At 37.1% G+C, this 72089-nt stretch overlaps 1 protein-coding gene across 1 annotated transcript; it reads left to right on the forward strand.

Moving 5' to 3' along the window:
- Positions 1-4941: 4941 nt before the first annotated feature.
- C2H2orf73 (chromosome 2 C2orf73 homolog) lies at positions 4942-54871 on the forward strand. The gene is given in 6 exon segments (XM_044660666.1): positions 4942-5045; positions 18144-18363; positions 22562-22594; positions 36775-36928; positions 53568-53683; positions 54542-54871. Coding segments are annotated over 6 exon segments (957 nt in total).
- Positions 54872-72089: the final 17218 nt, after the last annotated feature.

The following is a 72089-nucleotide window of genomic DNA, read 5'->3' on the forward strand; positions in this document are numbered from 1 at the left end:
TGGAAGAAGACCTCTAGGGGAATACTGTTTTGTCCTATTCAGTATATTTTTTATATTTATGTTTTAGGGTTTGTATTTTCCATTTTTGCCAATTCAAATTCAACCATCTTTTGATAAAATACTTAAATGTGTACACAAGGCAGTTTGCTAAATACTAAAATCAGTTATTTGGATGAAGACATAAAATGCATGTGAATCAAAAAGTTGCATCTGTTTTGGCTTTGCCTTTGTGACCCAGCACATAGCACAGTGCCTTGCATATATAGGTGTTCAATGAACTGAATTGAATTATTGAAGGACATAAGCCTAAAACTTTCTCTGGATCCAGAAAGATTTCTATTTTTTGGAATAATTAGCCAAATTCAATAAGAATTTTAATGAGTTTTGAATTTTAATAGGTATAAATGTAAACTCTTATAGTTAGGTTAAAAAAATCAATTGTAAAAGTAAAGAATGGGTTAAGCAGGTCATATAAAAATAGTGAGAACTTTAGTTGGCAAACAATGTGAGTCAACAGTATAATTTAGCTTCAAAGAAAATCTAATTCACCCTATACTAGTAGTAGTAGTAGTAGTAGTAGTAGTAGTAGTAGTAGTAGTAGTAGTAGTAGTAGTAGTAGTAGTAGTAGAAGAAGAAGATTAGTATCCAGAAAAACATAGACAACATCTTTACAAAATGTAATACACTGTCAAACAGCTTATGGAATATTGTTTTGTTTTTAGTTCACACCTGGAATGCTTTTTCAAATTTCTGGTTCCCTTTAAGATTCAGCTTACATACCTACATGAGGCTCACTATTGGGAATTTCACCTCTTTGAAATTACCTTGTATAATTTCAGGAAGAGCTAGAAAGACCTACAAGAACTGATGTAGAGTGAAATAAGCAGAACCAGAAGAACATTGTACACAACAATAGCAATATTATGGAATGATCAATTTTGACTTAGCTATTCTCAGCAATACAATGATCCAAGAAAATTCTGAGGGGCTTAGAAAAAGAAAGCTAGTCATCTCCAAAGAAACAGCTGTAGGAATGGAAATGAAAGCAGAAGATTTTTCACTTGTTTATTTGGGCATATGTCTTGGGGTTTTGGTTTTATGAGACTATTCACTTACAAAAATGAACAATATGGAAATTTAAAAAAGAAATTACCTTGTATATATTTTAAATTTATTCACTTGTGCACATGTAACTCCCCAATGGAATGTAAAGTCCTTCAGGGCAGAGATTGCTCTGTTTTTGCCTTTTTATTCCTAGTGTTTATAGTATAATGCTTTACACATAATGAAAATATATTATAATATCTACTGAACTAACATGAATTCTAGGTACCATGTTTTTTGAGAAAAAAATGGTATATGTAAAGAGGAGGAAGACCCTCCCCCCAAGACATGTCATATAATGGAAACAGCTGACATTTATATGTCATTATTATTGTGCCAGGTATGATGCTAGACATTTTACAATTATTAATCATTTGTTCCCTCACAACAACCCTGGGAGGTAGGCACTATTATTGCCCAGGATCATGAAGCTAGCTAGTGTCTGAAGGCAGATTTTTAACTTAGGTCTTCCTCTCTATCAGCCTAGCACTTTATCCACTTCCAATTAGCTATCCAGCTAATCCACTTCAAATATTTAAAGCAGGGGTCAGCAACATATGGCTCTTGAGCCATATCTGGCTCTTTTGAGGGCCAGATATGGCTCTTTCTGCAGGAGCCATAAAGTCAAATTTTTTTTAGGCGCTGTTACAGGAGCGCACACTGTGAGCATTATACGGCTCTCATGAAATTACATTTTAAAAAATGTGGCGTTTATGGCTCTCACGGCCAAAAAGGTTGCCGACCCCTGATTTAAAGGCTTGTCATGGGCAAGAAGGTCTAGATTTATTTGGTGTACCTCCAGAAGGCAGAACTAGACAAGCAGTTAATTCTTTTGAAGTTAGAGGAAGGCAAATTTCTATTCAAACAACTGATATTAAGTTCCTACTATGGTTTAAGAACTGGGGATACAAGTACAAATAATGAAACAATCCTTATTTACAAGAGAGTTTTAAATTCAAATAAATAAACTTATTAGATTGTTAATCTGTATGTGGTCTGGGGCAAATGGGTGAATAAAGGGCAAGACCCAAAGTTCAGGAAGTTTATGTGTTCTAATCTGACCTCAGATACTTAATAGCTGTCTAGTCACAGTGGGTAAGTCACTTAACCTTGTTTGCCTCAGTTTCCTCTTCTGTAAAGTGAGCTGAAGAAGAAAATAGCTAACAATGCCAAGAAAACCCCAGATGGGGTCATGAAGTCAGACATGATTGAAAAACAGCTGAACTTATATAGGTGTTAGGCACTGTGCTAACTGCTGAAGGTATAAAGAAAGTTTTAAAAAAGAAGTACATGCTCTCAAGTGTAAAAGAGATGGGGCACCAGGGATGTTAAAAATAACCTAAATGGTTGTGGGTACACACACTGGGTTGAAGGAGAGACAGGACTAACCAGGATAGGGAGACCAAGAATCAAGAATGGCAGTTGGCCTAACTGTCACTCTGCTCACCCTAGGCCAGGGTCTTTGGAACCAACAGGCAAGGTAAAAGTTTTAAACAGTTTAATTATGAGAAACTAAAAGGATGGGATAGGGGATTCTACACTAAAACCTAAATGGCAAAACCACAGGGCAAGAGGAGGACTTGACTTCTCTAATCTTAGTGACCTAAGCAGGCAGGGCTCAAGGAGCAGTTCTGGAGTCTCTGGGAAGTCTGCTTCAAACCTGGTTCCAGCTAGATTTGACCAGCACAGCTAAAGGGGCTGAGGGTGGCTTTGAGGGTTCTCACGGTAATCCAAAGATGATCACTGGATGCCAAAAGCCAAGGTGGTCCAAGGTATCCAAGTAGAGAGTGTGCTTGAGATGCTGTCCACCAGATCCCAAACTCCTCCTCCACTCTGCAGGTCTTGTCCACTTGCTGAAAGCCACCACCACTCAGGATCCCAGGGAATCAGGATACAGGGTGTCCTTAATTCTGAGATCTCCCAGAGCTAGCAACAGTTTGTGCCAATCACTAATGGAGTCTCTCTCAGAGCACAAGCAACTTTTTGCTCCTACATTCCATCTTGGAATGCTCCACCCCTTCCTGCTAGGTCCAACCTTAATACTTAATTAATTACTAAATAAACCCTCACAACACAAGGAACTCACAATCTCAGCTGAAAAGAACTTTAAAGGCCAACAAGGACAACTCCATTCCAATCAAACCAGCCTCTTCTGAACAACCTCTAGTGAGAGGAAACCTACTATAAATTTTAAAAGTAGCCTTTCCCACTTTGGGATAACTGTAATGCTGAAATCTGTTTTTCTGCAACTGTTATTCATTCTTATTTCTGTCCTATGGAACAAGATTAAGTCCAAATCCTCTTCCCCAGGAAAGACCTTCAGAGTCTGGGAAGCAATCATGCCCCTTACTTATACACTCAAGTAGTTGAGTAGTAGAACTGTTTTCTGACTCTTTTCTTTTCCTGCAACAACTACTACTTTCCCCCAAAAAAACAAGACCTCAAAACCAAAACTAGGAATGCAGTTAATTAGCAGCTGGGCTGACAGCTGCCAGGGCTCTTTGTTCATCAGGCTCCAAATGCCTTCCCATTGTAGCATTTCCCAAATGTATTTCATCACATAACACTTTAGGTTTTGAAATATTCCCACAAAACCCATAATAACTCAGATAAAGTGGAGGAGGGGTTGGAGAAATTTTGGCATAAATTAGGGGAAATTTAGCCTATTTTCATAACTAAAAATGCCACAAACTCTTTCAACTCTGAAGAGGTTTTAACTTTGAAGGTCAAGGTCACAGAGATAGTAAAAAGGATTCAAACCTCAGGTTCTAATTCTTGTTTTTACAAATTGAGGAAAATGAAGTTCAGAGGAGTTTGTCCAAGTTCATCCAGCTAAGTAAATATTAATCAGAATAATTCGTGGCTTCTGACTCTAAATTTAGGGAATTTAAAAAATCTAATTTATATGAAGGTCCAATAGCTACAGAGGTGCTACCCGGAGAGTTGGGAGAGGATGGTGAGACTTCCAGTTTTGGTTCTGGGAAAGAGAACATCACAGTAAACCAAGACCCCAGTTTCTCCTTAAGAAAGATAACCAACTTGCAGGGCCATTAAAAACTATTCTGAGAGTCCCTGGAACAAAACTACTTTAAGGGCCTCGAAACTCTTGCATGAGTTCATTGGGAATGCATGCCCAAAGTGTAGCTAGGTGACTCGGATAGAGAGCCAGCCTCCCGGGAGGTCCTGGGTTCAAATAGGACCTCAGACCCTTCCTTAGCTGTGTGATCCTGGGCTAGTCACTTAACTTCGTTTGCCTACTCCCTGCCCTTCTTTAAAGTTTACTAAAAAGGAAGGGAAGGGAACCAGGAGGGCACAAGGGACACAGAGAGACAGAGACAGAGACAAAGACAGCTCCAGAGAGGGAGAGACAGAAGACAATTAGGAGCAGTCACCGGATTACAAACACCGGCCCAGCAGAGACAGGAGTCAGCAGGGGTCTCCACGGCCCCAGCACCAGGGAAAGAGATTCATAATCCCTAGCTAAGGAGCACGGCCCTCCCGCCCATCACCAGCCTGGCCAGAGTGAACACACCCTAGCCACAGGAAAGGGCAAATCCAAAGGGAAGCTTGCCTAGCCAATGGCTGAGCTGAGGGCAGCCCATGCGCTGAGCCTGCGCCCAGTGTCCGGCACGCCCCACCCCCATCCCCGCGAGCGCGCGCCCCTCCCCCTGCAGACCCAAAGCGCCTGCGTTCGGGGCGCGTGGTGGTCTCTGCTTTCTCTAGGTGGGATCTGGGCTCGTGGAGCTAGATCCTCGGTTTCCTAGCGACCGACCGTAGTCACAGAAGCCACCTCTAAGCTAGTCTTGTATTTGGGAGTCTAACACAAAAACAAAAAAGATGCCTCAGAGACTCTCGCACCCCATGAGCCCAAGCCAAGTTTTGGAGAGCCCCAAGAGCGATAAGACGGAGGATAATTTGGCCTCCTCCGAGGAAGAAGTTAGGTGAGACGCACAACCTTGACCTTCATGGGTTTCCTCCTCTCTTCCCTATCTTCCATGCTGCGGTCTTTTCTACGACATGGTCCAGGGTCCAGCATCTATTTAAACGCCCCTTTAGTCCATGTATAAAGTTATATGAATACGCTTCACGGGGTAAATAGAACAGCTGGGTACGGAGGAGCTAGCGCAAAGGACATCTACGTGGACCGGCTAAGTCTTAGTGTCACCATCTGCCAGCTGTCATTGGAGGTTGCCCCTCTTTCCAAAGTCTTCCTCCTGAAGCCTGCAGGAGCTTGTCACTAATGACAATTCCACCTAGTAGAGCCAATGCTTAATTGTCCTCTGAATGTGCATATACTTCTGGGGCAATACATTTCTAGAATTCTTTTCTGTGAGTTTTCTAAAGGCTTAGTTGAGAAGATTGCCCCAGTAGACTAGCAAAATGAACCTGAGAGCTGGGATTCTAGTCTCAGCATCAAGGAAAGAACAATGGGAAGAGTTAAAAAGTTTTTTTACTAAGCCCTTAGTATGTGCCAGGTATTCACTGGGTATACAAAGATAGGCCAAAAAAAAAAAAGCCCCTGCCATCAAAGAGCTTACATTCTAATAAGAGAGACAACCCACAAACACCAATATACATACTGTACACAATGTAAATTGGACATGATTTTAGAGGGAACTCACTGAATTGAGGAAGATTAAGAAAAGCTTCTTGCACAAGGTGGGATTTGAACTGAAACTTGAAGAAAGCCAGGAGAGAGACCATTCCAAACAGCAGGGACAACTAGTGCAATGCCTGCAGTTCAGAGAGGGAATGTCCTGTAAAGAGGCAGGTATTGCCAGGTGGTAGTGTGCAGTTATAAGAAAACTACAAGGGAGGAAGGGGCCAGATTATAAAGGGCTACTAAGGCCAATAAGATTTTACATTTGGTCCTGGAAGTAATAGCAACAGTTTATTAAATAGCAAAATGATAGGGTGAGACCTATGCTTTTAAGAAGATCACTTTGGTAGCTGAGTGGAGGAGGAACTAGAGTTCGGGGAGATCTGAGTTAAGGACATAAACTAGAAGCTTAATAGTTCAAGCAAGAGGTGATGAGAGCCCATAACTGTGGCTCTATCAAAGAATTGAAGAGGATGTAAGATGTTCTGAAGGTTTAATCAATGAGGCTTGAAGACAAGTAAATAGCATAGGAGGGGTGAATAAGGCTGAATAATCAAGGATGATACCTAGGTTGCAAGTCTAGGTGTCTGGGATAATGGTGGGTGCCTTCAAGAGTAAAGGGGGAGGGCAAGAAGAGAGAGGAGGGGTAGGCGGATGGGGAATAATGAATTCATTTTTGGACATGTTGACTTTAAGATACCTGTGGGATATTCCAGTACAAAATGGCCAACTAGGCAGTTAGAGAGGTGAGACTGGAAGTCAGCAGAGAAGTTTGAGCAGGATAGATCAGAGAACAATCTCTGGTAGTGATAATTGGACCCATAAGAACTAATGAGATCACTAAGCAAAACAGTATTTAGAGAGAAGAAAAAGCCCAGGACAGAAGCTTAGAGATCATCCATGATTAGTAGCGGAACCTATATGAAGATCCAGCAAAAGAGATTAAGAAAGGAGATGGATGAGTTGGAGGACCTGGAGAGAACAGTGCCATAAAAACCTAGAGGGGAGAGAATCAAGAAGAGAGTAATTAATTGTCAAAAACTGCAGAGAAGTCAAGGATGAGGACTGAGAAAAGGCGAGTAGATCTGGTAATTAAAGAGCTTATGAGCTACCTTTGGAGAGAGCAGTTTCAGTTGAATGAGATCAGAAGCCAAACTATAATGAGTTTAGAAGAGCCTGGCAGGAAAGGAAGGAAAGGAATCAATTGTATGCAGCCTTCTCAAGGAGTTTAGCACTGAAAGGGAAGCTAGATTTAAGATGATACCTAGCTGGGACAGACTGATCAAATGAGAGTATTTTGAGGATGGGGAAGATGTGATCATGTTTGTCAGCAGTAGGGAAGCAGCAAAGAGAAAGAGAGAGATTAAATATTGGTGAGAGAATGAGGAAGATAGAAGGGACAATCTCTTGAAAAAGAGACAGATTGGAAGGGGATCATGTCTGTGTAGAGGAGTTTGCATTAGCAAGTGGAAGAGCCACCTCTTCACATTAGTGGGGTAGAGATGGAGATAGAGAGGGAAATCATCTGAGTGATGTGAGAAGAGAAAGAGGGGAGAAAAGAGAAGTCTTGGCAAAATAGCTCCAGTTTTTTCAGTGAATTTTGAGGGCAGATTTTCAGCTGAGAAGAATGGGCAAAGGGATGCCATAGGAGGTATGAGGAGGAATGAAAAGATTTGGAAAAGGTAAATGGGGTAGTGAACAACAATAATAATTATTATTCTAACTATAACTTATACAATAACACTTTATGCTACAGTGAGGGCCCATTTGAGATAATGCAACATACATTTATAGTGGACCCAACCTACACAGTTTCACAATGTTCTCCAGCTCTCTTCAGCAGCAGATGAGTAGGAGTGAAGTTGATGGATGGTGGGAGAGGAGAAGGGAGGCAATAAGCATTTATTAAGCACCAGCTATGTGCCAGGCACAGGCACTTTGCTAAGTGTTTTAAAAATATTATCTCATTTGATTCTCACTGCTATTTTGGGAGGCAGGTGCTGTTATTATCTCCATTTTTCAGTTGAGGAAATTAAACCTGACAGGGCTACCTAACTGCCCTTAATTGAGAGAATAATTCATGATTGGGACTTTGCAAGGCATGATCCATAATGATATGGATAAGGGGACAAGGGACTGAAGTGTAGAAGATAGTGTAGGATTGAGCTGGTTCATCTCAGATATTGCGGGAAGATGAGATTACCCAGTTTAGGAGAGGTGATGGCCTAGGAAAGAACTGAGAAACAGAGATATTAGAGATCATAGTGTGAAATTCAACAGGGTGAGGAGTTTATAAGGAAGAGGGAGAGAATGACAAATAGTAACAAATAATATTTCACAGCTCATAAATGTGGAAGTGGAACTCTTGTGAGTGATGACAAGATCAAGGCTGTGAACATCACTGAGTCTGATTAAGGTGGAGTGGAGAAGTAGGTCATGGTAAATAAGTAAACTGAAGAACTGAAAAGTTAGGGTGTTTGAGGGAATATCAGTATATATTTTGAATTCCCCTAGTATGAGATCAGGAACTTGAGAGGAGAGAAAGACCTGAACTCACTGAGAAAGGAGGGAGAGTATTCTGGAGATTGGTAACAACTCCCAGAATCCTGATGGATGATAAATGTGAATTGAATGAATGAACCCTAAAGGAAAAGAGGTTACTGAGTGTTGATGGTGGTGGAAGAGTGGAAGTAACAGTGGAGAGCAAAGAGTATTCTGATTCTGTCACCAAGACCAGTGAGTCTGGGTGTAGGAATACTGTGCAGGTAACCAGTACTGGAAAAGATGTCCAGAGGGGTGCAGTCATCAGAAAGGAGCCAGCCAGATAGGTCTCAGGGAGTACCAGAGGAAGAAAGGAACAAGAAAGCGAGATAGTTTAGGATGAAATCAAGTTTGTTAGATGCAGATAAAGCCAAAGAACTCAGTGAGAAGTAGGGAGATCTGGAAGTTGAAGAGAGCAGGGTTGAGGTCAAAGAAAAGTAAGGGAGCAGGCAGCAGGGGATAAATTTGGAGAAGAACAGCTGAGGAATCAGAATCACTAGGGTAAGAAAAATTATATAAGATGAGGATATGATAGCTGTTGAAAGAATTCAGGCAGAATTCAAAGAGAAGTCCATTAGTCCTTTAGGGAGGTGATTATATTGTTCCTAGGAACTCCCAGAGGTGCATATGCCTCAGTGGGCATAGCACTCTGGGAAACCCTGGGGTTCACATCCCACACTTTGCTGCTTATTCCCTGTGTGACCTTGGATAAGTCACAACCTCCCTGGGCCTTAGCAACCTCATCTGTAAAATTAAATAAGGGGAAGGGTTAGGCTGGAGAATTCTAAATACCTTTCCAGCTCAAAATCCTATGGATCTAATAAGATTTATGAAAATGCTTTTCTCAACAATCCTATGAGGCAGGTAGCACAAATGTTTTCTTCATTTTATAGGAGAGAAACAGAGGAGTAAAAGTGATTTCCTAAAAAATAACATAGCCAATACACAGAATAGAAGGTTTTCTCTGTCAGACCAATGTTGTGTTACCTTGAGCAAATCGATTTACTTCATTGGGCCTCAGTTTCCTCAGCTGTAAAATGAGAGGATTGGACTATGCTCTTAAGTTACAGCTATAATTATATAATGTACTGTTTTTATTAAATGTACAGTCACTTTATTAAAATACCAGTTTAAATACATCTTTTGTCAACTCCAAAAACTAAAGGCCAGGTCTAGGCAGTGAAACTGAAAGCTTTTTACATAATTATACAAAAAAGGGCTAACCTCATTTCCTATTTTATTACTATATATAATATATACTAATATATATATTACTAAACTAGCAGATGAGGACAAATACTGTGGCGATGTCATTTACCTACATTTCACCAGTTTTTGATGAAGATAGTGGAGAGATGTGGACTGGAAGGATTCAGAATTTCTTGGGTAGTCCAGTTCCAAGAGTAGTTGTTAACAAATTCATTGTCAACTTAGCAAGAGGTCTTGGATGAACTTCCTTGGGTATCTGTGCTTGGTCCTATTTAACATTTTTCTCAATGTCTTGGATAAAAGCATAGATAGCATATTCATCAAATTTACAGGTAACACAAAGCTAGGAAGAAGTAGCTAACAAAACAGTAGAAGATACCGTCAGAATCTAAAAAGATCTGGACAGGCTAGAGTACTGGTTTGAATATAATAAGATGAACTTCTGTCAGGATAAATATATAGTCTTACACTGGAATATAGAAATCAAGCTCAGAATGGTTGTTTGGGAATTAAAATTAATATCCAAAATACTACAAGTATTATATTTATAAAGTTTATTAATATTAACTTAAAGAAAAGGAAAATAAAAACTAGAGAGCTCACCCAACTGTGCATGTGGGAAAAGAGAGCTAGGGGGCAAGGCTTACAACAAACTTATAAACAACATGGGAAGATGCAAACATGGGGGTGCAAGGAAAGGGATGCTGGGAGATGAAAAAAGAATTCTGGGAGATGGAGTCCAAAGGTTCAAGATTTCTAATTAATATAGTTGGACACCAATTTTTTCTGAAAAAGATCTGAGGGACTCTTTAGTGGGTTTCATTTTCAATATGAGTCAGCTATATGATACATCAGATTTTAAAAGCTCATTTGACCTTAGATTCCATTAAGAAAAAAAAAAGGCTTCTAGGAGTAGAGAGGTAGCAGCCAGGTGTCTCAATGGATAGAATGTTGGATCTGGAATCAGGAAGTCCTAAGTTCAAATCTGGTCTCAGACACTTCCTAACTTAACCTCTGATTGCCTAAGAAAAGGATCTACTGGATCTATTGGAAAGGAAATGGCAAACCACTCCAGTATCCTTGCCAAAAAAAAACCCATGTGAGGTAATGAAGAATCAGACATGACTGAATGTTTGAAAACAAACCCAACTATATTCTGCCCTCACCAGACCTCATCTTGAGTCTTGTGTTCTGTTCTAGGTGCCACAGTTTAAGGATATTGATACTAAACTGAAGGGTTTCCAAAGAAGGGCAGCTAGGACAGCAAAGGACTTTGAGTCAATGTCATATGAGGCCCAATCGAAGAAATTGGGGATCTTTAGCTTAGAAAAGAGAAGACTGGAATATCATCATAGATGTCTTTAAGTGTTTGAAGGGTTGACATGCGGAGAAGAGTTAGACTTGTTCCCTTTGGCCAAAGACAGGAGAAACCAGGAAAGAGAGGGAAGAATTTGCAAAGAGGCCAGTTCAGGCTTAGTAAGAACACCTTCCTGTCCATTAGAGCCATTTGTCCAGCAGTTGAAGGGGCTGCCCCAGAGGTGATGGGTCCCCTCTCCTCCAAAGTCTCCTGTCAGTCTCCCTGATCACTTGTTGGGTATATAATAATGTGGATCCCTTTTGTGTATGAGTTGGATTAGATGGCTGAGTTCTCTTCCAACTCTCAGATTGTGTGATGGATTCCATTAGAGGAAATTTAGTGAAAATGAGGTAAGCCTTCACTTTGATTTTAAAGTTGGAAAGGTTTATGGTACCATCAGCACAAAACAGGTTCAGCACTAGGCACCTTCCTAGTCAGGGCTGCCCTCCCTTCTCTCTATACTTAATATCTTATTGACTCACCTCATTTGGGAACTAAGGAATTATTTAAGGGTTTTAATTTTTAAAGCTTTTCCTGATCAATTGAGTCACAGAGTGAGAAGGGAATCTGAAAATTTATTTTTTCCAGATTGGGTTAATGGCTACAGAGGCTAATAAATTAAGCAAATGGAGAAAGCTATTAACTATCCAGAAATCTATTATGCCTATTAGAGCACTGTTCTAGATTAGAGAGAGCTCACTTTTACCTGGAGCAAGTTAGTAGAGAGGTTAAAAATATCCAGAAAATTAAGTAGTATCATAGATTTAGAACTAGAAAGGACCTTAGAGGCCTTCTAAACCAATTCCTTCATTATAGAGATAAGAAAACAGACTCAGAGAGTTTAAGTGACTTGCTCTTAATTACAGAGCTAGAAATTATAGAGGCAGGATTTGAACCCAGGTCTTCCTAATATGAAATGCAACACTCTAGACACCACCCCACTGAAGAAAATTGAAAACAAGTTTTTCCATTTATTATTTGCCTGTGAATATTTACAAAATTACCAAAGAAGTAAAAGCTACTAATGAGTACTAAATGCTAATTGTGGCAAATAAGAAATAATCAGGTGTTTGTTAAGCACCTGTTATACTCTAGACACTGTGCCAGGGACCAAGGATACAAACGCAAATATGAATGAATTAATATGAAATTAAATTAGAATGAAAATGAAACAATCTGCCCATAAGAAACATTCTATCAAGGTGTTCACATTCTCTCTTTGTGAAATAAGATTCATCATCATTTTATAAACTAGTTATTCCTAAAATTGTCTGATCCCCTTCTTCTAGACTTTGCATCATTTGGGCCTAAAATAACTAAATGTTACCAGAATTAATTCTTCATTTATCCTTATTCTGGATCTTTTGATCTGACTATTATATTTTCTTTCTGCTTCCATTTCTAACTTAAAATGTTAAAAGTGTTACCATTCAAATCTATACCCTCACACACATATTTGTATGTATATGGAAAGCTCTTCTCAAGATTTTACTGTTTACTATTGTGTAATGGTGTGCCCCCTTTGGACTTCCTCAAAGCTGATGGGTTGAAGAGTCACAACTTTGTAAAGGAAAGCCCTTTCAGCTAGAAGATGCTAGAGTAATTCAACTGCATATAAACAGACCATCAAAGATAACAAACTTGCTCCTGGACGCAGGCTGCCTCGATATCTTTACACCCAATTATTCCGCTGAATAAGACCCCCACAGTAATATGGCCAATCATTATAAGCGAAGGAGGTCCTTCACGTTAGAAATCTGCTCTGACCCAGAAAGAACTGTCAGACAGGAAAGACTATCTCCCTGCCACCTCCTACAGAGAAATAACAAATAGGAGAGCTCAGTTCCTGAGGGAGTTAGAGATTTCTCCTAATTCCCAGCTGAGGGACACAGCCACTACTAAAAAGAACTATAGCACTCTTGCTAAAAGGAACACAGAGACACAAACTAGGAGTTAGGAGTGATGGAGACTCCAGCTGTCCTGGGGACAGACCAGCAGCCAGCTGACATACCTGGCCCCAGCTAGCAGCAGAGTTACCTGAGCAGCCGTGCCCAGGGGCTGAGCATCATCCTGAGGTCCCTGCATCCTGCCAGAGACAAGTCTTAGTCTAGTGGAGGAGCCAAAGATGATCACTGCCAGCAGCAAGCTGAAAGAGGAATCTAAAAGAAATTATTGAGAATCTGACTTGTCCAATGGACCTTTCTGGTGATACAGTGAATAGTTAGCAAAGTGTTCTCAGGAGGGTAAATCAACTAGATTCTCAAAAGAAACATGAATCCTTAGGCTTTAAAAAAAATTGAACCCCCTGCTATCTAACACAATCTATTACTTTAGAAATTTGTTTTTAATAAAAGTATTGTTTTACTGAATTGCTTACTTAAGCACATATCAGTGAAAAAATCAAATAAATACATAAAACCATCATAATATTTGAATGCCAAGAGCATGGAAACTCTCAAAACAATTTCTTCCTCTTAGAAGAATGAGTTGCTTGTAAGGATCTAATAGTACCTTTTATAAGTAGGTGACTTCTATGCACACAAATGAATTTACCCTAAAGATTCCTTTTTTTTTTTTTTAACAAAAGGCTGTGACGGAGTATCTGAATAGAGTAAGAGTTGTATCCAATGAGTGGTGTATAACCATTGGTATTTTACCGACATTGACCACTGCTCTCAATATTTCAAATCCTCTTTAAACCTTTGTGAAATTTGCTTGCATTTCAGAGCCTGCTCTATATACGAGTCTTAATCCCATATTAAACAACAAATCCCAGTAAAATTGAATGTCTCTGTGAGATAACATGAGATAGACCTTAAGCCACTCTTCTCTAAGATAACTAATTGAGCCTCACTAACCTCACTAAATAATAAATTTATGCTTTGGATTCACAAACTATTGCAACATTGTCCAATTGTTCCCACAGCACCCTGTGATATTAACTAGTAACAGGCAGATGACAAACCCAAATATTCATCTACTTACTCATTTAAGAGGAGGAAAGGATGAATCCTGGACAAATCCCCCCAAATGAAGGGGGAAGTGGGAGGTGATAAAGTATGGCAACAACAATTCTATGAAACCAACATTCTATCAAGTTGTTGCAATAAATTAGCTATCAAATAAAAAGTTACCAGGCCTTTAAAAAATCATATAAGTTTTTGTGTAACGTTCTTCTAATATTACCCTTTCTCAAAAAGAGTTTAAAATTTAATCTGGTGTAAAAAGGAAATTTTTAGAATGTAATAGAGTTACTAATCTTTTAGTAGTCTATTTAGGGTAATTCACAATAAACAGTCCTATATACTATAAATAAGTTTCTACTTATTTCCCGTCTTCTCCCCCTACTCTGGCTATCAAGAAAGGTTTGTAATGGGGGAGAAGATTCAGTGTTCTAAGTGGAGCAGTGTACTAATTCTTTCATCAAGCTGCATAGATTTTTTAATGATAGCCAAATAATTTCAAATAAAACTTCTTCTTTAAATTTTAAACAGAATTCATTACCTATCAGATGACCTCAGTTCAAATGATTGCATTTCCAAATTACCTTACATAGAAAATCACATTCAAGCAAATTTGCAAATTTAGGTAGAACTTCCTTCAAAAACTGAAGTTGTTATAAATGCTTGGCTAGTAAGAGTATTATATATATATATATAAAGCTTCACCAATTTAGCTTCATTTTTTTTATGTTAGTTTAAGATATGTTGGGCTCAGTATTATTGTTAAAATTATCCTAGATGAACGGCTGGTCTTTGGCTCAGTCAGAAACTCTAAAGAGTTTAGTCTGATGCTTACCGAGTATGCCCTTGAGAGCTTTCAGAAAGAATTAATATAATGAAAGCACAGAAAATCACAATAGACAACATTTACACAGTATTTGATAGTTGATATGGGCAAAGCCTGATGTTAAAAAGCTTCTTAAAAACCATTATCACAGAATCTCAAATTATAGCATTTAATATTATGGGGGACCTTCCTCTATTTACTTTCAAAACAAGCTGCAGTTGTTATTACTGCAGTTTCCACTGTTTCTCACAATCTTCCCACTTAACACCCCAAAGTCCTTAAACTTTTCTGCCTTTAAAATGTTTTTAGCAATTATAAAAATCTTTAATAGCTTACAAAAACTTAGAGTATTCAAATAACAAGTTCTGGCATATCATTCACAAAAGTAATACAAATGATTAAAAAAATAAATAAGATATATTTCAAGTTGCTCCTTTTTTAAAAATCAGCTTCTCTTTTGAATATATAATCAAATTAATGAAAATGAGTAGGCATCTCATAATTTGAGGCAGCTGTATGTAGCACAGGGTCCAGGGTTAGGAAGATCTGAGTTCAAATTTGACCTCAAATGCCCCCTAGCTGTGGGTTCTCTTGCAAGTCACTTAATCTCTGCTTGACAAAAATGATACAGCAGAGAAGGAAATGCCAAACCACTCCAATATTCTTGCCAAGAAAACCCCATGGATAGCCTTAGTCCATGGAATCAGTCAGATACAACTGAATGCCAGAACAATAACAAAATTCATAATTTACCGCAAAATGTCTAATTTCAAGATATACAAGAATTCAAAAGTTATTTCTAAATTGATTTCTATTTCACTTTAATTTGTAAAACTCCCAAGAATCAATTAGCTTTTCTGATCAAGTCTTATTTACCTTTTGGTTAGTCCAGATAGATTCCCAAACTAAAATTGAAGAAATCTTAATTTTGGGTTTATAAACTCTAATATTCAAGGTCAGTTCTCAAAAATTAAATGACAAATTTTGGAGGGCATGTGGAAAAACAGGCACAATAATACATTGTTTGTAGAACTGTGAACTGATCCAACCATTTTGGAGAGTAATCTAGAGTTATACTCAGAGTTATAAAGCTCTGTATACCTTTGCCTCAGTAATGCCTGTATTAGGTTTATTTCCTAAGGTGACCAAGGTAAAAAAAGAAACTTTATGTCCTAAAGTATTTATAGCAGCTCTTTTTGTGTGGCAGAGAACTTGAAACTGAAGGGATATCTATCAACTGGGGAATGGTTAAACAATTTGTGGTATATGATTATAATTCAATACTATTGTGCTATAAGAAATGACAAACAAGATGATCACAAAAAACTTGGAAAGACTTATATGAAGTGATGCAAAGTGAAATGAGCAGAACCAGGAGAACATTATACACAGTAACAATAATGTATGATGATCAACTGTGAATGACCTTGCTATTATCAACAAAGAAAGGATTCAGGGTCACAAAAAAAAATACCTGGCAGCCATCCCTTTTTTAGGGGAATCTGTTGAAGTGGCAATATAGGGTCCATAATTAAAAATTCAGAAGCCATTCCTTTTTAAAGGGAGATCTTGTCAGAATGGACCAGAAATTGCCTATGGGTCTTTTACCATACCCTCAATCGAGGAACAAACTTAGCCAAAAAAGAGAACAAGTTCAGAAATTCAAGAGTTTGCTAACTCAGGCTGACCCACCAAACTGGAACTGGAACGCAAAGGGACCCTGCTGGAACCAGGCATCCAAGATCAAAAGTGGTGGCTGGGCAGGCAGAATTTCGAATCTCTGTAGGAACTGCAAATAGGTGAATCTGAATGAAAGAGAACTACCAAAGAAGCAATAATAAAGGATCTTTAATCAAGGCTGGAGATTGTAATCTGATCTCACACTCAGCACCAGGGTGCAGGGGTACCCAAGAAGGGGAGAGTGGAGCAAAGTTAAATACAATGGGGAAGCATAGCCTCCAAAAAGGGTTATATAAGTTATTTTACATAATAATTCAAAATCCATAGAGTTGGCTAGGGAAACCCGGAGGGACACCATCAGCTAACACATGACTCTGGAATGAGCAAAATCAGCTCAGAGTCAGCCACTGCATTCAGCGATGCCCAATCTTCCCATCCCCAGACTGTGCCCATAATTATGGGATAATGTGCACTAGACTTTGGGAAGAAAGGCTTTGTGACAACTATTCTAACAGACTACTGGTCAGTTGCAAATGAGAAGCATTTGTAGGGGCTACAGTATTGGGCATAGTGACCCACTGGGCAAAACCTAGAACACAAAATATAAGTTGTCCTTTGGTTAACCTAACACGTCAGTGCCAGTGTGAATTGAGAGAGGGAGCTCAGAGAGAATGCTGTAATTATCATCATTATCATCATCTTCATCATCATCATCATCATTATCATCATATCCTTTTTATAATCTTTTTCATAACATTACCTAAAAAATCTTGGAAAGAAGAAATAATAATAATAACTAACATTGATATAAAACTTTTAAGGTTTGTAAAATACTTTATATCCCAATCATTCTTTCGTATTGTATTTCTAAACATAACTTAAATGCATCCTTTCATTTTACTGACACGCTGGGTACAATTTGATCATTGTGTAAGTCACATGTAGACTTCAATAGTTAGGTGATCTTTTTTTAAAAAGCACTAAATGATAATAATTTGATTCATGTATAATGATAGCACCAGTATTTCCTCTTCTAGAAAAGATCAAAGTATTTGATTGGCTTTGCATTAGTTTTTATACCACCTTGCTCTTTAAATTGACCTTGAAAATTTTATTTTCTAGGAAGATATTTGTGAAGATAATATTGACTCACATTTATATATAGTGCTTTAATATTTGTAAAGCATTTTCCTTATAGATTCTTTATGAGAGATATAGGATAATTATCATTGTTCCATTTTACAATATAAGATTATTAAGACCCAGAGATGTGAACTGACTGATTCATTGTCACATTGCTGGCAATGCCAGTTCAAATAATTTGATCAGACTTTGAATGACTAGATATAAATTCTTGAGTCCAGCAGTATGATCTTACCATTTTTATCATTGCTCTAAATTAAAATCTCCATAAAGTCTTGAAAAATTATAATGAGAAGACATTGTCAGGTCCATTCTTTTAGTTTTGCTTTTTAAATAAGAGCATTTTAACATTCCAGTCAACCAAAACTATTTTCATGATAATAACTAACATCTAAATCCTACTTTAGGTTTACAAAGCACTTTACATACATTACTTTATTTACCTCCAATATTGCTGTGAGATAGGCAGTTTGGATCTTCTTATTTCTATTTTTATACAAGCTTAAAGCAGTCACTTACCCCTGGGATCATACAGGTAGAGAAATGCAGGATTTAGGACCCTCCTAACACCAGATTCAATACCCTTTCTATTGTAATTGCTGCCTCTGATAACTAAGGGATTAGCTGAAATCAGTTATGAATTTGCATAGTATTTTATATGATTATCAAATTATCAATGAATATTGGAATACTAATTGGTTTAAATGGATTTTTTTACAGAACAGATAATTGTAAAACATCAGATGTTCATTTGCCAGATATAGTAGAGAGAAAAGAAAATAATAAATCTGAAAAAGAACCTGAAAAAGCAGAGCAGCCTTCAGAAAATACATTTATCAGGAGACCACACGTAATGTATGCCAAATTTATAAGAACTAATGAAAGATCCTATAATGAACCAATATGCTACATGGAGAACCCAGATATGAGAGGTGTTCAGGTAGGTCTGATGTTAATTAATCATTGCCTTCAAAGGGGGGATAATGTCATACACATGATGTACAGCTATAGATGTAGATTCAGAAGTCGTTATTCAGAATAATTCCATTTTGTGTTCACATTATACCTAAGGGAACTGTTCAGACCATCAGGGACCACCTGTCCTGTTACTTGACTTTTTAAATGATGATGCCAGTGCTCACACACCCTGTTGGTAGAGCACATTGGGGTACCCTAATGCTCCACTCAACGTTGGAGGCACTGGGAGAACACCATGTTCTCTGTGCTTCCCTTCTGGATCTCGACTCCATCCTTCTTGTGAGTACAACTACTCCTCTCATTGAACCAAGAAGGTATGGTCAGTGTAGGTTTATAGGAAAGAAGGAAATAAGCATTTATTAAATGCTTACAATGTGCCAGCCACTATGCTGAGTATTTTATAAACATTGTCTCATTTGATCCTTACAGCTACCCTGAGAGGCAGGTCCTATTATTAACTCCATTTTACAGTTGAGGAAATTGAGGAAGACAGGTTAAGTGACTTGCTAGGATTACAATTCTTGGAAGGGTCAGAAGCTGGACTTGAACTCGAGGCATCCTGACTCCAGACCCAGTGCTCTATCCACTGTGCCACCAGCTATTTATATAGTTAGATTCTTGCTTTAAGGCATTACCACAAGAGTAAAACTATGTCCTCTCCAGTGCTGGTCTACTGTACTTCATTTCAGTGTAAAGGAATGGCTTTGCCAATGACCAAAGAAGTAAAAGAGAGGCAATCAAACTATATTGACATTATTAACACTCTGTAGGCAGGTTCTGTTGACCACCCAGCCTTCTCTTGGATCATCTGATCCACTCAAAGCCAGTCTGTAGGCATGGCCAGACCCAGTAGCTTTTGGACACATTCTAGAGATTGAGACTCAAGTCCCACTGGAGATTCTATGGAAGCCCAGCATTGGATTTAGCAGCATTCTCCAAGCTTCTTTTATTTATTACCTCTAAGAAAGTCTGCAGCCAGTTAGTTAAAGGGCTCAAACTAGGAGTTACCTCCAGATGCTTTTCTAGTCACAGTTCTGGTGCTGGTGATAACTTCTGTTCTTACTTTCCTGCTGCTTCCTAACATCATTGTTCATTGAGTGAGTTATGTATAGTTCCCTCCTCTGATCACTCTTCAGTTTGTTCTTCACTAGTGGATGATTGTGAGAAGAGAAACTCCTCCAGTCACTCCTCCTTCTCTCCCCTGAACTACTGCTCTTCTTAAAATCTCTAGAAGCCATCAGGTATGTTCTGGTTGTTTTCAGCCTTGGAACAAACTGTTGTTTTTTTTTTTTCAGTCTTGCCTCTTCTTTATGAGTAGGTCCAACCCGATGGATTGCTGGATGGGGCACAGATATATAATCCCTATACATCAAATGCTTGCTCTGTGCAGACACTGGGGATACAAAAATGAAACATTCCTAGATTTCGAGGAGGAGCTCATCTTATAAGGAATTTCATCACATCTGCAGATGAGATAAGCAAAATAATTTTGGTAGGGAGAAGGAGCTCACAATTAGTGGGATAAGGAAAGGTCTCTTGTAGGAAGTTACATTTGCACTGTGCTTTTGGGCAGCTGGGTGGTGCAGTGGATAGAGCCCCCTGCCTGGAGTCAGGAAGACCAGAGTTCAGATCCAGCCTCAGACGCTTAGAGCTGTGTGATCCTGAGCAAGTCACAGCCCTGTGCGCTTCAATTTTCTCATCTTCATAGAAAGTTGGAGAAGGAAATGGCAAACCACTACTGTGTCTTTGCCCAAAAAAACCCAAATGGGATCACAAAGAGTCAGACATGACTGAAATGACTCAACAACAACTACAACTTAAAGGAAACTAGGAATTCTACAAGCAGGGTTAAAGAGGCCGTGCGCTCAAGTATAAGGAAGCCCTAAACCAAAGCAAAGAAGTAGAAGATAACATGCTCTGTGTGGGAAATAGTCAGTTTGAATAGAGAAAGATTTCAATAATAATCAACTAGCAAACATTTATTAAGCATCTATTATGTGCCAGACATTGCTAGTCACTGAAAATCTCACTACAGAAATAAATTGATCCTTCCCCTCAGTGAATCATAGATTTTATTAGAATGTGTGAAGAAAAGTAATTGAAATATGGATGAAAAGGCAAGTAAGAACCAGACTGTAGAAAGCCTTAAATGCCAAACAGAGACATCTTAGATATGATAGGATACCACTGAAAAAATTTCAACATGGGGTGGATAACATGGACAGATATGTGTTTTAGGAATAAATATGTCAACTGTATGGAGAAGAGATTAAAGGGGAGGGAGACTAGAAGCTAGAGAACCAATTAGGAAACTATTTCAGTAGTTTTACCAAGAGGAGATAAGGGCTAAACATGGGTAGAGGCTGTGTATGTAGAGACAAGCTAAACAAAACTTGATATCTAATTAGTTATGGGATAACTCCCTAGTTTCAAACCTAGCTAGCTAGAAGAATGATAATCATCAACAAAATTTGCAGGAAGGAACGGACTCTAAAGGGAAAAATATGGTGATTTCATTTAGAACATAAATTGGAGGTGCTCCAAAGATAGTTAAAACTTTTATTTCTGTTTCTTAAGATAGCTAGATATAGAATAAATTTGGCACTTGCAATATTATATATTCTTCTATACCCCAATAGATCCGTAGTTTCATCAATGTGCATATTTCCTACAATAGTATAGATTACAACCCATCTACATCTAATCTTGTGTGATTCTGTTCCATATTCTCTTATAAATTCGCTATAGGAGATCTACCTAACATATTGGAAGCTTTCCTCTAGTCATTTAACATTGTGTTATTCTAATCCCATATTTGTTAACATGTAGTATCTCCAGCTACTGGGATAAACCATGGTTTAAACAAAAACTAAAGTCTGGCAGAAATTGGGTTTAAACCATCATCTTATACCATATATCACAATAAGCTTCAAAAGTGTACATGACCATGAAGTAAGAGTTCTCATAAGCAAGATAGAGGAAAAAGGAGGAAGATACTATTCACAAATATGAATAGTTCTTGATGAAGAAAAGAGAGAGGTCACAAGAGATAAAATAGACAGTTTTGATTATATAAAATTTAAATATTTTTGCACAAACTCATTTGGGTTAAAATTATAAGGGAAAGAGTTAATAAAAAAGTTTAGGTCAAATTTCTTTGACAAAGTTCTTATACCTAAGATATATAGGAAATTGAGAGCCATGTCTACAGAAGGGTTGGTCCTGGGTTCAAATGTGACCTCAGATATGCCCTTAGCTGTAGATATGCCCTTAGCTGTGTGACCCTGTGTAAGTCACTTAACCCCTATGGCCTGGCCCTTACCACTCTTTTGCCTTAGAATCAATACATTGGTTCTAAGACAGAAGATAAGGGTTTAAAAAGAAGAAAAAAACACATCCTTTTTTAACACCAGTAGTCTTCCAGTGATATAATCCTAAGTTATGTAAAGCTGAAGAATTAAACCTGAGGATTGCTAAAAGGACAAAGGAGAAGGGTATGTGTATAAATAAGGAATTTCACTGGAAAAGTGATTTGAAAAATGTCATCAAAGCAATATGATCAGGAACTCATGCCAAAAAAGGCTATGTACCACCATAAAAGGAGTCTGAATACAGATTGAAGTATACCGTTCTTTATTTCCTTCATGAATTTTCTTCTAGTGTAAGCAATATGTGTCTTCTTTCACAACATGAATATGGAAATATGTATTGTATGAAAATATATATACAACCTATTTTATATTACTTGCCATCTCAGGGAAGGGGAAGTGGTAAGAAAGAAGGAAAGAATGGATGACAAAATGTCAGAAGACAATTATTAAAATTGTATCTACATGTGTTCTGGGGGAAAATTTATATATATATATATATATATATACATATATGCATATGTATATATATATATGTAATGACTGGAAAAAAATATAACCAAAGCAAGAAATAGTAGACACTCTACACATGCTATTGGCTTCCAGGCAATATGAAATAGGATTCAAGGAAGTCCCATTTCAGTAGACCTCTTGTAGAGAACATATGGGAGGATATGGATGAGAATGTCATAAGAAATGCAAGTATGTATGAGTTAGAATATGAATCACTGAAGCATCAGTTTCCTCTTCTACAGCATAGAAATAATACTAACTTTAGTTTCCGTGTCACAGGACCATTAAGAGACTCCAATAACATCTTGCTATGTAGACTATGTTATAAACTTTAAAGTTTTATGAAAAAGTAAATTATCATAGTTCCATAATGATATTTGAAATAGAAAAAGCTGAAAAGGATGTGAAAGGCTACCTAGACCAATATATGCCTAAGTAATGATGCCTATTATATAATATCCCAAAAATCTTTGTAAAGAAAACCCATTATTGCTGGAGGCAGCCTATTTCACTTTTGAAAGATTTTTTTTACATTAAGCCTAAATTTGCCTGTAGTAACTTCCATTCATTGTTTCTAGTTCTGCCCTGAGGGAATAAGCAGAACAAAGTCTAATTGCTCTTCCCCAGTGGAAACTAAACAGCCCCTCAAATACTTAAAAGAAATGATCATGCCCATCTACTCCTATCTTCTCTAATCAAGATTAGACTTTACCAATTCCTTTAACTAAACTTCCTGTGGCATGATCTCTTTAGCATAATGTTTACCCTTCTCTAGATAACTGCAGCTTATCTATGACCTTCCTAAAGTATGGTGACCAGAACTGAAAATATTACTCCAAATGTAGATCTGCTTAGACTGATAAAATCAACAAGTTTTGTCATAAAACAAATATAGAATTTTATGTGATTATGGAACCACTCTTTTCATTTAAAAACTTTTAAATTAAATACACTTTAAATATCAATTGTCAGACATTTACAAAGGTAACTCTTAGGTTATTTTATATATGAGTTTCTTGCAGGTTCTCTTGAGATACCTATTAGAAAGGGGACAGTGGGATTTTTATCCCCTAGTCCTGCATATTGTATATGCCTTTCTTTAATGCAGCTGTGGGTTTAAAAAAAATTGTACTCCTGGGACTAAATCCCCCCGCATTATCTATTTCTCCCAGGGTTCCCTTTTCTGACACCCTGGCATGGATTAGTGCTTAAATAAGTGGATCCCACACCAGAACTGAGTTATGGTTGTTGTTGGTGGAGGTGGTTGTTGGGTTTTTTTTTTCTGGAGCTTGAGTAGGCAGGCTGCTCAGGCTTGTTTTCTCCTACCACCCCTTTCTCTAGCCTTACCCCTTTTCCCTTTTTCTATAACTGGCGACCACAAAGGGACCAAGGATCTTTTAGGTGAGTAGGAAACCCCACTCCTCCAACTCTCTTCAGAGTTTCCCAGGCTCCCTGTTCTCCCCGCCCACACAAAAGGGGAAAAAAATCTGGGAAGCCATGTTTTTAGTGGCTCCCTTCCTGCTCCCGCCCCGTGTCCAGGGATGTAGTCCCCAGGGTACAATTTTTTAAAAACCCACATAGCCCAAGATTTCATAAGCTTTCTTGGCTGTTATATTCCATTAATATAGCTAATAATAGCTAGAATTCATATAGTGCTTTAAAATTTGTAAAACACTTTACAAATATCTTAATTTATTATTAAAAACAAAGTAGGTGCTATTATTATCTTCATTTTCATAGATGTAGAAACTGAAACTGAGATATGAAATGACTTTTAAGTGTCTCAGGCTAGATACGAATTCATCTTCCTGATTTTAATTCTAGTACTCTATCCCCTGGGCTACCTGACTGCCTTTATTGATTCATTAAAAGTTCATAGTTCATTAAAATCCCCAGCCATAATTTAGACAAACCATTGTCTACTAGCCATGCCACCTTACCTTGTAATCAGATTGATTTTCTCTAACCCCTATATAAATTTATATTTGTTCCTCTTGAATTTTATCATATTTCATGGGAATATAGATTTAGAGTGGGGAGGGATTTGATTTTGCTTAATGTTCTCCCCTATCAGTGTCTTTTTAAGTTATGAATAACATACAGTGCATCCTAACTAGTCTTGTGTCATCTGCAGGTTTGCTAAGTAAGCCATCCATTGGGGCAGTAGTGGTTCTTGCTCCAAAGTATGCCAGCGCACTCGGCACACTTGATGCATTCTCCTTTGAATGTTTGGGATGCCATACCACCCTCATACAAGTCATTCATAAAAGTTTTAAATGGCATAGGGCTGAGCATAGATTTCTGAGTCCCACTTAATTAAAGCATAGCTAGGAATCCTGTGCCTTTCTCACATTTCTCTCTTTCAGATTCTCAAAGAGAAAAGAGAAATACAAATTAGGGTTAGTTGTGATTTTGTTTGAGCAAGAAGTTAAATGGCAGATTTTTCTTTTGGAACTGCTAAGACTGATAAAATCAACTAGTTTTGTCATAAAACAAACACAGAATTGTATGTGAATGTAGAACCACTCTTTTCATTAAAAAATTCTTAAATGAAATACACTTCAAATATCAATTGTCAGACATTTACAAAGTTAACTCTTAGTTTATTTTATATAAGTTTCTTGTAGGTTCTTTTGAGATAATTATTAGAAAATTATCTTTTGTTTGTTTAAATTAGTATTGTTAAGTCAAGGTCTATACCACTGAAATAGAACTGATTTTAATCCAAGCAGAACAATAATATCTTCCAAAATCCAAGTTTAAATATTTTCATTGACATTATCCCGGTTTCTTTAGCTCTATATTAGAAAGCTAAATGAATAACTTCAGACATCAAAGTAATGCATTTAATAGATTTACCATTAGAGTTAAAATGAACAGAAAGGACTGAATTGCAAAGTAAATGTTAGAATCTTCAAGCCAATCCAGCTTGCTACCAAAGGTATTTTAAGAAAAATAAATAAATGAAAAAAAAAGCAGGTAATGGAAGCTGCTTTTAGAAGGGCAACATGCTGGCTTTTCCAGTCAAGAAGAGTGAATGAAAAGTTGTAAAAGAACCAGATTCTTATATTTACCAAGAAGAAGAAAAAAAAAATAGAAACACTCTAAAGAAGAAAAAATGGCTATTTCTTTCCTAGCATTTCCCCACTATAAGGATAATATTAGAAATTAAGTCTTGTTACATTAGTTTAGAGCTAAGAAGTGAAGAAGCTGGCTTGAGAAAGAATTGGAATTTGAAAAAAGATCTGAGACAGAGTGTCAGTTTCAAATGTTGACAGTATGTGTGGGAGCTGTAACAGTTTTTCTGTGACAGTTATTATCTGGGACTTAGCAGTTAGTCTTAGGGAGTGGCAGCTACTCTCTCTTTCTGAGTGCTGGGAGCAGGTGACATCTTATTTTCTCTCTCTCCCCACTGTCTGAGGTAGAAGGAAAGGAGGGAAAAACCTGAAGAAGTTACGTGATTTCCTTTTCCAACTTGGGAAACACTAGTAACTGTCTATTGCTATTTCCTAAATTGTTTTATCTTTGAGAAGACCAAAGAAAGATCCGATCTTTGGTTTGGACTCTGAATCTGCTAAGGCTCAGAGCCCTAACTTGGTTCTTACTGAGACTCAGCCAGCCAGCCTTTGTTATTTTTATAACTTGGAGACAAAGTTAAGAATTATCTACTTCTTATAAGGATAATAGTGTTAGTTTATTGTGGAATAGGGAAAATGTGGGTTAGTCCGATCAGGAAGGATCAGTGTAGCCTGTGGAAATAGGAGAAGTGGTTCCTTGTGGAACCAGGGAGTTTTATTTGAGTTAGAATCCCTTAGAGTTATAAGTACTTTTAAATCCTTTTATAGCCTTATATTCTAAATAAATTGTTTATTTTTGTATAAACAAGAGTCTCCTTAGCATCCTTGTGCCTGGCCCTGAAGAGAAGTTCACTTATAAGCTCACTTCACTTATATAAACTAAAGATATTTTGCAAGCACAGCAAGCAGAGTATTTAATCCATTTATATCCATAATCAGTTCTTTGAGTGCATTATTTTTACACCAACTGATCAATTAACAAGTATTTATTGAGGCCTGGAGATAAAAAGAAAAGCAAACAGTCTCTGCACTGAGAGAGCTTATATTCTAATGGGAAAAGCAACATGTAAATATATATAGCTACATATAAAATACAGAATATATGGGAGGAATTTAGAAGGGAAGTCTTTGCCTTTAGTCTAGGGCAGTGATGGAGAACCTTTTAGAGACTGAGTGCCAAACTGCACTCCCTATCTCTCACCATTACTCTAGACGGGTGGGAGGAAGCACTGCCATTGGGCTGCTGGGCAGAGGAGCAGGTGAAGTGAGGAATGCTCTCAGGCGGGGGAAGAGAGTGGGGGAGCAGTCCTAGCCCGCTGGCTTTCTAGTAACAAACTCTGTACTGGGGCACGTGTGCCCACAGAGAGGGCTCTACCTTCCTGGAACATGTGCCATAGGTTTGTCACCATGCATTAGACCACTGATGGGCAAACATTAGGAATAATGTTGTGCAGCCAGATAGAACATTTCATGGGGCCGCAGCGGGCCGTAGTTTGCCCATCACTGGGTTAGGCGATCAGTAAACCATCCTATAGAAAATAGCAGTGGAGTCTTGAAGGAAGACTAAGAGGCAGAAGAACATTTTAGTCTTGGGACATGGTCACTGCAAAGGCAGAGAGACAGGAAATAAAAGGAGAAGGAACAGCCAATATAATTGGATCATCAAGTAGATAGAAGGGAGTGAAATGTAAAAAGACTGAAAAGTTAGGAAGGGATCAAATTATGAAAGGCTTTAAATTCCAAGCAGAAGTTTTTCTATTTTATTTTTGGGGTCATATGGAGCCCCTGAAGTTTATTATAGGAGGTAAAGCGACATGGTCTGACCTATACTATAGGAACTAAGTACAAGAAAGATAGTGGTAGGGAGATGAACCAGAAGGCTATTGTAATAGATCACTCAAGAGGGAGTGAGGGCCACCACCAGGGCAATGGCTATGTGAGTAATGGGGAGACATATATGAAGTATTTTGTAAAGGTATAAAAGATAAGATTTTGCTGTTGATTCATTTGTGGAATGCAAGTTAAGAGTCGAGACTAAGGTTTCAAACCTGAGTAACTGGGAGGGTAGTGAAAATAATAAGAACATCAGAGAAAGAGGATGGTTTGGGAGGATAGACAATGAATTCTGTTTGGGACTTGGTGGGTTTTAGATAATAATAATTTGCCAAAAAGGGGAAATGACCAAAGTAAAGAACATTGCTATAATTTTTTTCAGTGCCATGGGATAAAGTAGCAAAAGTACCTAAAGTATCACAGATGGAAAAAGACACAGCAAAGGATATTTACCATAAGTTCTCAAATGGGTCAGTGAATTTTAACCTGTCTTTGTATTTGTGATTTTTACTTTTTTGCCAACCAGATTTTGAAAAAATGTGTTATTTTTTTCTAGGATTTCCCCCAAAAGACTTGGTCAAATGTATTTTCTAGATATGTATGGGGTAAATGTGGGATAGGACTTGCTTGTTGTACTTCTTGCCATTCTATCATCTTGGCTCTTCCTCCCAATCTCATTAGTGTAGTTTTAGAAAAAAGAAAAAGTTTAATTTTTATTCTAGAAAATAAGTTTTAAAAACTTTCTAGCACTATCCAAAAAACCCCAATAATTCATCTGTAGAAAGTATCTACAGGACTCAAAAAGGAGAAAACTGAAAATTCAACTCTCTTAAACATACTCTTTGTTGTTGCTGTTAAATCCCAACACTACAACAAGGAAGGAATACTGAAAATGTCAAGAAGAGAGATAGCTATGGAATTCTAAGGGGACATCAATCATGATCAGTGGATTTCTCCAGGAAAAAAAAGGAAGCATTGGAGAAATAGGAAGGTGAAATACTCTTTAATTACAAAATTAAATCTGCTATTTGGAGGCAAGAAATGGACATTTGCGACAAAGACTTTGAGGAGTATTCTTTGAAAAGCATTCAGGCCTGCAAGCCAAAGAGATGAGTACCTAAAATAGTTCACACTTTTAGACTACATAGTTACTTAGTAACCAAATGCAAAAAACCCTCACAATTTTGTACTGGCTAAATATCTAAACATTTGAAATCTATGGAGCCTTTTAAGGACAGAGATGGATTTAGAAATGTATTGGAGTTAAATTATTTTGTTAAATTATATCAATATTTTTTTCTATTTAGTTGAAAATAAATAGTTCAGATTTTAGTGTTTAATTCTGAGATATATCCTTTAGTTCATTTGATTGTGTTATGGGCTATATTAAATTTATAATAAACGATGGAAATATATATAATATCAACAGTTGACTTATAAATCAATGATAAAAGCAGAGTGAGTTAATTATATTTTAGATGTGTAAAAATATTTAGAATTAAGGAACAGATAAGGGAGACACAATGACTAACAGTAAGTATGACTCAGCAGAGTATTAGAAAAAAACTAAAAGGATATCTAAAATCAAAATGACATTATGGGGTAGCTGGGCAACTCAGTGGATAGAGTTCTGGACCTGGAGTCAAGAAGACCTGTATTCAAATGTGGCCTCAGACACTTCCTAGTTGTGTGACCCTGAGCAAGTCATTAACTCTCATTGTTTAGACCTTACCACTCTTATCTTGGAACTGATACCCATTATCCTAAGACAGAAGGTAATTTAGTATTTTTTTAAGTGGCTTTTGATGGGTAAGGTGAAAAGGAGTGTCTTAAATTGGCCCACTGTAACATATGCATGTGCCACTAAAAACAAAACAAAACAAAAAAAACTTGGGTGAAGTGATTTGCCCAGAGTCCCATAGCAACGAAGGGTCTAAGGCCACATTTGAATCCAGGTCCTCCCGACTCATGGTCTGGCCTTCCATCCACTGAGCTGCCCAGCTGCCCCAGGTCTGAACCATTTTAAACATGTGAAACTCCAAAGATTAGGCCAAAGTTTTAGCAACCATTATTTAAAATAATTCTGGTTTTAAAATATGAAAATGTAGGAAGACTTTGTGAATGTAATTAGTAGGATGGGATTTCCCTCCAACCATAATATGTTACTGGGTAGATAAGGTGCAAGAAGTCGCTTGTTGCCTTTTTCCAGAGAGAAGAAAAAACACAAGTGTCGAAGGACCTACAATCCCTGCCTTTGAAGGACTTTCTATCTAGTTGTGGAAACAAGCCGTGCCTAGGAACGGCGGAGTTATAATTAGAATATGAGTGCCAGAGGTAGATTTAGAGGAGGAAGACAGCTTAAGCACCTTACAGATCATCTAGTCTAATCCGTTCATGTTGGAGGTAAGGAAAAACCCAGGACCACAGAAGTGAAGCGAACCTCCCAATTGGGCCATATTGTGCTGCCTTCCAGAAAGTCGTACACTTTGGTTTGAGTGTAGAGAGCATCAAGGCCAGGAATATGGGGTAAAATCGGAAAGACAGGCTCTTACCAGATTGTGCAAGACTTCAAATACAAAGCAAAGGAATTGAATTGGTGGGCAAGAGGAAGCCACTGAGAATTTTTTATTTGAAGAAGAGAGACGACCTTATTTATGCATTTAACACCCCCCCCCCCCCGCTGTCGAGGATGTCACCATCTTTCCATTCAGCTCAGCCTCAAAACCTCGGTGTTATCCCGACTTCTCACATTCGCCCCCACCCATCAAATGTGTTACCAAGTCCTGCCATTTGCACCTTCACGATATCTCTCATCCGTATTCCTTCTTCCCTCTCATACAGCTGGTATAGACCCTTATCCCTTCTTGCTTGGACTCCTGCAGGAGCTTCTGGTGGGGAACCCTGACTTGGGTCTTGCCTCATTCTAGTCCATTTTTCACTCCGCTGCCAAAGGTCTTCCTGAAGTATAGACAGACCGTGTCACCTTCTCTGTAATCCCAGTTATTATCTCGAGGGTTAAATAAAAGAATCTTCTTTTTGGCTTTTATGTAGCCCTTCCTATCTTTCTAGTCTTCTTTCCTACCCTCAAATACCCTAGAACTTAGCAACACTGCCTTTCACATTGTTACACAGGAGTTTCAGCTCCTGGCTCCATGCCTTCTTACTGCCTTTTCTCCATGACAAGTGATGGGTAGCTTCTCTCCCTTCTCATCTCTACCCTTTGGCATCCTTGGATCATTTCAAAACTTAGTTCAAATCTCCTGAGCTGCAAGAGGCCTTTCCTGATTGTCCTCCTCCCACCATCACTAGTGACTTCTCTATGAGACTGCCCCCCATTACCCTGTGTATATCTTGTATGCACATATTTGTCTGCATGTCATTTCCATCTTAGAATGTGACCAGAGGGCAGGGACAATGTTTTTGCTCTACTTCATATCCCCAATGCTTACTATAGTATCTGGTATGTAGTAAGGACTTGGTCAATCCTTGTTTACTGACTGACATATATGAAAAATAAATTGGAGGCAGGAGAAAATAGAAGTAGGAAAACTTGTTAAAAGAGTATCGTAGTTCACCTGGAGGTAATAGAGACCTGCTAACAGTGAGACTAGAGAGAAGGAGATAGATGTGAGAGATATGTAGAAGTAGAAGAAATAGGATTTGCTGACTTGATTGAATAGGATTGTGAGAGGAAGAGGCATAAATAACTCTGAGGGGTGCAGAGTCAAGATGGCAGAATAAGAAGTATTTTTGCTTAGCTCACCCAGCATACCTCTTCCACAACTACCTGAAGAACATGCCAGACCAAATTCTGATTGGGAAAGCCAAGAAAAATGAGCATCAATCACTTTTACTGCTTAAAGCAACTTAGGAAGATAGAGAGACCTTTGGATGCTGTGGTGGTGCTGGCCATGATCATGGTGGTAGGTGGGACAACAGTGATCAGAACACTCCATCTCTCAGGGACAGAAAGGGAGCCAAGACAGAGCACACAGAAAGAGATCCCAAAGACCCCTGACCTAACTGTAAAAGCAGGAAAGGGTGTCATCTGGCATCTCTATCACCCATGAACTAATCCCATGGTCTCAGATCCAGGGTAGAGATGAGCAATCATGAGTGATCACAGGACCTGAGTACTGAACATAGAACAAGTTCCAAAAATGTAGTTGAATGGCTCTGAGCCAAAGAGAAGAACAGTGACTCAGTTCTAGCCTTTAGCCTAGCATCTAAACCTAGAGTGGAATAACTGGGGCAGGAATCTCAAACAAAAGAAAAGCCAACAGTTAAGTTGCTTTGAACCTGCATAGCCACCCAGGAGGCTAACAATGAAGTCTACCATGAAATTCAGCCTTACACAAGCCAACAGGTTCAAACTTGAGTCAAGAAATCACAGCTTAGACCAGGAGGGTAGTGAACAGGCTTCTCCCTGGATCACACACTTTGAGAACACTGAAAACTTTCAGGCCTCCAGACTGAGATGCAGAAGCAGCCAAAGGACATAAAGGACAGAAGCTTAGATGAGACATCACTCCCAGAAGTAAGCAGAGTCCAGTACTTTAAAAAAAGGAAGAAAGAAAGCCCAAAGTCAAGAAGTAAGCTAGAAGAAGAAAGAAGAAGAAGGAGAAAGAGGAGACGGAGAAGAAGAAGAAGAAAGAGGAGAAGGAGGAGGAGAAGGAGAAGGAGAAGGAGAAGGAGAAGGAGAAGGAGGAGAAGGAGAGGAAGAGGAATAATAATAATAATAACAAGAAGAAGAAGGAGGAGGAGGAGAAGGAGAAGAAGAACCAATCATAAAAGGAAATTGTGGTGACAGGGAAGTTTAAGGCACAAATATAGAAGACAATGGCATGAAAACATCTCCAAGCAAAGCCTCAGTGAATAATATAGATTGGACACAAACCCAATAACATTTCTTAGAAGAGTTAAAGTAAGGAATATAAAATGAACCAAAAAAGATTAAAATAAATAAAGGTGATTGTATAAGAAACAATGGGAAAATAAGTGAGCTACAGAAGAAAATTATAAAAATTAATAGCTTGATAAGAAAGCTAGAAAACCTTGTTGCAGAAAATAATTCCTTGGAAATTAGAAACAGTTAAATGGAAGCTAATGACTCTGTGAGACATCCAGAAATATAAAAATAAAGACAAGAAAGAAGAAAAAAGGAAAAATAGATGGAAGAATAAATAATGTTTTGAAAATTAGAAATGGTTAAATGGAAGCTAACGACTTCATGAGACTTCAAAAAATAATAAAGACAAGATGGACAAAGAAAGGGAAAAAAGAAGAAATGAATATAGGAAATAGGAAAAGTAACTGACCTGGAAACAGACAGAGGAGAGATAAAGTTTAAAAGTTTAGACATCCTATTTCAAGAAAAAAGAAATTAAGCCATAAATGACCCACCAAAGAAAAATTTACCTCAGAATCTAACTTATAGGACCAAACATTTAAAGAACAATCAATTCTAATAAAATATAAACTGTTTGAAAAATAGTCCTAGTGAATTCCTTCTGTAATGCAAATATGTTCTTTATGCCTAAATCAGGAATAATTAAAACAGAAAAAAAACTATAGACTAATTTCCCTGAAGAATATTGATGTAAATTATTAAATAAAATATTACTATTATTATTATAACAAGTTATCACAAAGACCATACATACACTGTGGTGAAACTGTATTTATATTAGGAATTCAAGGCAGATTTAATATCAGAAAAACTATAAACATCACTGACCATAACAACAAAAACAACAAAAATGTATGATTAGTTCAATAGATTCAGAAAAAGGTTTTGAAAAATATAGCTTTCCTTAAAGTAATAAGTAGTATCTATCTAAAACTCAGAGCAAGCATCATTTATAATGAGGATAAGCCCCTTTAGTAAGATCAGGGATGAAGCAAGGATGCCCAATATCATTATTACTCAGTTTGTGCCAGCAATATAACCCCAAAACTGAAGCAATAAGAATTTGAATGAAGAAACAAAACTATCACTTTTTGCAGGTGATATGGTGATTTATTAAGAAAACTGTAGAGAGTCAGCTTAAAGACTAATTAAAACAATTAACCACTTTAAGGATTATTTATTATTTATTATTATTCCTATTGACTCCCAGAGGAGCATAGGGCCACAACCATCTCACGCCAACGGACTCTGTTCTGGGCAACTTCCCCCAACTGGGCATCTCACGCCAACGGACTCTGTTTTGGGCAACTTCCCCCAACTGGGCATATCTTTGCCAGGTCTGTTTTGGCCTTCCGACTTTCCTCCTCCCTGGTGGGATCCATTTTTTTTTTTCCATAGCGTCCTGACTGATGGGATACTGAATTGTTCTTTCCCAGAGTCTGGTATTGGAGATCTTTTCAGGCTATCTGATGTTCAAGATTTGACATAGGCATCTGTTAACAAAGACCTGGAATTTGTTGGCTTTTGCCAGCACACGTCGTGGACTCTGTTGGAGAGCAATCTTCCAGACTAGGCGATCGTTGGTTTTGTTGGTTTAATGAGGTTGCAATTTCTGTAGCAAGTGAGATTTTTTACGGGGTGAGGTTGCTAGCCTCGCGCCCAACCCTCCTCCTTTTTCAGCCGGGCTTGGCTTTAAGAATTGCAGGATATAAAATAAAACCACACAAATCATTAGCATTTTTGTATATTACCAACAGAATCCATCAAAAAGAGGTAGAAAAAGAAATTCCTCTTAAAAGAACAATATGCAGTATAAAAAACTTGGCATCAACCTGCCAAGACTCACATAGGAACTATATGAACACAAATACAAAACACTCTGCACAAATAAAGGCAGATTTAAACAACCAGAAAACCATTTGCTTGTGGTTAGGCAGATCCAATATAATAAAAATGACAGTAATACTAAGATTATTTATTTAGTGTCATACAAATCAAACAACCAAACATTTACTTTATAGAGCTAAAAAATAATAATAAAATTTATCTGAAGGAACAAGAGATCAAGAATATCAATAGAATTAATGAAAGAAAAAAACAGGAGGGAAAGAAACCTAGCAGCACCAGATCTCAAATTATCCTTTTGTTGTTCAGTCATTTCAATTGTGTGTGATTCTTCGTCATCCCATTTGGAGTTTTCTTGGGGAAGATACTGGAGTGGTTTGCCATTTCCTTCTCCAACTCATCTGACAAATGAGGAAAGTAAAGCAAAGGTTTAAAGTGACTTGCCCAGGGTCACCTATCCAGTAAGTGTCTGGGGCTAAATTTGAACTCAGGAAGATGAGTCTTCCTGACTTCAAGCCTAGTGTGGCACTCTATCCACTATGCCACCTAGCTACCCCCAAACTATACTATCAATCCATAATCATCAAAACATTTTGGAACTGGATAAGAATTAGAGTGTTTGATCAGTAGAACAGATTATAAAAGCAAATGAGCCCACCAATTTACTATTTGATAAACCCAAAGATTTCAATTAAAAAAAAACTGTTGGGAAGGCTGCAAAATAGTTTGGCAGAAACTAGGCATAAACCAACCTCATACCATTTACCAAGATAAGCTCAAAACAAGTAGATGAGTTAGACATAGAGAATGGTGTCACAAGCATACTACTGGAACATGAAAGAAATTACCTGTCAGATCTATGAATGGAGGAAGAGTTCATGACCAAACATGAGGTAACACAGTTCACAAGAGCTAAAATGGATACTTTTGAATACATAAAATTTAAAAGATTTTCCCAAACAAAACCCATGCATCTGAACTTAGAAAAAAAGCAGAATATAGGAGAAAAAAATATTTGCCACAAGTTTCTCTGATAAAAGTCTCATTTCTAAATTATATCAGAAACGGAGTTAAATTTATAAAAGTCATTCCCCAACTGATAAATGGTCAAAGGATATAAACAAACAGTTTTAAGAGGAAGAAATCGAAGCTATCAATAATCATATGAGAGTATGGGGAAATGTTCTAAATCCCTAATAAAATGACCCAAACGTACAAAAATATAGCAGCTCTTTTTGTGGTGGAAAAGAATTGGGAAATGGTTTGAACAAGTTATGATATATGAATTCAAAAGAATCCTAAAGTTTCAAACACTGAATAACAGTTGAATTCTGGTTCAAATGCAATAATAGTAGTCAAAAGAAAGCAGTAAGTAGAAATATTGTAGAATTATTTTTTGTAGATGTTGAAAACAGGTGTTAGCAAGATTTAGAGCAATGATAGACAGAAATGTAGATCCCCAGCAAGAATGAGGAGTTAACAAAAGAGATACAGAAGGTTAGAGAAGTAAGAGGAGAACTGGGAAATGATGTTATCTCACTTAGGTCTTATCAATCAGGCAACAAGTATTATTAGGTGCCTCCTATGTGCCAGACACAATGCTAGTTGCTGGGGATAAAGAAACCAGAAAAAAACAATCCCTATTCTCATGGAGTTTACCCTTCTTTGGCAGCACAACATGTACATAAACATTTACATACAAAATAAGCCTACAAATAAAAAACAGAACTTTAATTTGGACTTTAAGAAATCTTTTTTCTGCACATGCCCAGAATCCCTATCTTTTGTTATCATGACTAGACATATATATCATTGTTTTCTCCCCAGAGTTTCAGCCACTTCAGTTCATTGATGCATAGATATATTCAGTGCTTGTTTTGTAGAAGGCATTCTGAGCCAAGTACCTAAAACCATAATTTCTGCCTTCAATAGATCTCAAAATATAGTAGTGGAAATAAGATGCACACACATATAAATTATCATAATTATAATTATAATATGACGAATACAAATTGTTGTGAAAGTCCAAGACAAACAAATTTGCTTCTAGCTAAAAGGATTGTCTTTAAATGCTGTCAAAACAATTAAAAGTATTAATTATACTATTCTCAGGAAATAACTCATTTCAATTTAAGAATACAGTTTAATTCAATCCAACAATCATTTCCACATCAACAACCAAATTTTGGATTGAATTGTGTTCTGAGTTGCAGTTCTCATAGCTTCCTCTGTCTTCTGAAAGATGAAATCATCAGAATGGTCAAGTATCAGTGCTCATTGTATCAACTGCTTTTCTTAGCTTTTAGAACGAAAATGGAAATCTTGGGAAAATGTACTCTTAAAACCATTACTTATAGCACCAAAGCATAGGAGATCTATCTAGAAAGCATAGCAGATTATTATTATATATTATAAAATTATTATAGCATTAATTTGTCAGATTTCGTAATGGTTCTAGGTACTGATTCTTATATTGATGTAACTTGGAATCTAACTACAAAACAAAGTCAAATGTGCACTTTGCCACATAGTACAAGTTTACTTATTAATAGACTTTCTGCCAGATTATCAGTGCATGAGTAATTTGCCATCTTTTGTTTCATTCAAACACTAGACCGTATTTCAGTGTGTTCTTTTTCATCTTAATAGGATTAGGGAATGGAGTGGGGATATATTCTTAAATTTTAGAAATGCAGCAGTACCTAAATTAACCTTACCATAACTTTAAATTATCATCAGTAAATATTTATTGAGCACCCACTTAATGACAAGAGAAATACCTATACTGGTGTCCTACAGTATCTAATTATTTGCATTTTTCTATAAAGGAGGAATGGTGGACACAAAGAACAATAGTGGAACATCACTGTGTTCCAGCTTATGATACCCAGACTACCCAAAGAAATGATTTCAGAGTACCAGCTTGTCAGTTGGTTTTGCCAACCAAATACAGCAGTAAACAAAAGCCTGCTTGTGGCATAGGTAAGAAAAGCAGTGATAAAATATTATTTTTCATTATATGACATACACTATTATCAGTCATGTAGGATATAGTAGATATTCTGGTGCCTCATCTAAATATATCTTCTCAGTTTGAAAAATAGCATTTAGATGCATTGAAGGATTATATCCTTACTTTTTAATTCATTCATTAGGGTAATTGATTCATAGGGGTAACTGATCTTCAGAATAAAAATCTTACTAAACATACAATGATGAAAGGGAATACTGGTCATAAAATATGTTACATCATAGCATATCTGTCTAAGATAGTAGGAATCTAAAATTTTTTTCCAATTTACAGAATCATAGAATTTGAGTTGGAAGAAAACTCAGAGGTAGTCTCAAAGAATAATACCTAGCCTTTATATAGTATTTTTAAGTTTGCAGAGTGCTGTTTCAGATATCTCATTTGATCCTTGAGAGGTATTATCCCCATTTTATAGATTAGAAAATTGAGGCAGATAGAGTTTAATGACCTGCTTAAGTCACCTTCCTAGTAAGCATATGAGGCTGGATTTGAACTCAGGTCCTTTTAATTCCTGATCTAGCACTCTATCCACTGTACCATCTAGCTACCCCTAACCTCCACCCCTAAACAAGAATCTACCCTGGCTAAAAATATTGAAAGTTTTAGTTGGTTCAGAAAAAAAAGGCAGAGGAAAAGGGAGTAAATGCAGACATATATACACAATAAAAAAAAAAAGGTTTAGATTTGCAGAGATGAAAAAGTCACAAAAATTTGGAATAAATAACATAAATTAATAGGCATTAAATATAAAATAATATACATTAAAAAGAATTTTAAAATAGAAAGATGTTGGTGATTCCAAGCAAAACCTTCATTAGCAAAATGTTTTTTGTTAAAAACAAATTGGGGGGTGGGGAGGGAGTAGCGAAGTGGCTCAGTGGATAGCGAGCCAGGACTAGAGATGGGAGGTCCTGAGTTCAAATGTGGTCTCAGATACTTCCTAGCTGTGTGACCCTGGGCAGGTCATTTAACCTTCATTGCCTAGCCCTTACCACTCTTCTGCCTTAGAACCAATATACAGCATTGATTCTAAAATGAAAGGTGAGGGTTTAAAAAAACCACGAAACAACTTAGTTTTGTTTACTTCACGTAGGAAAGAGTCCTAGCTATAGATATAGTAAAGTAAGATCACATCCCTTTTAAAAACAAAAATCATCACATTAGACAAATTTGCTACTAAAGCTGGATTATTATGGTGAAATCTGAATTTGGAACTGCTACTCACAATTTACAACAATAGACAATTTTAACTGGATCAGAATTACAAAATCAAAAGAAAGAAAATATATGTGTCTGTTGCAGTGGGTGAGATATATTCTTATTTAATGAATAAGTGGAAGAAATTATTGTGACAAGACAGAGTATTTGATTTATACATAGCAAAAATAGGTATGGAGAACATTATAACTAACAATTTGTAAAGGTAAATTTGAATTCTTTTCATATAAAGAAAAAAGAAAAATGAGATGGGCTTTCAAAATAGAATTCAACATAGCTAATGGAAAAATATCTGTAAATTAAATGAAAAATGGTTGGCTCTAATATAACCTGTATCAGTCAGCTCAAAATAGTGATACTAAATAAAGTTCCATTTACACAGGAAACAGTAAGAGAAACAGACAAAAATATTATCGCATGATAAAATTACATGTAAAAAGATTTTAAAATCACTAAGTTTAGGGCCAACAAATAGTTTGTTTCACAACTGGTGAGTTTGGCTGCCATTGGCATGGACCCTCCCTCCACACAATTTAAACCCCTCTGTAACTTACTAGATGGTCTTCAGGAATTGCTGCAGCTAACCTAGTGATGAATCTCTTCAAACTTTATTCATTGGGATACAGGTCTGCTAGGTCACAGGACACTTCAGAGATATAATGAAGCTCAGAATGAGGAAAGGGCAAAAAAATGAGCGACGGTTTTTTTCCCCCTTTTGTTTGACAATATGGGGAGAAAAGATAATTAACAAAAGCAGAGGTGTTAAACATGCAGTCCACAATATTCCCAAATGGGACAGGAACCAGATTAGAATGTAACTGGGAAATATTTAACAAAATAAAAATACAATAAAACATAGATAATGTGTGTGTGTGTGTGTGTGTGTGTGTATGTGTGTTTTTCCCCTTCATCAATGTATGACTTGCAGGGATCCTTATGTATAAGTTAGTGGTCCTTGTTTCTATTTGAGTTTGAGACTGATAGCAGAGAGGGGGAAAAGTGCCTCCATTTTTTTCTGTGGAAAATAATGATCTTTGGATTAGAGGTGCTACAAACAAAAAGAGCTAATGGGAAGTTGATACCCAAGACAAGTAGGGGAATAGAAACAGAATACCTTAATGAATTCAAACAAATAACACTTTAGAAAACTGTTAACTGTGATTTCTGAGGTACTTTCAGTGATCTTTTGAAAGATTGTGGAATGTTAGCCTAAACCTAATTTCTATTTAATTTATTTATCTATTTCCAGTTTTCCCAACAGTTAACACATAAAGAGTACATGCCCTGGTACCTACATTCTTTGGGCTTATCAAACACTAAGCTGCTAGGTTTATTTGCTTCTATATGTTGTCAATCTAATCTGTACCACTGATCATCCTCTCTATTTTTAACCAGTACAAGATCATTTTGATTTTTATTGCTTTGTAGTATAGTTTGACAACTGGTAATACTAACTCCCCTTGCATTCCCTCCATAATTTCCCTTAAGATTTATGACCTTTTGTCTTATTACTCAAATTTATAAGGAGCTAAACCAATTGTACAAAAAAATCAAGCCATTCTCCAATTTATAATTGGGCAAGGAACATGAGTAGGCAATTTTCAGATAAAGAAATCAAAACTATCAATAAACACATGAAAAAGTGTTCTAAATCTCTAATAATGAGAGAAATGCAAATCAATACAACTCTGAGGTACCACCTCACATCTAGCAGATTGGCTAACATGATAGCAAAGGAAAGTAATAAATGTTGGAGGGGATGTGGCAAAATTGGGACATTAATGCATTGCTGGTGGAGTTGTGTATTGATCTAACCATTCTAGATAGCAATTTGGAACTATGCCCAAAGAGCGCTAAAAGACTGCCTGCCCTTTGATCCAGCCATAGCACTGCTGGGTTTATACCCCAAAGAGATCATAAGGAAAAAGACTTGTACAAAAATATTTATAGCCGCACTCTTTGTAGTGGCAAAAAATTGGAAAATGAGAGAATGTCCTTCAATTGGGGAATGGCTGAATAAATTGTGGTATCTGATGGTGATGGAATACTATTGTGCTCAAAGGAATAATAAACTGGAGGAATTCCATGTGAACTGGAAAGACCTCCAGGAATTGATGCAGAGTAAAAGGAGCAGATCCAGGAAAACATTATACACAGAGACTGATACACTGTGGCACAATCGAATGTAATGGACTTCTGTACTAGCAGCAATGCAATGATCCAGAACAATTCTAAGGGACTTATGAGAAAGAACGCTATTCACATCCAGAGGAAGAACTGTGGGGGTAGAAACACAGAAGAAAAACAACTGCTTAATCACATGGGTTGATGGGGATATGACTGGGGATGTAGACTCTAAACCAGGGGTCAGCAATCTTTTTGGCCATGAGAGCCATAAACGCCACATTTTTTAAAATGTAATTTCGTGAGAGCTGTACAGTGCTCACAGTGCGTGCTCCTGTAACAGTGCCTGAAAAAAAATTGACTTTATGGCTCCTGCAGAAAGAACCATATCTGGCCCTCAAAAGAGCCAGATATGGCTCGAGAGCCATACATTGCCGACCCCTGCTCTAAACGATCACCCTAGTGCAAATATCAATAATATGGAAATAGGTCTTGATCAATGATACATGTAAAACCCAGTGGAATTGTGCGTTCACTATGGAAGGCAGAGAGAGGGGAGCGAAAGAACGTGAATCCTGTAATCATGGAAAAATGTTCTAAATTAACTAATTAAATAAAATATTAAAAAAAGATTCATAACCTTTTGTTTATCCAATGAATCTAGTTATTGTTTTTTCTAGGTCTATAAGAAGTAGTCCCTTGGTAATTTAATTTGTTAATTAGCACATTAACAAAAGATTCTTTAATTCCTAAATTTTCTAGTTTTTTAAAAACAATTGTATTTAGTCAAAAGCTTTTTCTTCATCTATTAATATATTTTTATTTTTCCTGTTATTAATATGATCCATTAAGTTTATAGCTTTCTTCATATTAAATCTAACCCTGCATTACTGAGATAAATCCAACCTGGTCATAAGATATTATCATTATAATAGATTGCTACAGCCTCTTTGCTATTATTTAATTCTTTTTGTCAGTGTTCATTAGGAAAACTGATCTTTATTTTTTGTTCTATGCTTTGACTTTCCAAAGTCCAAAGACTCTTCCAAAGGTGAAGTATCAAAACTATATTTTATGTCACATAAGGAATTTGGTAAGATCCTTTCTTTTTGTATTTTTTTTTTGCAAATAGCTTATGTAATATTGGAATTATTCTTTAAATGTTTCATAGACTTCTCCTTTAAATCCATCTGGTCCTAGTCTTTTTTTAATTTGGAGTTTATTTATGGCTTATTCAGTTTCTTTTTCTGAGATTGGCTTATTTGAATTATTCATTTCTCATTCCCTTAATATGAATATCTTATATTTTTGTAAATATTAATCCATTGCATTTAAGTTGTCAGTCTTGTTAGCATATAATTGGATAAAATGTTATAATAATTTCCTTTATTTCTTCAAATGTGTGGGTATTTTTAAAAGCATGAGAATATAATCAGTAAAATGTAAGCCAATAGACTTGATTTTTATTTTCTGCCATAATTATAGAATGGATTATTAAAGAGTTAGTGAACACCTAGAAAAGTAAATAGTTATTACAAAGAATAAGCAAGATTTAATCAAGAACAGGCCATATCAGACATATTTAATTTCCTTTTGTGGCAGAATTTGAAATTCTAGATTAAAAGAATTCTGTAGATATAGTTTACCTAGTTTTAAACATGCTATTCTTCTAGAAATAAAGAAGAGCTATGGTATAAATGATGTTTCAGTTAGAGGCTTTAACTCATGATTCAGAAAAAATTCATTAATAATTTAAATTTAATCTAGGAGATCTCTAGTGAGGTACTCTAAGGATCTTTGCTTGGCCTGCTACATTTTTATTAATGAGCTATATAAAAGTATATTTGTCACACTTTTCAGATTTGTATAACAAGGCTTGAGGGATAGCTAACATACTGGATGAAGGTGATGATTTAAAAAGGTCTTGGATAGACAAAACAAGAGGCTGAGTCTATTAAGATGAAATTCAATAGTCCTAAATATGAAGTCTCATACTTGAGTTCAAAAAATTAACTTCACAAGAAGAAGATGGGGGAGTTGTGGCAAGACAGCACTTTGAGTAAGGTCTTACAGAGTTGACTACAAGCTGAATATCAGTCATCTGTGTGATATGTCAGCCAAAGAATCTAATGTAACATTATATTGCATTAAGAGAAGCATCATGGGGGCAGCTGGGTGGCTCAGTGGATTGAGAGCCAGGCCTAAAGATGGGAGGTCCTAGGTTCAAATCTGGTCTCAGACACTTCCCAGCCATGTGACCTTGGGCAAGTCACTTGACCCCCATTGCCTACCCTTACCACTCTTCTGCCTTGGAGCCAATGCACAGTATTGACTCCAAGACAGAAGGTAAGGGTTTAAAAAAAAAAAAAAAAGAAGAAGCATCATGTCCAAGAATAAGGAGGTAATAGTCCCACTGTACTTTGTCTTGGTCAAACCACATTCCCAAAGAATTGCTTTAAGTGTTGTGATGATTAGATCTCTTATCTCTAACTATTGTAGTTAAAACTTTAGGGGTACAAGATGATTTTGTCAAATGATCAATTGGGGAGACCAGTCTCCCAAATGATCACAGGGGGGATTGTGATAATTAGATTAAGTACTGCCCATCTTTAGATTTAATCACCAAAGGTGAGAGCACCTTCCAATTCTGGGAGGTCCTAACCCAGGTGTGCTAGAGTGAGTAACGAATCAGAATTGACTGACCGCCCCCTACCCTTTCTATGAGAAGCGTCTATTGTGATTGGACACGTAGGCTAGGGGAAGGCACTGGAAGTGACGCATATGTGACCCCTTTAAAAGAAGGAGTTGAGTGAGTGAAACTTCTTCTGGTTTGGTAAAGGGGACCTGAGGGAGCTTTGCTGGTTTGTGACCAAGACTGTTCCAGTGGTGAGTTTAAAGATTGAATCTTCCTGAACTTCTATTAAGAAACTTCTTTTTATAGACTCTGTGAATGAAGTTTGCTCCATTCACCTACAGGCCTCAGGCCCTTTAACCCTCAGCTGAGGGTTAAGATCTACCTGGACTAATCAGTGGGATAGATTCTTATTTCCGTACTTCCTCTCTCTCTTCTCATGTAAATAAATTTCCATAAAACTCAATTTTGATTTGAGATTATTCTTAATTGAGAATTGATAATAGTTCAATCCTCTGGCAACCATCTTTAATATATTGAACCCATAAAACCTCTTTTTCACCCTTACAGTGTACAGGACTATATTTTAGGAAGGACACTGATAAGTCAGAGAGTGTCCAGAGGAAAGCAGACAGTTCGGTAAAGATCCATAGACTCATGCTATAGAGAGATCAGTTGTAACCATTAAAATATTTAGCTTGGAGAAGAAAATACAGAGGGAGGAGACGGGGTATTGGAAGGGCTGTTAAATGGAAAAGGGATTTCACTTGTTTTGCTCATCCCCAAAGGTCAAAACTAAGAGAAATGAGTGGTGTTCACAAAGTGACAAATTAAAGCTTGGTATAAGGAAAAAAACCTCCTCCTCACAGTCAGAGTTATCCAGTGGTAGAATGAGCTTTGGGGAGGCACTGACTTTTGCTTATTGGAAGTCTATGAAAGTAAAGACAGGAAGACAGTGTGTGTATAGCTTCTGAGCTCCGTCCAAATTTGTGATTCTGTGTTTTGTCCATTTACTTAGAGCTTTGAATTACTATATAACATAAAAGTAAAATTCATTTTTAAGAAGCTAAAGGCATTACAAAAAAGTTTGATAGAAATAGAATCATCCATTTCAAAATAGTAGATCCTTTTGTAATTAGATGATAAGTCAAGCAAAAAAATGGGTGTGTGTGTGATTTAATGAACCAGCTGGATTTAACAGCTTCTGAAGAACATTAAATTGAAATATTAGAGAAACACCTTTTACCAAGTACATGAGTATCTCCAATAAAAATGATTATGTATTTGAATGCAAAAAAACTCTCAGTAAATTGGAAAAGAAAAATTGTATACACACAATATTTTTCATTCATCCAATATTAATTACCCAACAATAAAATTGGAAATGAATAATAAAATCTGATGAAAAGGTATAAGATTGGAACTTAATGGTGCAATAGGAAAATGGTGTAGTAAGCAGGATTGTTCAAGCCATTCTTTTTTTTTTTTTTAAACTCTTACCTTCTATCTTCACAGAAAAGTGACAAAAGCTAGATAATCAGGATTAAGTGATTTGCCAGATGTAAAACCATGTCCCTCCAACTCAAGGCCTGGAACACACCAAGAATAACACATCAAGTTGGTTAATATTGTATGTAAGGCCAAAATAAATGTCTAAAACAAGGAAGGGCAAACAGACATTCCCTCTGCTAACAGGAAAGTACTTGAGTCTCCCATGAAAAAGGGGCTTAAGGGGAGAAGATAGAGGTAGGATTATTGCCTTGAAGTCTATAGGGAAAAGTCTGTCCCTGCATTGCTCATGCCCAATTGGCTAAAAATAGGCATTCTTGCTCCTAGAGTCATTGTCTCTGACCAAGTTTCTGCTATTCTAGCTCCATTCAGCTTCTCAAGACCAGCCTATCTTCAGCTCTATGCTTCACTTCAGGAGCAGAGTTCTTGTCCAATGTTTGGATGTTTTTAAAGGGGGGAGACTATCTTTGTTCATCCTGTGGAATTACTTCCTTTCTGACTCACTCAGGAAAACTGTTCATCCCTAATAAAGGTTATTACCTGGCATTTCTGCATCTTTGTAGAGAGTCTCACACTTCATTATCAGTCCCTTTTCTGTGATTATTAGGTTGTGACCTTTCACAGACAAATGCCTTTAATATATGCATTTTTAAAAAACATAGAATCTCAGAGTTAGATGGTACCATCTAGTGATTGTAACATGCTTAAACAAGAATCCCCTCCATAATATACTCAACAAACGTTCATCCTCTTTGCTCAAAATTCTCCCAGGTGGGAGAGGGGAACAGCTGGATCAAAGAAGACATAAAAAGTAATAATAGGGCATTTAAAAGTAACAAGAATAATATAAATATCCCATTCAAAATCTATGGAATATAGTCACATCACCTCTTGGAAGCAAGTGTAATATAGCCCTGAATCTTTATTAATGAAAGAGAAATCAATGAATTTAGTATTTTCTTAAAGATATTAGATTTTTTAAAAAAGGAAGAAGAAAAGAAAGATAAAAAGTCAAAGCAGAAACTAACCCATTCTAAGCCTTTGAAAACCACTGGGCGAGAATGTAAAGAGAGAAGATGACCCAGAGCATAGCCTTTAGGTCTACCCACAGTTGGGGGAACATGAATGTGATGGTCTAACAAAGGAGAGTGAAGAGCATGTGGTTCAACAAATAGAAAAAAAATGAGGAATGATCAGTGTATCTAGTTGAAAGGGTAGTCAGCAGTGTCAGATGCTATGCAGGTTCAAGATGAATAAGGACTGAGAAAATCCTGTTAGGGTATTTGGTAATTAAGAGACCATTATTGATTTTGGAAAGGGCAGTTTCAATTGACTGATGATGCTGGAAGCCAGATTGTGGACAGTGCAAAGCAACTTCTTTTAGGAATTTAGCTAAGAAAGAGATTAGGATAATAGAGCTAAAGCTAAGTGACATCAGGAGCCATGTTATCCAACCTTGCCTTATTATAGATGACAAAACTAATGCTCAGGGGAATTGTGATTTATCCAAGTAAGTAACAAGATTCAAAACCAAGTCCTTCAATTGTGTACCTTTTCCCTTGTACCATACTGAAGTGAATATGCATGCTTTTTCTAATATTTCTGTATAAATGAATGAATGAAAAAGTAGTTTTGATGTGTTTGCTATGTATGAGGCATTGTCTTAAGGCAGATCGGTGCTAGATTGTAAAGACATGAGTAAGGGGGGAAAAGGCTAAAGATGGGCAGTATAGACTTAATCTAATTATCACACATGCCAAAGAGAGGAGTCTACAAATGCTCTTGTGTAAAGGTACTAAAGATACAAATACATGCAAGTAAGACCATCACTGCCTTCAAGGAGCTTACATCCTGAAGGGACATGTGGCATGGTTTGAAAATATCCAGGAAAAAGAGTATGACAGAGACTGGGTAGAAACCAACATCTCACACCATGATAAAGTCAAAACAAGTACATGATTTGGACATAAAAGGTTCTACCATAAGTAAAATAGCTGAGTGTGGAATAGTCTACGTGTGAAATCTATGGATAAGGGAAGAACTTATAACCAAAATGAGATAGAGAACATGGGATTATAAAATGGCTAATTTGGGTCATATTAAATTTAAAAGCCTTTATACGAACAAAACTGATGTAGGCAAGATTAGAAGGAAAACAGAAATCTTAGGAAAATTTTTGTAGCAAGAATCTCTATTAAAGACATTTTTCAAATATATAGAGAATGAAGTCATATTTTCAAGAATACAAGTTATTCTTTTTTTAAAATAATTTTTATTTTTTAGAAAAGTTATCATGGTTACATGATTCATGTTCTTACTTTCCTCTTCACCTCCCAACACCCCCGATAGCCAATGCGCATTTCCCCTGGTTTTAACACGTGTCATTGATCAAGACTTACTTCCAAATTGTTGATGGTTGCATTGGTGTAGTAGTTTCAGGTCTACATCCCCAATCATGTCCTCCTCAACCCATGTGTTCAAGCAGTTGCTTTTCTTCTGTGTTTCCTCTCCTGTAGTTCTTCCTCTGAATGTGGGTAGCATTCTTTTCCATAAGTCCCTCAGAATTGTTATGGATCATTGCATTGCTGCTAGTACAGAAGTCCATTACATTCTATTTTACCACAGTGTATTGGTCTCTGTGTACAATGTTCTTCTGGCTCTGCTCCTTTCACTCTGCATCAATTCCTGGAGGTCTTTCCAGTTCACATGGAATTCCTCCAGTTTATTATTCCTTTGAGCGCAATAATATTCCATCACCAGCATATACCACAGTTTGTTCAGCGATTCCCAAATTGAAGGGCATACCCTCATTTTCCAGTTTTTTGCCACCACAAAAATCGTGGCTATAAATATTTTCGTACAAGTCTGTTTATCTATGATCTCTTTGGGGTACAGACCCAACAATGGTATGGCTGGATCAAAGAGCAGGCCATCTTTTATAACCCTTTGAGCAGAGTTCCAAGTTGCCATCCAGAATGGTTGGATCAGTTTACAACTCCACCAGCAATGCATTAATGTCCCAATTTGGCCACATCCCCTCCAACATTCATTACTCTCCCCTACTATCATTTTAGCCAATTTTCCAGGTGTGAGGTGATACCTCAGCGTGGTTTTGATTTGCATTTCTCTAATTATTAGCGATTTAGAGCACTTTCTCATGTGCTTATTAGTAGTTTTTATTTTTTTATCTGAAAATTGCCTATTCATGTCCCTTGCCCATTTATCAATTGGGGAATGGCTTGATTTTTTATACAATTGAATTAACTCCTTGTATATTTGAATAATTAGACCCCTGTCAGAGTTTTTTGTTATAAAGATTTTTTCCCAATTTGTTTCCTTCTGATTTTGGTTGCATTGTTTTTGTTTGTACAAAAGCTTTTTAATTTAGTATAATCAATCATCCCATTCACATTCAGAGTTATAATAATCACTTGTGTATTCCCCAACATTTTGGTATCCTCCCTTAGTTCTACCCCTTCTTCTTAGGCTATTTCCTTTTAAACCAGTGATTTGTTTTAAACCAGTAACCCTTGTCCCCTCCTTTGATTTATTACCCTTTCTACCCCCTCCCTTGTTATTCCCCTCTTTTTATTTTTAAGGCCTAATGAATTCCCTCTCCCTTCTCCTCCACTCCCTTTTTTGACCTCCCCACTCCTCTGCTCCCCTTGGTTTATCCCTTCTGACTTTCTTAGTAGGGTTAGATAGAGTTCTATATGTCAATGGATATAGCTACTCTTCCCTCTCAAGGCTAATTCCACTGATAGTAAAGTTTAAATATTACCTCTTAATGCTCTCTTCCTCTCCTTCTTATAATAGTATTCAACCCCTCCCCTTCCCATGCCCTCTTTGTGTGTAATAGAATATCTTATTTTTCTTATTCATTGAAGTTTCTCTTGGTGTCCTCTACTATTCACCCCCCCTTTCCCACCCACCCCCTTATCATCTTAGACCATTTAGTACTCCAATGTCTCCTTGTGAATAATTCTTCTAATTACTATAATAGTGGATACTATAATAGTGAATAGAGTTCACTACAGAGAATTACACATAACATTTCTTCATATAGGAATACAAATAATTAGATCTTATTGAAGCCCTTAAAGAGGCAAATTTAAAAATAAGTTTTCTTTCTTTCCCCTCTGTTTCTTATTTATCTTTTCAGGTTTCTCTTGGTTTTTGTGGTTGGATATCGAACTTTCCATTTAGTCCTGGTCTTTTCTGTGCAAATACTTGGAAATCTTCTATCTTGTTGAATGCCCATACTTTCCCCTAGAAGTATATAATCAGTTTTGATGGGTAGGTGATCCTTGGTTGTAGACCCAGTTCTCTTGCCTTTCTGAATATCATATTCCAAGCCTTGCGGTCTTGTAGTGTGGAGGCTGCCAGATCCTGTGTGATTCTGATTGGTCCTCCTTGATATCTGAATCGTCTCTTCCTGGCTTCTTGTAAAATTTTTTTCTTTTACTTTGAAGCTCTTGAATTTGGCTATTATATTCCTGGAGGTTTTTTTTTTCAGGGTTTAGTGTAGAGGGCGATCTATGGATCCTTTCAATGTCTATATTGTCCTCTTGTTGTAGAACTTCAGGGCAATTTTGCTCAATAATTTCCTTTAGTATGGAGTTCAAATTTCTATTAATTTCTGCTTTTTCAGGAAGACCAATGATTCTCAAATTGTCTCTTCTAGACCTGTTTTCTTGATCTGTCAATTTCTCGATGAGATATTTCATGTTTCCTTCTATTTTATCAGTCTTTTGACTTTGCTTCATTTGTTCTTGTTGTCTTGAAGAGATCATTGGCTTCTACTTGCCCAATTCTTGTCTTTAGAGACTGGTTTTCTCCTATATTCTTTTGATTTTCCTTTTTGATTTGGTCTATCCTGTTTTCCATTGGTTTGATTTTGGTCTCCAATTTGCTTATCAATTCTTTTGATTTGGGGGCATCTTTTTTTAATTGTCCAATTCTAGTCTTTAGAGACTGGTTTTCAGCTATAATCTTTTGGTTTTCCTTTTGAATCTGGTCTGTTTGGTTTTTCAAGGCTTCCAGCTGGTCATTTCTGGTCTTCAATTTGCTTATCAATTCATTTGATTTCTGAGCCTCCCTTTCTAATTGTGAAATTCTGCCTTTTAAACTGTTATTTTCTTGCCAGATCCCTTCCATCTTTCTCATAATCTCAGATTTGAACTCTTCAATGGCTTGTGACCAGTTTTCATTTTGGGGGGAAAGTTTGGATATGATTACTTGTTTGTTCTCTGCTGTTTGCTCTGTTGTCTGAATTTTTCTGTGTAAAAGTTGTCAAGTGTTAAAGATTTCTTCTTGATCTTTCTCTTTCTGGGGTTCTTGTCTCTGGCTTGCCATTGTTAGCCCAGCACCCTCTCAGCTTTATCCTCATGCCGAGGGTCTGTCTGTGCTCTTTGGGCTCCTGAGGTCTCAGCTCTAGTTGTTCTCAGGGTCAAGCCTCCTGGTGGTCCCCTTGCTTGTTCCTCTGCCCGAAGATCCTTTAACAGTCTCAGGGTGCTGCTTCCCCAGTTGTGCACCCCTCTGCTCTGGGTCCCCACACATGGTCTGAGCCTGCACTCAGAATCCGCATCTGCAGCTGCAACCAAGCCTGCGCTCAGGGTCTGTGTTCAAAGTCCCTGTGTTCTTTAGCCTCTTGGGGTCTTAAGTCTTGCTGCTCTCAGGAACAGGCCCTGGAGCTGCCATTGACTTAATGGATGCCCCAAGCTCACTCTAGCTCTTGTGTGCTGGCTTTGGCCCTGTAGATGGTGTGGGGGGGGAGGGGGTTGCTCAGCTCACGTTTTAGTGAGAGCTGTTTCACCCCTTTATAGCATAGAAGTGCCCCAATCCCACGTACCTTCAATGCTGTGCCCTGTTGTGGGGTCCCTTTGTTCATCTGGATTTGTTTTTATATCTTCTTGAGGAGTCCTATATATGTGGGTTAGGAGAGGTGAAGCAGCTGCTTTTTACTCTGCTGCCATCTTAACTGGCACAAGTTATTCTTCAGTCAAAATAAATGGTCTAGAACAGTGATTCCCAAAGTGGGTGCTACTGCCCCCTGGTGGGTGCTGCAGCGATCCAGGAGGGTGGTGATGGCCGCACTTTTTTTGTATTACATTCCATTCTGAGTTCAATAAATAGTTTCATAATTTCCAGGGGGCACTAAGTAATATTTTTTTCTGGAAAGGGGGCGGTAGGCCAAAAAATTTGGGAACCACTGGGCTAGAATAAAAACAGGCAGCTTTCAGAAGAAAGTAAGGCTATCAATAGTCATATTAAAAAAATGCTCTACAGAACAAGGAGAGACTACACAGAAACTGATATACTGTGGCACAATCAAACATAATGGACTTTTCTACTAGCACAAATGCAATGATACAGGACAATTCTGAGGGACTTAGGAGAAAGAACACTATCCACATTCAGAGGAAGAACTGTGGGAGCAGAAACACAGAAACAGGGAGTATGATTCGGGATTTTGACTTTAAATGATCACTCTATTGCAAATATTAATAATATGGAAATAGTTCTTGATCAATGATACATGTAAAGCCTATTTGAATTGCTTGTTTGCTATGGGAGGGGGAGCGAGAAGGTGAGGGGAAAGAATATGAATCATGTAAACGTGGAAAAATAAAAATAAATAAATAAAAATAGCAAAAAATGCTCTAAATCACTCTTGATTAGAGAAATACGAATTAAAACAACTCTGAGATATCACCTCACACCTATCAGATTGATTGATATGACAGAAAAGGAAAATGATAAATTTTGGAGGACGTATGGGAAAATTGGGACACTAATTTACTGCTGGCAGAATTGTGAACTGATCCAACCATTCTGGATAGCAATTTGGAACTATGCCCAAAGGGCTTTAAAACTGCATACCCTTTTGATCCAACAGTACTACTACTAAATTTATATCCCAAAGAGATTTTTTAAAAAGGGGGAGGGGAATGGACATCTTTATCCAAAAATATTTGTAGAAGCTGTTTTTGTGGTAACAAAGAATTGGAAATTGAGGGGATGTTCATCAATTGGGTGACGGCTGAAGAAGTTGTGATGTATAATTTTAATGTTGTACTATTAGAAATGATGAGGGTGATTTTAGAAAAACCTGGAAAGATCTACTTGAAGCAATGCAAAGTGAAGTGAACAGAACCAGAACATTGTACATAGTAACTGCAATGTTGTATGATGAACAATTGTGAATGACTAACAGAGATTCAAGACAATCTCCAAGGACTTGAGATGAAAATATTATCTTCTTCCAGGGAAAGAACTGATGGAGTTTTAATACAGACCAAAACATATTATATTTCACTTTCTTTTTGCATTTTTGGTTTGTTTTATTCCATAAAATGGCTAGTATGGCAAAAATATTTTACATGATCGTACATGTAAAATCCATATCAGATTGCTTACTATCTCAGAGGGGAAGGGATGAAGAGAGAGAATTTAGCTGAAAAATTTTTTCAAAAGATTAAAAAGGTTGTTTTTACATCTAATTGAGGAAAAAAATATTTTTAAAATATAATGTCCAGGAAGTGATATGGTTCTGGATAAAATAAAGCAAAAGCTCACTAATTAGAGCTTAGGGTGCCAGGGGTGGAACCTACATTCCAGTGGAAAGGGGATGAGGATAGACAGAATATAGATGACATTGTTTAGAAATGACCTGGAAAATCTGTATTTCAAAATAAATCACTTAAGTCATTATTGAAATAATATTAGTTATAAGAATATTTAGAAGTCTTACATAGCTCAATTGGAAATTCCAGTTGGTTCTTTTTATATGCAAGTTATAAGGAATTTATTACATATCAGAAACTTATGCATTACAAATCAAAACAACTCTGAGGTATCACCTCACACCTAGCAGATTGGCTAAAATGAAAGAAGGGGAGAGTAATGAATGCTGGAGGGGATGTGGCAAAATTGGGACATTAATGCATTGCTGGTGGAGCTGTGAACTGATCCAGCCATTCTGGCTGGCAATTTGGAATCATGCTCAAAGGGCTATAAAAGAATGCCTGCCTTTTGACCCAGCCATACCATTGCTGGGTTTGTACCCCAAAGAGATCATAGATAAACAGACTTGTACGAAAATATTTATAGCTGCGCTTTTTGTGGTGGCAACAAACTGGAAAAGGAGGGAATGTCCTTCAATTGGGGAATGGCTGAACAAACTGTGGTATATGCGGGTGATGGAATACTATTGTGCTAAAAGGAATAATAAACTGGAGAAGTTCCAGGCGAACTGGAGAGACCTCCGGGAACTGATGCAGAGCGAAAGGAGCAGAGCCAGAAGAACTCTATACACAGAGACTGATATACTGTGGTAAAATTGAATGTAATGGGCTTCTGTACCAGCAGCAATGCAATGACCCAGGACAATTCTGAGGGATTTCTGGTAAAGACGCTACCCACATTCAGAGGAAGGACTGCAGGAGAGGAAACATAGAAGATAAACAACTGTTTGAACGCATGGGTTGGGGTGGACATGATTGGGGATGTGGACTCGAAACTACCACACCAATGCAACTACCAACAATATGGAAATAGGCCCTGAACAAGGACATATGTTACAATCAGTGGAAATGTGGGTCAGCCATGGGTGGGGGTAATGCGGGGGGTCAAGGGGAAAGTAGGGGCATAAAGTATGTAAACATGTTAAAAATGAATATTAATAAATGTTTAAAAAAAAAAGAAAGAAAAACAACTGCTTGAACACATAGTTCGATGGGGTTATGCTTGGGGATGTAGACTCTAAGTGAAACAGGTTTTTTATCACTGATACATGTAAAACCCAGTGGAAATGTGTGTCAGCTAAGGGTGTGGGGGGGGGATGGAAGAGAGGGAAAGAACATGAATCATGTAACTGTGGGAAAATATTCATAATTAATTAATTAATTAGAAATGTTCAATTAAAAAATTTATGTATTAGATTTATGCAATGAGACTTACATATAGAAGGAGTTTACTATTGTTGTCATTTTTAAGGAAAACATATATGTTAAATTTTTAAGGGGTCTGCAAATCTGATACCACTCTTCTTGTACAATTGTTAATGTCCATCTAAATTCTTGAAAATGGCTTTTTTTTTCCCTTAGTGCCATTAGCAATTATGGAGTCATTACCAGTAGTTGAAAGAAAAATTACGGGTAACTTTCCTTTTATACATCGGTTTGATATCAGAAAAAGCACAAGTAGCTGTATGCGAACAAAGGTAAGACAGGATTTAAAAATAATTATTTAGGAATATTTAGATTTGGCAAATGTATCATAAAATGTTTTACTATATTGGTTAAAATAACATTTTTAAAAGTCATGTTTTTAGCAATGATCTTTAGTTGAAAGTTGAAACATTCTTCTAAGTTTTTAACTAATAATTGATCACTGTCTAGCAATGTATTATAATGTCCTGTCACAGGATTTTAATTTTTTAGTAAATTATCTTTTAAATAATTTTAACAAATTCCTCATTGTTCACTTAAATTATTCTTATAAGGTAATATTTCACATGCTTTAATATAATTCACATATAGGCATACATTTCTATTTAATTAAATATTTATTTACCACACTTTTCCCCAACTATAGATTTTTATTTTCACTTTTCATTATGAGTTTTTCTGTGTCAAACTAATAGTCATTTGGGATACAGTCATAAATCTTCGGGCCCATAAAAAAACAGCAGTTGAAAAATCATATCCATAGCAACCCATACAGCTAGAAATTAAATCTGACATATCTTGCCCTGTGTACAGGGAAACCATATGCAAGTTATACAGTCCTAGAGACAAAACATGTCTGAATCACAGGAAGAAGATGCGTTTTCTTTGCCTTTTTTCCCCCTGTGCTTTTCGATCAGGCTCTTGTTTTATCAATAAAAAATCCTGACAGAGCCGTCACTATTCCTTTGCCTTTTGCTAATGGAGCCTAGGCGGATAGTTCTCAAAGGGGATGGCAGAGAAACACATGGATGCATTGCCAACACTGAGCTAATAAGGGAACTGGGCTCCCAGCTGCATCTCCTAGCTGCTTGGGTGCCCCTGGTTAACGTCAGCCTTGTTTCCCTTTCCAGCGTCACGGAGCTTTTATGCAGACAGAGATGCCACCAAGAGGGTCAATATGTCCTAGTAGAAAAGTATTGGCTCCAGGGTCACGCTTACCAGAACAGGCCAGAACAGAGAAAGGAAACTCAGCATCAAGCACAAGGACCTCTCTCAGTCTCCACCAGCCCCATTCTCAAAGGTCTGAAAATCACTTACCAGAAACAGACAGCAAAGAAGGAAGCAAGACAGACCTCACACCTCCTGGCAAGGAACAGAAGAGTCCATACATTTCTCGGGCAGGTGAAGTAAATTTTCTCCTTCCCACCAAGGGAGATTCTTTATATTCACTATCCAAATAGAATTTTTGAGAAATGACCAGATAGGTTCCCCATCACAGATAACCCAGTCACCGATAGTCCCGTTATTCGTGAAATGGAAAGAATCGAGAATCACTATACCGACACCTATGTTTGCTTTTCCAGTACCAATAACCATAAATACAGGCTGACTCTAGCTTATTTTTAGAGAGAATGGAATACTCCTTTGAATTAAAAATAAAACAAAACAGTGCTATATTTTGTTTTCTGAAAAGTAAATAGGCTCCGAGGACGATAGATAAGTTTTTTCAGAGAGGAATTTGATTGCTAGTGCCCTGAACTACTCTGTTTCTCTTTTGAGATCAGACATTTTACAACACAATACCAGACTTAGAATCAGAGTATCTTGCCTAGCAATAAGGGCAAAATCCCTTACCTTCTCTTACCAGACCTTTCTTGTTGATAGAAATGAGATAAAAATATCTACACCTCCAAGAGAATACAATGGGTAAAGGAAAGCATTTCGTAAACTAGAAAGTGCTATATGAGGTCATTAATTACTATTTTGACATCAGAAATGAAAAGGAAACATGCAACCCACCTCCAGAGGTAGAAATGGTGGCCTCACCACAAATGGAAGCTTTTTTCCTTCTCTTTCTCTCTCTTTCTTTTTGATATCACCATTTCAAGAATATGTTTTATATGACTCTGCATTTTGTAACAGGTTTTGTTTTTTTCTGGCCTTCTCAGTGGATGGGGAAAGGGGAAGAGAATTTAAGCTAAAAATTAAATCAAATGAAAAACATGAATAAATGAAAGTGGGCTTTTAAAAGAAAATATTTCGTTCCTTCATTTTTATGGCTACTGTGTGATAAAAATAATAGTTAACAAGACAATGACCCACCATAGAAGAAACCAGCAACATTCAAAATCATGTAATGTTTATTTTTCAAAAGTTGGTTACTTGAAAACCATCATGTTCATAGTTTTAATGTCTAACTTGTTCTCTTACTAATAGTCTTTCTTATTATCTAAAAATAAAAACAGTTTTATTTATGCAGTGCTTTAACACACGAGACTGACCTCAAGTCCCCTCCAAACACAGACATATAAAATATGATGAAAGGCAATTTAAATAGTAGATGCAGTTATAATATAGACTTTTTATGTATTTCTTTTTCATTTGGCTAATGATGCTGCTCTAGATTATATCATAATGTTTAAAATAAGCTCCTATCCAAAAATTTCTAAAAAACCTATTAGTCATATTTCCTTTCCTTTGATAGCTATGGCTAACTGTTCATTTTGAGGTCCCTATAGTTCATTACAGTCATTATTACCTGACAATAAAAATTAATATTTTAAAATTTTATAATTACCTGTGAGTTATACATAAAGGTCTTAGATCTCTCAGTAAGGCTGTACCTAACCTCATTTAAGGGGCAGCTAAGTGGCACAGTGGCTAAAGTGCCAGGTCTGGAATCAGGGAGACTTGAGTTCAATCTGGCCTCGGACACTTGCTAGCTGTGTGACCCTGGGCAAGTCACTTAACCCCATTTACCTCAATTTCCTCATTTATAAAACGAACTGAAAAAGGAAATGGTGAACTGTGCCAGTATGTTTGCAAGAAAACCCCAAAAAGGGGTCATGAAGGGTCACACCCAACTGAAAATGACTAAACAACCACCACCTTATTTAAATATTCATAGAATAATAGCTCTCAGGAAGTTAGAAGATATTGAAAAAACTAACAAAAATACCATTTTTAAGCATATACCTCAAAGAGATGAGCAAAAAGGAAAGGATTCATATGGGCAATATTTAGAGCTGCAGTTTTAATGGTAGTAAAGAATTGGCCATGAGAAAGAATCCATCAGAGAATGGCTAAGATGTATGTTGACGGAATGGTACAATTATAAGCAGAATTCCAATCAATGAATATCTAAAGCCCGTTAGTCCTAGCATTACCAATGAACTAGCTAGCATTTTATCTTCATATATCTTTGTATCCTTCAAAACATTTTCATAGCACTTATCCCTATAAGACTGGATCATTTTTAACATCCCTCTTTTACAAAAAACTAAATTCAGAAAATTAAAGAACTTTCCTAAAATCATACACCCGGGTTATAGTAGAACCAAGACTAGAACCCAGTTCTCCTGGCATCTAGTCCATGAGAATGGTTCAGAAAGAAGGTTTATAAGGATAATTACCTATATGTTATGTTTACACCAGTAATTTTCATCTCTCTCCATCCAATGATGATCTCTCCTTCCCACCCCCAACCCCTTTCCCTGTTCTCAGACCCTTGGTTCTTTCCCATTTTTCATGCATTAGCTAAACTCTCCTCTCTCATCTTGACCTCTTAATAAAGCAATTCAACTCTACATTGTCCTCTTCTTTTGAATTATTTTCTCCGTTATCCTATCACCAATCTTTCCCAGCCAAACCAACCTCAGCTGAGGATTTCTTCCAACATTCACTGCTTTCACTCCTACTCAAGTGCTGTTGAATTGATCCTTGTTGATTGGATCCACTAGAAATTTATGTTACATAATCTCAACTGGACCCTCACCGCAGCCATACAATCTTTTTACACATCCCTAATTGACTTACTATCCCACTCACCAAACAAATCCTAACCTTTTTATACATCTTCAGACATCTCATAATTCTCATTCCCTACCCTCCCAGCTGAGAACTTTGTCAAATATTCCAATAAAAAAAATCCTCAAGAACTCCTTTTTCTCTCCCCATCTCCCATCACTCAGATGCCTTTGAAAACTCCTCCCATGAAGAGGTGGCCCTTCTCTATGCCAAGGTAGATCCACATACATGCATAAGTGACCCCATTCCATCCTACCATCTCCAGAAAATTGTCCCCTCCATCATCCCCATTTCTCACTAATATTCAGTCCTTCCCTGTCTGCTGGCTGCTTCTCTATTACTTTCAAATATGTACATGTCTCCCCCATTCCTAAAAATCCTCACTTATGCCACCAATCCCCATTTGTTGTCATCCTATATCGCTGTTGCCTTTCATGGTTCAAATGCTTGAGAAAACTGTCTGCTTCCTTCCCCTCCAGTTTTTTTTACACTCTTTGTACCCTGGTTTCTGACCTCAGCATTCAATTGAAATTGCTCTCTTTAAAGTTACCAATGTTAAAGATGTAAACTCTAAACAATTACTCTCTTGCAAATGTTAATAATATGGAAATAGGTCTTGATCAATGATACATGTAAAACCCAGTGGAATTGCTCCTTGGCTATGGGAGAGGGGAGGGAAAGAACGTGAATCATATAACCATGGAAAAATATCCTAAATTAATCAATTAAATAATTTAATTTAAAAAAAATAATAGTTACCAATGTTAATGACTTTTTCTCAATTCCCATCTTTTTCTACTTCTCTGTAGCCTTTGACACTGCCAATCACAATCACTCTTCTCCATATTCTCTCTGGATTTGGGAGGCATTGCCCAATCCTGGTTCTCCTACTTACCTAAATATTCTTCAGTCTCTTTTGATGGATCTTCTTCCAGGTTCATACTCACTAACTATGGCTGTCTCCCAGGACCCTCTCTTGGGCCCTCTATTCTTCTCCCTCCAGTCTATTTTATTTGATGATCTAATCAGTTCCTGTCAATTTAATTCTTTTTTATATTGATTCTCAAATCTACTTATTCAGCCTTAACTTCTTTTCTGAACTTCAATCTCACATTTCCAACTGCCTATTGGGCTGGACGTTCCATTGACATCTAAAACTCATCAAATACAAAACTAAACTTATTGCCTTTCCCCAGAAATACCTCCCCACTTCCAAACTTCCCTCTTACTGTCAAAGACATCATCATTCTTCCAGATACCTAGGTTTGCCACCTAGATGACATCCTTACCTCCTGACTCTCTTACCTTTCATATCCAACATGCTGCCAAATCCTGAGGATTATACCTTCCCATTATCCCTTGCATATTGCCCTCTCTCATTGCCACTACCTTGGTTCAGACCTTTACCACCTAATGCCTGGAGTATTGAAATACCCTGCTGGTTGATCACTCTGGTGTGTCTCCCCATTTCAAATCATCTGCCACTTACCTTCCAAAAAAATCTTTCTAAAGCACAGATCTGGCCATATCACTCCCTCCTAACTGAATAATCTCCAATGACTCCCTCTTACTTTCAGAATGAAATATAAATCCTTTGGAATTTGAAATCTTTCATGACCTGGATTTTCCCTACCTTTTCAATTTATTTACACCTGACACTCCCCTCAAATATTCTACAATTCACTAACACTGACCTCATTACTGTCCCTCTCAAAAGACATCGTCTTTAGGTTCTGGCCATCTTCACTGACTGTCCCCTGTGTCTCCACCTGGTTTCTGTGGCTTCCTTCAGATACCATCTAAAATTCCACCTTCTACAAGAAGCCTTTCCTCATCCTCCATAATGCTAATGCCTTCTCTCTACTGATTATCTCCAATATTTTCCGTATTTATCTCATTTGGACATAGTCGTTGGCATGTTATTTCTCCTATTGAAGTGTGAGCTTCTGAAGAGCAGAGATTCTTTCTGGCCTTTCTTTGTATCCCCAAAGCTTAATTTAGTGCTTGGCCCATAAAAGGCACTAAATAAATGCTTGTTGACTTGACTAAAGCAATACTTTGTCAGGATTGTTTGTGTAACCTATGACTCAGTAGCCTCTAAGACAAAGATCTCATTACCTTTTTGTTTCACCAGATCCAATCCTGGAGGCTTGACCCTGAAGGGTAATTTTTCTCTCTTTCATTCATGTTCTCTCCCCAGAGTTTTGCTCTCAGGAAATCTCCAAAACAAAGCTTGCATATTCATTTTGGGAGCAGCTCAGTCTTCCAATATTCAGAGCACTGGGCCTGGAGTCAGTGAGATTCATCTTTCTGAGGTCAAATCTGGACTCATTTGTTTAATGTGTAATCCTGGCGTAATCCTGGGCAAGTCACTGAACCCCATTTGCCTCAGTTCCTCATCTACAAAATGAACTGGAAAACAGAATGGCAAACCATTCCAGTATCTTTGCCAAGAAAACCCCAAATGGAGTCACAAAGAGTCTGAAATGGCTGAACAACAACAAAATTACTTGTTTCTCATTTTCCCAAAAGACAGACCCAGATATAACATATAATTATTTCACTTACCACAAAAATGCATAAGGTGCAAAGGACTTATAGGAACCCAGAAACAAATGTAGAAATATAAAGCACCCAAATGGTCTGTCACACTTACTATGTACCTACCCACCCAGAATCCTTCTTCCTCAGGGTAAATACTCTTTGTAGATCTGATGAACAAAGTCTCTTCATGTTGGATTTGCATGGTCTGAGCCACTTATTGTGTTAAATACTAGCAGGAAATGGTAACTTCAATTAAAAAAAAAAACTATGAAATACATCAGCTCTCCAGGAGTAAACATATTAAGACACATACATTGAAATAGCAGGGTTGGCAAGGTTGGGGTCTCTTACTCTCTCCATGGCCCTCCCATTTCTCCCCATTATTATCAAAATAATAAGCAAAAATTCACCCAGGAAGTGGAAACATTGGTGATGCCATGTGAAATAGATAATCATTGAATGTCACAGGTGATGGAGACTAAAGAAATCAACACTATTCCTCATGACATGTTGAAATCTACTGGGAAACTATTTCAGAAAAGTAGCAATAAGTCATTTATGTTCTTGTAATAAAATCAGCTTTAAAAAAATCACCTTGTAAACTGACTTTTTAAGTGTTTTTTTTCCTATATCTATCCTGTAGTTATATTAAAAATGTTTATTAAATTTTGAGTCTCCTTAGAATTGCATGATTTTCTTATATAACATTTCTTGGTTCAAGTACATCTTTGGACAAAAAGTAATCAGATGCTCTGCAAATTACTATCAGATTTCTCTGTAATTATTAAATATCCATCTGATCCATGTAACAAAACAAAATTTGTAAATTTAATTGAAAGTGCAGAAGCATTTCTGAATTGGGATCCTCATGATGGAAAAGGCTATTTTTAAAATAGTTACTCCTCACTTTCTATTAGATCAACCCAATAGAACAGCTGAAGTCCTAAGACAATAGATGTACCAATAAGAAAAATAATAAAACAACTCCATTTATAGTCAAGCAATCAAATGGAAAATTATATAACCAAAAATATTTAAATCTATGAAACCTTACTTTTTCTTTTAAGCTTAAGAGATGAATTTCTAGATTATGAATAGATAAATGAAAAAGCCTTTATTAAGTCCTTACTATTTACAAAGCACTATGCTTTAGTGCTGGGGATACAAATAGAAAAGTAAAGCAGTTCTTAAGAGGAGAGAACCACTTTGTCTCAATATTTCAGCCAGAAATAATCACAAGTAAAGTTATTCTGTTCTAGGACTAGTCATTTCAACCCTACAGGAGTTTTCATTTCTAAAATTACATTTTAAAGTGGTAAAGTCGGGATGAAGTAATGCTGAAATTTCCAAAGAAATAAATGGTTGATTTGATCCCAAGGAATTCCAGATTTGCTTTTGATTCTGTCTCGGTTACTGACTTTGCTGGTGTGGGGAACTTTAGGTAAAGAAATGACATCTAAGAATACAGATCCACAGCTGGTCTGCAGCCTATTTCTGCAGAGAGTTTCATGTTCATTTCTTCTTTTTCCTTAGAGAGGTGCTAATGGGTGACTGGTATTATGGAAGTAACTCAATAATGGGGAGGCAGTGTCAGCTGCACTCTAAACCAGAACCATTTGGGTTCAAATCCCACCTCTGATAAGTGGTAAAAGGAGTTTCCTTACCCAAAAGTCCCTTATACCAATTTAAAACAGAACAGGTTTATCCCCACTACACAATGGCAATGAAAGCACCAGTGTAGAATACTGAGTGGGGAAGTCCAGCTCCCTATTAATAAATTCAGACAGCTGAAGACTCTTATGAGCTCCATAGTTCTTCAATTTCTACTTCTCTCTAATCTGTTGGTAGCTTTGTATAAGGATAAAAATCAGAAGATGGAAGGTGAGAGGGAGTAAAACTTTCTGCCTCTTCCTACCTACATCAAGAAGAATGGAGGATTTCAGAGACTTGTGCCCATTGCTATTCTGGAACCTTGGAAGAGCTCTTTGCTTTTCAGAAAGTAAGACTCCCAGCTGCAGAATGTGGACTGGGATAGAAACCTGGATCCAATTCAACTCGTCAGGCACACCAACTGTGACAAAAGCAGAAATAAAATCTAGGATTTGCCCTCGAGGAGCTTACATTTTTTTGTAGGGAAATTGTAGGATTTAACTTAAAATCTGCTTTTAACTAAGTTAAATCCTACAATTTCCCTACAACCATTTCCACTAGAAAAGGCAAATGTCAACTTACATTCCTACTAGACAGGGCAAATAAGGCAATATAAATAAATTCAAGATAGTTTTCATAGACCATCCTAACAATTAGAGTGGCACATGAACTGAGTTTTGAAGGAAGCTAGAAATTTTATGAAGTCCTGGTGAGGAAGGAGTGCATTCTAGGCATGAGGGTATACACTAGCAAAAATATGGAGGTATGAGATAGAGTTCTGGGTTTAAGGAACAGCAATTAGCTCAGGGAAGTAATATAAAAGAAGTCTGGAGATGTGGAGTGAATCCTAAAAACAGGAGTCAAAAGCAGGTCAATAAACTTCAAATTTTTTATTAAAAAAACAAAGTAAAGGTTGTCTATTGACTCTTACAGAGCATTCTCTGGTCAACATCAAATGAAGGGAAACAGTAATCCCTTGGGTACTGGGGAGAATAAAGCCTCTCTCACTGGAGCCTCAAACCCTTGTGATTTGGGTGGAGTACGAGTTTGTGACATAACAGACAGAGGCCAGAATTTCGGTTCCTGAAGTTCTAGCTAACTTCCTGGCTGTCTTTAGAGGAGGATTCCTTAGGGTATACTTGCTATTGGTGTAGCCTGTATGCTGTAGTCATAATTGTCTGCCAAGTGGACTGTTTTTATTGTTAGCAAATGTCACTCCACCCAAGTCAGGATTTTCAAAGATTCCTTGGATTAAAGGGAGCTTCTCATCTCTCCCTATTTTTTCTTTTTAAAGTATGTTATGACAGCCATTTGGTCTGTTCCTCTAAAGCAGCTATGAGGTTCTGAAAAAATTCTGTAGAGCCCAAAGAGTGACCTTAATTTTTTTAAGATTTTATTTTCTTTTGTCTTTTTCCCAAAGAGTTTAAAAAACTTTGATAGGTTTCTAAATTAGTTTTCATGCTTATGCATGGGTATTTGATTCCATCTAGTTGGGAACAAAGAGAGAATCCCATTAAACAATCCATCAACTTTAGAGTGCCAATAATGGCTAGGCCAGGTTAAGAGAGAAGTTGAAGAAGACACAATTATTGCCATATTTTCAACACTCAGGCCAGTATCCACCTCCTCCCTACTAGAATCTCAGACTCCACCCTTGGAACAATCCTGAGCTTTGATAGACTAAATTTTCCCTTTATTTTGCCTGGTTGCAAGCCCCCACCTCCCCTCTCCTCCACATCCATGCCCGAGTATATATCACCCTCCCTTTAAAGCTCCTTTTTGATTGCTTGTTTTTCTTTTTTTCTTCCATTAGAATGTAAGCTTCCAAGGACAGGACTTTCCTATTCCATTGGATTGTATCCCAGTCCTTAGGATTATGCTGGGAACATAGTAAGGGCTTAATAAATATATTACCTATCTTTCTATCTATCTATCTATCTATCTTTCTATCTATATCTATCTGTCTACATATCTATCTGTGTCTGTACACCCATCTATCTGTTTATCTGGTCTCTGTCTATCTTTCTTTCTTTCTATCTATCTCTCTGTTTATTTATCTGTCTTTCTGTCTGTCTATATTTCTATCTGTCTGTCTATCTTTTTGTCTGTCTATCTATCTACCTACCTATCTATGTATCTATCTATCTGTATTTCTGTCTGTCTTTTTGTCTGTCTGCCTGTCTATCTATCTGTGTCTGTGCACCTATCTGTCTATCTGTCTGTCTGTTTAACTATCAAGGTTTGAGGATTAAATGATAAATTAAATGTTCTGTGGAGAACAAACAAGTGGAAGACCAAAAAATCAGCCAGAGTCTTCTGTCAGAGATAATCCAAGATGGTGTCTAAAAGGGAATAAAAATAGATGTACTTTATTTCTTTGAAAAACCCTTGTTTGTCCCCCCAAACTCTCTTACTTTCCAGAAAACAAGAAAGGAAAAAGGAACAGTAAGGATAGGAGAAGAGAAGAGAGGAGAGAAGAGAAGAGAGAAAAGGGGAGAGGAGAGGATGGAGGTGGGGAGGGGAGGGAGGGGAGACAGGAGGGGAGAGAGCCAGGGAGGGCACACAGGAGGGAAGAGGGGAGGAAGAGGGGAAGGGAGAAAAACAGAATACCAAAACATAACTTGTGCCCTGGGATGAATTCACTTTGGTTTCTCTAGCTGTAGTCTAATGTTCTTTGGGGAAACACTGTCCCCCCATTTTGTTACAAACAAATGAGTTTGTCTATTTGAACATGTACAGCTTTGCATAACTAAGAGATTAACACCTGTTGTAACAGTTGTTCTTAACATGTTTCCAGGGCATTACAAACATGCCATTAATAGGAGAGTTCAGAGGCAAGCCTCGCAGAGGACTTATTGCCTCTAGAGGTGAGATCACTAGATCCAGAATGGAATGCTTTTGGATAAGAAAGCACTGAAATTTGGCAGTGGGCCCTCTGCAAAGTTACGAAAAGGAGGGGAGACGGTTGAGTGTATAGTCAGTACAATTCGGGAAAGTGCTAGTTTGTGTTTCCTTCTCCTAATCATTATATTACTATTTTAAGATTTGCAAAACATTTTATGTGCGCAGCACCCCTAAATGCTACCTGTAGGCATTTAGCACCTATTTAAGGTCATATTCTATTGCTCCTGAACCCTCATTTCCCCTCTTAATGTCAACTAGTCAAAATGGCACAACACAAAATCATAATCATGGAAATGGACATTTTCTAAAATAAGTAAACAACATGAAAAGGAATATAAACAGCAAACACTCACATCATCCATTCTCCCGCTCCCTCCAAATTCTCCTGAACATCCAGTGATGAAAGCATGCAAGCCCAAGTTTCCCTAACTCTTCCTTCCTAAATCAGCTTGGCACTCAATCTAGGGGCACAGTGAAAAGTTTGTGACTTGTTGATCTGGTGGATACTGAAGGCTCTGTGTCATCTCTGCTGCTGAATCAGATTCTGCACTCATTGTCTCTCAGCATAGAAAGGGCAAAGCCTGAAAGGTTGCCCAGGTGCCACCTGCACCATAGTACTAAAGTCGGGGGCAGGCTAGAGTTGGAAGAAGGCTTAAATTGCTGCCAAAATATTGCTTAATGCCCAACAACCTAAGAATCAGCATTGATGGGGGTGGAGGTGGATGAGGGAGAGAGAATCTCAATGTCTGCCAATATATAGGTGGGAGAAAATGTAGGTAGATAGGAAAAGCCACTAGCTCCATGACCATTTTCTCTCCTCCTCCCCTAGTTCATGTCTATAAAATCTCTGCATCTCATCTGATAGTTTTCCAATGGACTTCCTGGGTAACACTATATTTGTTGAATTCTTGCACAGATACAGAATTATGGCAAATACTGTCCTCAACAGAATATGGTTTGTCCCAACCAAGAACATAACTTCCCCCAACCCTACACAAACACATACACAAAAATGATCTTGTTTAATATAATCCTCAAAACATTCTTGTGAAGTTGTGACCAATACCCCAACGCTACAGATATTATTATCCCCAATTTACAGATGAAGAAACCGATGTTCCAAGAGTTTATAGAGATACAATCCAGAAATATTTCCACTCCTCCCATTCTGTCTCTCACATTGAGTCTATTCTCTTTTATGTCACAGTATTCTTTCTAGAATCCTTACAAGGAATGGCAAGAAACTGCAATATAGTATGAGAGAAAGAACTCGGAATTAACATTTAGGACACCTGAGTTCTTAACCTGGCTCTGGGATACTTTAATATATGTGTAATAAACAAACAAATGAATGATGACCTGACAGAGTAATCTTGGGCAAATTACTTATTCCTTTATGCCTCAGTTTCCCAACTTATAAAATTATAAAGATAAAATAAATGGTTTCAAATGTACCTCCCTATCTCTAATATTTTATGATTCTCCAAATCTACAAAACTATGATTCTAAATTTTTACCTTGGCTAAAAACAGGCAAACCAGTATTCAGGGGAAAATGAAAATGAAAGAAAATGAGTATTTTTAAACCAGTTAATGATCTTCTTCTGGTTCAGGGTCGTTGACAAAAATACCAGAAATTGTATATTTCTTTACACATTAAGGAGCCTGAAAAGAAGGAGAAAATGCTGAAAAGAGAAGTGCTTTTAATTGAAACTGAATTTATATTTTAATTACAGGACTTACTATAATTGGAAACGTAGAGTAAATTATTTTCTAAAAGGTCAAGTTTCTCATTTTTCTTTTCACTGTGATATTTCAAGACAAAATGAAAACCTTGAAGAATAAAAGACTAAAGTGAATTTATATCTGTGGAATAAAAGAAATATTAAGATTTTGTCATTTTGGGTCAAAAACAAAATGGTGCCTGCATAACAAACATTTTTTTTCAGTTTCTAATTCAAAATATCAATATCAATAAAAGATCCAAACTTGTCAAAAGTTTCATATCTTATGGTTTATGTATATTTTAACTTTGAAGTTAAAACTCCTAGTATCAAGTGAATTGGACTATATTTTTCAGATACATATTTTCCATCCTTTAACTTTGATACCAAATGACTCCTCTTTGCCCTCATCTATCACCACTTTAAGCAGCTAAGTGGCACAATGGATAGAGCACTGGACCTGGGATAAGGAAGACTCATCTTCCCAAGTTCAAATCTGGCCTCAGACATTAGTTGTATGACTGGGAAAGGCCCCCCACCACTTCCTCATCTATAAAAGGAGTCAAAGAAGGAAATGGCAAACTATTCTATAGGGGGCCAGCCTCTATATGATTTTTGAGGTCCTGAGTGGCGTGGTGGCATAGGATGGTTGAAGCAGGAGAAAGAAAATGAGAACAACTAGACTAGTGGTTAGCCCATGCTGTTCTGAATTCTGTGGGCTTGGGAGTTTATTATATACTGATTTCAAGCAAAGAACACAAAAAAGAGTCACAGCTGTGAAGGGGTAACCAATCATACATAACCCATTGAAGTCTAAAGAGTAAAGGTGCAAAGACAAATGGTCAAATTCCAACTACCAACTTAGTAGGGAATAATTCTGGGAGCGGAAATACCCCATGGAGATGCTCCCCAATTGAATCCTGCATTTGGCCAAATGAAGTCCAGACTAAAGGCGCCAGTTCTAATCTAAATATGCAATCTTATCTAAGTAACATTTGTTAGGATTCAGGCTTCTCAATTATCAAGGAGAGGAATCATCAACTCAGTAGATGCTGGTCTGCCACTTCAAAGCTCTCCAATAAGAATTCTAAGAAAGGTGGGGATCAAAAACTGAGTCAAAAGAGGAGCCTCAGATTTTTATCTTAGATGGCCCATTCTGTCTGCATCCTGACATGCAGTGCAGAAAAATCATACACACTGTTTTACTTGCCAATGATTTTGTAATGGGATCCAGATAAAATATCTGTTACAGACTCTGTTTCTCTAAATGACTTCTAATAGCCTCTTGGAGGGATCAAGTTGTTTTTGGATTAACCTACCTGCTGGTACCAAAGCTTTTCAGGGCTCAGGTGACCAGAACCAAACACAAAGACTGCTTCAGCCTGGATTGGTCATGTAGGGAATCCAGATAACAGGCCCTAAATTTGATCCTATTTCTCCTGTGGCTTCCTACATCCAATGGCTCTCAACACTATTCCAGTATCTTTCATAAGAAAACTTCAAATAAGGTTAGGAAGGGTTAGGCATGAGTGAAAATGACACAACATGATGAATTTGCCAGGCCCCTGTCATGGGCACACATTGAGAAAAGAGAGTTAATCCAGTGACACTGACCTCCTTGCTATTTCTTAAACAAGGCACACTATCTCCCAACTCCATATAATTTTAGTGACTAATTTATAATTTAGTGGCTAATTTTCTAGAATGTTCTCCTTCCTCATTTCTACCTCTTTGGCTCCCTGGTTTCCTTAAGTATCAGCTCAAATCCCACCTTTTACAATAAATCTTTCCTATAGGGGACAGAGCCAAGATTGTGGCTTAGTAGCAGCAAAAGCTAAAACTACGCTGAGAATCCTTCCAAACCAAATTCAAGGAAATTATAAGCAAATTAGGTGAACATAGAATAGTATATCTGTCAGATCTTTGGAAAAGAAAGAATTTAAGACCAAGCAAGAGATAGAGAACATTTCAAAATGCAAAATGGATACTTTTGATTACATTAAATTACAAAGGTTTTGTACAAATAAAACCAATGCAACCAAAATTAGAAGGAAAGCAACAAATTGGGGGAAAATGTTTATAACTAAAACCTCTGACAGAAGTCTAATTTCTCAAATTTATGAGGAGCTAATTCAGTTGAGCAAAAAATCAAGCTATTCCTCAACTGACAAACTGTCAAGAATCACGAATAGGCAGTTTTCAGATAAAGAAATAAAAACTATCAATAAGCACATGAAAAAGTGCTCTAAATCATAATTAGAGGAATGCAAATGAAAACAACTCTGAGGTACCACCTCACACCTAGTAGATTGGCCAATAATAAATGTTGGAGAGGTTATGGCAAAATTGGGAAACTAATGCATTGCTGGTGGAGTTGTGAACTAATCCAACCATCCTGGAAGGCAATATAGAATTATGCCCAAAGGGCTTTAAAAGACTACATATTCTGTGGTCCAAACCCAGCAATGTCACTGCTGGGTTTGGACCACAAAGAGATAATAAGGAAAAGTACTTGTACAAAATTATTTTTAGCTGCACCTTTTATTGTGGCAAAAAATTAGAAAACGAGGAGGTGTTCCTCGATTGGGGAATGGCTGAACAAATTGTGGTATCTGATAGTGATGGAATACTATTGTGCTGAAAGGAATGATGAACTGGAGGAATTCCATTGGAACTGGAAAGACCTCCAGGAACTGATGCAGAGTGAAATGAGCAGAACTAGGAGAACATTGTACACAGAGAGGGATATACTGTGGCACAATTGAATATAATAGATTTCTCTACTAGTGGCAATGCAATGATCCAGGACAAGCCAGTGGAAGCTAGGAGAAAGAATGATATCTACATCCAGAGAAAGAACTGTTAGAGTAGAAACACAGAAGAAAAAACATATGATTGATCACATGGTTTAATGATGATATAATTGAGGATTTGGGCTTTAAAAGATCACTCTATTGCAAATATTAATAACATGGAAATAGGTTTTGAACAATGATACATATATAACTCAGTGGAATTGTTTGTCAGCTCTGGGAGGAGGGAGGGAAGAGGGGAGGGAAAGAACATGAATCATAAAACCATGGGAAAATATTCTTAATTAACTGGAAAAAAGAAAGAAACAGCTTTGACACAATACAACACCCATTCCCATTAAAAACACTAGAGAGCACTGAAAACTAAAGTGCCTCCAAATGGCAAGAGTTAAAAACCAACAGCAAGATAGAGTGAGGGGGCTCTCCTGCTGAACACAACCTGAAAGATAGGCAGAGAGAGTCAATTTTCATGGGATAAGAAGCCAGAAGCAAAAGTGCACACAGAGGAGTGCTGGCTGACTACCCTCCACCTACTGTGCAAAGTTCCAAGCTTGGGCATAGAAAATTTTGGGATCCTGGGATCCAGACTATCCCAACAATAGAGCACCATATATCCCAAATTCACCCTCTTGAATACCCAGGCCCTGGCACCAACCTGCAGCCCAGGCCCAGAAATCCATAGTGCTTGGCCTTTTCAACATTGCACTCTCCTGAAGCCCTTAACTGAGGGCAAAATAGCTCTGAGTGCTGAGTCCTACAAACCATCAGCAGAGGAGACAGAATCAGAAGCTTTCTGAACTCTCAGTCCACAGGCAAAAAAAGGCTAGGAAAATGAGCAAACAACAAAAGAAATACCTAACCATATAAAATTTTTATGGAGACAAAGAGCAAGGAATAGAGTCAGTGAGGGACTGTGAGATCCAAGGACCCATATGCAAAACTTCAAAGAAAAATGGAACTTGGTATTAGGCACTGGAAGAACTCAAAAAGGAATTTAAAAATCAAGTAAGACAGGTGGAAGAAAAAAGAGAATAAGAAATGAAAGTAATGCAAAAAAGAAAGTAACAGCTAAAAAAGCAAAATTGGTCAACTGGAAAAAGTTGCACAAAAATCCAATGAAGAAAAGAGTTCCATGAGATGGACCAAAAAGAAAAGGAAGATCAAAAAGTCATGGAAGAAATTCATTCTTTAAAAATTAGAATTGGGCAAATAGAAGCTAATGTATTCATGAGACATCAGGAAACAATCAAACAAAATCAAAAGAATGAAAAAATTGAAGAAAATATGAACTATCTCATTGAAAAACAACAGCCCTGGAAAATAGACCCAAGAGAGATAATTTAAGAATTATTAGACTACCTGAAAGTCATAATAAAATAAAAATCTTGACATCACATTACAAGAAATTATCAAAGAAAACTGCACTCAGTTAAGGCCTTGAATAAGAGGGTAAAGCAAATTGAAAGAATCCACAGATAACCTCCTATAATCAATCCCCAAAGCAGCTGAAAAGAAACAGTTCAAATATCATGGAGCTCCAGTCAGGTGTACACAGGATCTAACAGCATCCACATTGAAGGATTGGAAGACTTGGAATATGATGATATTCCAGAAGGCAAGGGAACTGGATTTGTAACCAAGAATCACCTAGCCCTCAAAACTGACTATATTCTTTCAGAGAAAATATGGTCATTTAATAAAAAAGGAGGTTTTGAAGCTTTCCTGCAGAAAAGATCAGACTTAAACTGAAAATCTGAGCTCCAAAATTAGAATTCAAGAGAAGCATAAAAAAGTAAATAAGAAAGAGAAAAAAATTAAGGGCCTCAAAAGATTGAATTCTTTTTATTTCTATATGGAAAGATGATATTTGTAACTCTTAAAATTTTTATTGTTATCATAATTGTTAGACATATACATAGACAGAGGATGTGAGAGTATGCTGTTTAGGATAATATGCAAACTAAAAATCTAGGAGTGAAAAAAAGGATTGCTTTAAGAGAAATGTGAAGAGAAAAGTAAAATGGGGTAAATTATATCACATAAAGAGGCACAGGGGAAAACTATTACAGTGGAGGAGAGGAGGAGTGATGGGTAATATTTAAAGTTTACTCTCATTGGAATTGGCTCAGAGAGGGAAGAACATCCAGATTCACTGGGGTGTAGAATCCTATCTTACTCTAAAGAGAAGTAGAAGGCAATTAAGAAAGGAGGTGGTGGGGAGAGGAGTAATATAAGGGAGGGAGAAGTTGGAGGGGTGATTAAAAGATCCTATAAAGAAGTGGGAGAGGAAAAATGAGGGTGGCGATGGGAGGGGGAGTAATATAAGGAAGGGGGAATGGAAGAAGTGATTAAAAGCAAAACACTGGTGTGGAGGGAAAGAATGAAAGGAGAAAGGGCAGGATTAAAAGAGGAAAACAAGATGGAGGGAATACATAGATGATAATCATAACTGTGAATATAAATAGAATGAATATAGCAGAGTGGATTAAAAAAACAGAATCCTACCACATGTTGTTTATAAGAAACACATCTGAGGCATGTAGACACACACAGAGTAGAAGTAAGGAACTGGAACAGAATCAACTGAGATAAAAAGCAGGAGTAGCAAACATTATCTCAGGCAAAACTAAAGCAAAAATAGATCTGATTAAAAGAGATAAGGAATGTAATTATATCTTGATAAGAGGTAATATATACAATGAAGTAATATCAGTACTTATCATATATGCACCAAATGGTATAACATCCAGATTTTTAAAGAAGATACTAAAGGAGCTTAAGGAGGCAATAGACAGTACAACTATGCTAGTAAGAGATCTCGACCTATCATAAATAAATCTAAACAAAAAATAAGTAACAAAGAGGTATAGTGATGAAATTTTAGAAAAGTTAGATTTAATAGCTCTCTGGAGAAAATTGAAAAGAGATAAAAAGCAATATACATTCTTTTCAGCAGCACATGGTATATACAAAAATTGACCATGTACTAGGGCATTAAAACTTCACAACCAAATGCAG

Source organism: Gracilinanus agilis, chromosome 2 (genome assembly GCF_016433145.1).
Source record: "Gracilinanus agilis isolate LMUSP501 chromosome 2, AgileGrace, whole genome shotgun sequence".
Taxonomy (NCBI): Eukaryota; Metazoa; Chordata; class Mammalia; order Didelphimorphia; family Didelphidae; genus Gracilinanus; species Gracilinanus agilis.